Genomic DNA, 72,089 nt, shown 5'->3' on the forward strand with positions numbered 1-72,089 from the left:
ATCTAAATTATGCTTCTACCACTAAATTTCTAAAACAAGGCAAAAATAAGTCTTATCATGACCCCCCCTTCCCACAACACATACTTAAAAACCTGCAGTTGATTTCACTTAATCCTTTGCTAAAAGCCACTTGATTACAGAGTCCAATAAGAAATATAATGTGAGACACAGGAGGGTATGTGCTATGGTGAGGGCTATGAAATGTGTAAGTCTGATGATTCACAGACCCATACCCCTGGGGCAAATAATGCATTATATGTTAATTAAAATATGTAAATCAGAATGCTAATTTACTAATTTATGATAATAAGTGAAACCAAAGACCCCCCAAAAAAAAAAAAAACCCAAACACAGATTTTAAACTTTCTAGTAGTTACATTAAAACAGTAAAATAAAATAGGTATAACATTAACAATACATTTTACTCAGCCCAATATATATAAAATGTTATTTTAACATCTAATCAATATTGAAAGCTAAATAGTGATTTATTTTACAATCATTTTTCAAGCTAAATCTCTGAAATCTGATGTATTTTAATTTAGAGCACATCTTATTTCCAATTAACATTGCTGCCTTAATAAATACTAGTGCTGAGCAGAACCAGTGATTTTGTTACTACTTTTGGATAGGTCAGCTGAGATCTAGGCTGGGTTCAATAATCACTAATTTTCTAAGGCAGATAATTCCCAGCAAGGCTGGCAGCCCAGGGGTAGCCCAAACTATTAAAAGTAGAAATATATATGGGAGCGCCTGGGTGGCTCAGTGGGTTAAAGCCTCTGCCTTTGGCTCAGGTCATGGTCCCAGGGTCCTGGGATCGAGCCCCACATTGGGCTCTCTGCTCAATAGGGAACCTGCTTCCTCCTCCTCTCTCTCTGCCTGCTTCTCTGCCTACTTGTGATCTCTGTCTGTCAAATAAATAAATAAAATCTTAAAAAAAAATACTATTTAAAAGTAGCAATATATGAATAAAATGTGTCTGTGGGACTCTTGAAATGATTAGAGTAAAACTTGAGGTATTTTCCATTTTACAACAGCCCCCAAATCTACAATGTACATATTCATTTCTGTGTTCAAGAGTTATGGATCAGGTTATCATCAAAATCAGGATCTACATGAAATGTTTCAGGGTGAGAAACATTTTCTCAACTAGTAGAGAACAGGAGGAGAGCTCTTCATTTTCTTGATATATCAAGGAGACATCAAGAAACAGAGAGCACAGAAGAAATTATGCCAGTCCATGAAGTGTGGTTACATTAATAGTGTCACCTTTGCTTCTTCTCAAACATGGCTAAAGAAAGTTCAGTGTATCATTCACATCAGACCTTAAGCATTTTCTGTGTTTTAATATTCTCTCTAACTAATACTTGTGCAATCTTCCCTAAATCCTTTAGTTTTCTCCAGTAGCTGCTACTCCTCTGCATTGAGAGTAGTAATCTTCCCATTCCATCACCCACTCTCTTAGCCAACCATCCACCTTTGAACAAGGGCAATGGTAACCGACGGCTCCAGGGTTCACATCTATACCCACCTCCACCAGAGAGGGATTGATGTACATACTTACTAGTCCTACATTCAAAAATCCCAGATGTTTTTCATTAGACCAGAGAAGTGAGGTCAGTGTAAACATTGCAGCTTTGGGGGTGATAAGGCAACATTTTCTAAATTGAAGAAAGATGCTTTCACAGAAGAAAGGGATGGAAATGAAATAATAAAAAGAGTTCAATTCCACAAGTAGAAAATTTACCTCTGCACCTATAAGCAGTTTAGACTGATGCTGCATCAATGCTCTTGGAGCAGCCTGTTCAGATCATGACTCTGTGATGTTTTCCCAACATTTTTACAGACCATAAACTCCTCCTCTTCTAGTAAGTCGCGCAGCAGGTACCCATTGTTCATCAGACATTTGACAATTGCTTGAAAGTCTCTCTATCTTTCATCTGTCACATTTATTTTCACGAATCTTCTAAATCCTAACTCTTCAGTATCTCTTGAAATCATCTTACTTCCTTTCACCACTATCCTCGTTTACACCATCATTTCTCTCCTGGACACCATGACACCTTCATTACTGGTTGTCCAGCTTCCACTCTTGGCTCCTTAGAGCTCTTTGCACTTTGAGTGACATTTTAAAAATGTACATCTGATCATTCTATCCCCCTTTGGTGCAATGGCTTCCTATTGCTTATCAGGAACAAGATCTCAAGAATTAAGATTAGAACACATATCCTTAACAAGTTCTTAAGGTATATGATTTGGCTACCTACTTAGCCTCCTTTCTTACCATTCTCCTTCTAAAAATATATGGTTAAGTCAAATAGAATATATTTCAGTTCAATAAGTTTACACATTTTAAACTCAGGTCTTTTGCATGATATTCTTTATGCCTTGGACACTCTCCCTACTATTTCATTCCTATGTATCCTTCTGTCTCAATTTAGGCAGGCCTTCCTCCAGGTAACTTTATCCAGCCACCAAGATAAAGTTTGTTCACATGTTAAATATTTCTATGGTGTGCTGCATTTCTGTATAGTTGTCTAGAGCACTTGTAATTATTTGTTTACTATCTATGAATTCCTTGAGGGCATGGACCCTGTCTTTTCATCTCTCAAAGCCTGGTACAAATGTCTGACCCATAAAAGGTGTTAATGAGCATTTGTGGCATAAATGCATGAATGGATGAATGAATGATCACATTGCAGCAATTTACTGTTTATAATTCTGTCACACATCACACCTCCTTTAACAGCAAGTCCCTGAAGGCTTTGTATCCCAGTGCCTAGTGTAGTGTGTGCTTTGTAACAAGCCCTAAAATATGTTAATGAAAATAGAAGATGCTTGCCCATGCCAGATAATTTCAGTTCATCTTATTTAATTCATTGTTGTTCTTGCTGACAAGATCCTCTAGTAGATATTGAATTTCTGGGTCACCACCTTTCATTTATCAGTGTAAAATCAAACTAAATACCTCGGTCAAGTTCCTGAAGAGAACCTTCGAGTTAACCTATAAAATTACTGATAAATATGGAACTACTGAGTTCTGCTCTAACTTTGTAGTGTATAACTTTTTTCATCACAGGGTTTTGAAAACTAACAAGCCTAGACCCCATTGTTAAAAATAGCTACCTAGTGTGGCACTGCAAAGCTCAGCACTATTTCCAAACCTAGATCTGACAGGCCAATAAGCTAAGACATTCCATGAGGATATTATCTTAACAAAGAGCTCAAACCCCTGTCCCTATATATAATATTTCTAAAAATTCTTTAAGTAGTACCCAGATCACTCCTCTCACTTTACAAAGGTCAGCCCTGTAATTCTTCTCTTAAATTATCTCCCATTCCTTTACTGAGAATCTGATATGTAGTAGGCCAAATGTGGTAGTTATTGAGGATACAGTAAAAAACAAGACATTGTCTATACTGGGTATATTATTAGCCCTTCTTATAGCAGAGTCATCATGAATCAACACACACTGGGGAACGCTGTGGCTCCATTCTTATGCTCCACATTGAGGAGCTAAAAAACATTTCTGAGTCATACTGTGTGCCACCAAGCAATGGACTAGACTCATTGTGGGGATGAGGAGTGGTCTAGGGTAAGGAAGAATGCTAGAATAACAGATACTCCTGAAAGATACTTTAGAACTGAGAAAGAAATCCTGATGGCTAATTTTCAAACTACCCTATAAAATGTTCATATTAACTTGACCATAGAAAGAGAAAGTAATAAATCTTATAAAACAAATCATTCAAAGTATCATTTATAACACAAGTGAATAAAATGATTAAAAGAAGGTAATATGATTTATGTAAGATATATATGATATAAGTGTTTTAAGAGCTAATAAATTTAGTAAGTTTTCAGGATATATAATTGGTATACTAAAATCTGTTGCATTTCTATACATTAATAAAAAAACTATTAAAAAAGAGAAATTAAGAGAACAATCCCATTTATAATTGCATCTAAAGGAATAAAATACCTAAGAATACTTTCACCAAGGAAGTGAAGGGCTGAGCATTGCACTGCATGTATGAGTGGACTTCTAAAACACCACAGAACCACACACACACTAAAGTAACAGAGTTCTTCCGTGTTCTTTATTTGCTATACTTAGTTCCTGTTGCCCAAATGGCTATTTAGTCCTTGGCCAAATTTCACTTTCTGGATTGCAGATATCTTTTTCCTTCACAGTCCTGATGGCCCTCTCTTAATACCTCATCACGGCTAAGCTTCTTAGAATTCAGAAAGACCTTCCTTCTCTACTTGATCGGGTGCTTAACACTTTCTCTAAAATAACCTGTATTTATTTATTACCTATTTATTTATGGACTTACTAACTTGCTTAATTTGCACAACCAGTCACACTAATAATGGTTTTAACCTCTGAGTCAAAATCTCCACAACTCTTTAGTTGAGTGTATTAGTTTCCTAGGGCTGCCATGACTTAACAGAAGGCTTAAAACAAACCAGGTGGCTTAACACAAAATAAATATATTCTTAAAATTCTAGAGTCTGAAAATCTGAAATTAAGTTTTGGGCAGGGTCATGCTCCCTTTGAAGTCTATAGGGAAGATTCCTTCCTTGCCTTTTCCAGCTTCTGGTAGCCCCAGGCTTTCCTTGGCTTGTGGTAGCCTAACTCCAATCTCTGGCTCCATCTTTACATAGCTGTCATCTCTCTGTCACGGTTCACCCTAATCTATTATGATGTCATCTTAATTACCTCTCCAAAGATCTCATTTCCAAATAAGGTCACATTCTGAGGTCACAGGTAGATATGATTTTTTTTTTTTTTTTAGGGTGTGTAGAGAGGAGACACTATTTGACTCACTACATGTGACACAAAATTCCTTTTACAATATAATTGTAGTCTGTCTACTTTTAAAATACCCTTTCAGGGGTGCCTGGGTGGCTTAGTCGGTTAGGTATCTGCCTTCAGCTCAGGTCATGATCTTGGGGTCCTGGGAACCAGCCCCTCATCTGGCTGCCTGCTCAGCAGTCAGTCTGCTTCTTACTCTCCCTCTAGACCCCCGCTCATGTTTTATCTCTGTCTTGCTCTTTCTCTCTCTTAAGTAAATAACGAAATCTTTAAAATAAAACAAAATACCATTTCGGTAAATGTTGGTTGCCTTCAATCTGCCAGAAAGACATAAAAATGATTCAGTGAAAGAAACAAGCTAGTATATTGCTCATTTGCTATTGTAGTGATTTTCTAGGAAAGATGTATGCTTTTGAAGTAGAAGTCATATTTACCCAGTGACAACCAAGGCAATTTTGGGGAATTTGTTTTTCTGTTCAAGAATTTACCTTCCAAATAATCACAGAGTAAACATAGTAGTAAATTTAATTAGCAATCTACATGTTATGTAGGTTAATGATGTATATAACAGACCATGTTTCTACTTCTAAGAAATAGTTTCAAAGGATCGCATTACTGATTTACAAAAAAAAAAAAAGAAATGTAGAATAAAATACACATACTGCATATAAAATAATGTATTATAATTTTAGCTAAATAATTAACATGAGTTTTGTTGCTTTTTCAGGATTTATAAGTACTTTGAGTTGATAGTAAACATCCTAAGGTTAACCTGTTGTCTTCTTTTCTCCTGATAATTTTTTTTTCCTGTAGAAAACATAGAAATTTGAAATGTATTGAACTTAAGCACTTTCCCCAAATATTCTATCTTGTGCTTTATAAATGTACTTTGTTATCAATAATGACGATGATGGTTTCTTTCACTGAGAAGTACTTTAAAGACAAGAGAAACTCCATAATACTCCCCTCTTGCCTAAATCTGATTTTATTCTAATTTACAAGTAAACTTTGACCAGAAGAAAGTTCTCTGAAAACAATACGAGCAGAGGGGTGCCTGGGTGGCTCAGTTGGTTAAGCATCTGCCTTCGGCTCAGGTCATGATCTCAGGGTCCTAACATCCAGCTCCACATCCGGCTCCTTGCTCAGCTGGGAGTCTGCTTCTCTGTCTCCTCTGCCCCTTCCCCAATCTCCCCTTCTCTCTCTCCCAACTCACATGCTTGCTCTCTCTGTGTATCAAATAAATAAACTAATAAAATCTTATTAATAAATAAATAAATAAATAAATAAATAAATAAATAAGAGCAGCATAGTGGGGGTGGGGGGGACCTAAATACTCATTTTGAGTAAGTAATTGCAAAACACCAGGATATTAAAAATGGACTTGACATTGTTCTAGTGGGAGCCCAGAAAGGGTAAGTGACGATGAGTTAAGGGTTGCTATGTTCTGGTAGAGCTGAGCACTGTCGTTCATGGAAAGTAAGTGAAGGTTCTTTCTGCATCAGGGACAGGCAGCCCTGAGGAAGCTTCCTGGAGAAGGGAACACCTCAACTGAGACCTGACAGTTGAGTTTGTGATTTCTGTGTAAAGAAGCACAGAGCAGCAATGGGAGATAGGCAAAACAGGAAGAATCAGAAGTGAAAGCAGAGAAGTTACAAAGTTACAAGGGCCTGATAATTCCATATCATTCTCTGACTTGTGTTTGATTGTTCCTGTGGCATTTCAAACAATTAATAATATTCTATAATTTTTATAATGTTTTATAACATTTTGAGTACTGTGCCATATACTTCCCCAATGTTCTCTTACACTTACTTTTGTAGTAGGTGGCCATGATAGCTATTATTTTCCCCATCTTCCAAGTGTGTCAAGGAATTTGGACTTATAAATGTAAAGTAAGCTGCTCTGAATGGAACAATGGAGAAAAATTTCCTTTTTTTTTTTTTTTTCTCTAGTTTTTTTTTTTTTTTTTTCATTTTGTTTTGTTTTGTTTATGGGTTCTCTTTACGGGCAAAACATAATAAAAATAAAAGGAAATAAGGTTCAAAACAAAAAACTTCTCTCACAAAATTGCTGAAATAACTGAAAAAGACTATGCAAGTGCTTGCTGTCACCTTAGTCCTTCAAAAATGGGAGGAAAGGTCTTAAAAAGTAACACTGTAAGATGAAGACTGATACCAATAAGTTACAGAGAAGAAAGATAAGACCTGGAGAACATTCAACCAACAAGTGAATTTTGAGCAGTCACTATGCACATGGCTGGGCTTTATTCCTTGCTTAAAATTTCTGTGCCTGGGGGTGCCTGGGTGGCTCAGTGGGCCTCTGACTTTAGCTCAGGTCCTGATCCCAGGGTCTTAGGATCTCTGCTCAGCAGGGAGCCTGCTTCCCCCCTCTCTGTCTCTGCCTGCCTCTCTGCCCACTTGTGATCTGTCTGTCAAATAAATAAATAAAATCCTTAAAAAAAATTCTGTGCCTGATGCAGTATGAATACATACTGTATTTTTATAAATATTCGTTAAATGAGTAACTGAGGAGAATTGCAGGGGTCATGAACAGATTCAAACACCATTTTAGAAGTCTCTGAAACATGTCAAAGGAAGGAGACCTAGGATGGGGGAGCAAATCCTTGGTGACAGCTTTCACTTTGAACGCAATATTTTTTATTATTTCCTCTACCAGAAAAACATTCCTCTTGCTGCCAAGAAACTTCAACTTCCAACATCCCTGCAGCAATGTAGAAGAGGTCCTCTAGCATTCTATTCGCTGTCCTTTGGCAGGCCTTCAGTATTGTGATAAGATTTCATTTTTCAGAGTCATAACTGTGATAATTTTTATTTCTTTGCATTTGTGGTCCAGTGTCATGATGATTGTAGAAACAACAGCTAAGCACATGCTCTATTTTTCCTATCCCATAGTTCTCCATCTGAGGAGGATGCCTCTTCCCTCAAAACACTCTATCAGGGACACCTGGGTGGCTCAGTTGGTTAAGCAGCTGCCTTTGGTTCAGGTCATGATCCCAGTGTCCTGGGATTGAGTCCTACATCAGGCTCCTAGCTTGGCAGGAAGCCTGCTTCTCCCTCTACCTCTGCCTGCCGCTCTGTCTGCCTGTGCTCACTCGCGTGGTTTCTCTCTCTCTCTCTGACAAATAAATAAATAAATAAATAAAGTCTTTAAAACAAAACAAAACAAAAACCTCTCTATCAGAATGTTCACAATATCAAGTCAAGGTAGAAGCTCCTGTGATACCTGGAGCAGCCTACGGTCTTGCCTTACTTTGAATTGAAATTCAACTTAACTCAAAGCTAGAGCATGCAGTATGTAAAAGAGTTCTGTACTATCAAACAGTAAGTGAATGGCCTCCAACTAGGCAATTTTTACCAATCTCAGTGAACCTGATAGCACCCTTCTTTGAGGGCACCATGCCTTACATCATCAAATTTTAACTCCTAAATCAAAAAGTATGCTGTTTCAGTTAAAATTAATGAGTGTGATATACACTGATAGTAATACTTTATTTATAGAGAATTTTCTCTTCAGTGAGTGGTGGTAACCATTATTTTGAAAATTACGCATAAATCGGATCTGTATAATTAGCTTCAAAAATTGCTCAAACAATATCATTCAACCTCTTAATAAATTCAGTCAGAATATATATGAGATCCTCCACTGGTAACCATATTTGCAGATCAACCTGAGCAGATTCTTGGGATGCTCCTTTCAATTATCCATGTCTCTCTTGGGATTTCTCCAGAGCAGAATCAAGAGCTCATCCAAAAGCAAAGGCAGTATTTCTGTTTTTAGATTGATTCTTGGTGCCTAAGCAGGATATTGACTTTGTCTGCTGGAGTGGGCCACTAGCCAGTCCAATTCACTTAACCCCATCAAAGCTAAGAACCATTCAAGCCTGTTGCAAATTGGGACCAAATCTATTTTACTTAATTTGTTTTTTCCTGTGCTTGCACAGTGCCTGACATGTAGAAGGGACTTCAAAAATAATAGTTGAATAAATTGGTTAATAATCACGTTTAATCATTAAGTACTCAAAAAAAGAGTGGAGTGTTTTCTTTCTGTCTCCCTGGTTGCACCGCAAAGTTGTGCAGTGGAAATCTTACTCCTGTCTCAGTGAATTGATTGCATTCCTTCTCTTTGAATAGGGCAATTTGCCCATCTGGATGGAGTCTTTTCTTATTTGTAGTATTGCCCAGTGCACTTCCTTTCATCTTAGAACATTTTGTAGTTTTCTCTTGCAATTTGAAAATAGTTAATTAGAATTGAGATCTTTACTTCTCTATATGATGTAAGATCTATTTAAGCTTAGTGCTTGCCATTCCTTTGATATTTTGATGATGCATATAGGAGGGACTCATACCACTCTTAGGAGTATATACTGGGACAAGATGTAGAGAGGGCACTGATCCAGATGACTGCCTTTTAAGGGATGATTGGCTGTTGCTGAATATCTCAGCATATTAAAAAAATGAAAATAAGAACAGAGAATGAGACTTTATGGCATGTCCCTTCATAATAACCTTACTGCTTTTTTTTAGGATGTGATTTTTTTTTTTAATTATGAAGAGTCTGTGTGAAATAGGAGGGATTATAAGGAATATTTTAATGGGAGAGGTGTTTTGGAAATGTAATCCTTTGAAAATTTATTTCTGTGCTTGAAAGTTGCAAAAACTTTCTTCTTGCAGCTCAAAAGCATCAGGGGTCATAAGGTCTATAAGTCTTCTGCAAATGAGACTACTCTCTCTTTATTATGGTAGTCTGGTGACACGAGTGAAACAATGACTGTGTGAGCATGGGAGTTATTTGGGTCTGAAACTGGGATCAACACACATAGTTGCTGCAGATAGCTTTGAGGCAATTACATTTTTTAAAGTTGATTAAGTAGAGTGAAATTTTATCATGCTTCTATTTAGCTTATACAAAATCAACTATATAGTTCAGGAGATAGAGAAATAACAATTCATGTTTATACAATGTGGTCAACCTCACTTACTTTCCTGATTGAGCATGGCAGGGAACATAGTACTTAACCACAACCCACCAGTCTCCATTCCCAATACCTGCCTAGACTGGGAACATCTTGCTAAACTGAGTACATTTGTAAAGTTTAAAATATGAGTGTATTTCTTTCAGAATGTCACCTAAGTGGAAGTCAGCTACTTCATCTATTACTCAACTGAACAGATCATTTGAGTGCCAGGGGAGAAACTCTCCTTGGACTTTGAGTGACTATGCTTTGGTCTTTAACATGGTAGATTTGTTTAGCTTATTGTTTTTCTTACACATGGACTTCAAAATTTAACCACCACATAAAATCGTACTACCTAGTCTTTCTTAAATAATTAGGTTCTTGAAGAGCCCACTGCTTGTACACACATCAGGAGGTAACTTTCTCGCCGCACTCAGTTAAATAGAGTGCCCTGGAGGGTGCAAATGGACAAAGTATAAACATCATAAATCTGCTTGACTCAATTAGAACAGTGATATCTGAAATATAACTTTAGAATTCATCCAGTTATTCATTACATATGTATTAACCATAAATTATGCATCAGACAATCTTTTGGACACTGAAAACATTAAACACTTTTTGAGGAGAACTGAGCAATCTTCTGATCATGTTCCCAACTTTCAAGTGAGTTTCTGAGCCCACTTCCATAAGTCATGCAGTTTTTCCATTGTATTGAAGAAAAACTATGTATTTTTTAAATTCTAACTCTAGTTCTCCTTTTAGATACACATATAATTTCCAATATCTTTTAATTTTTATAACCCTAAATCTTTGGAGAATGTTTTCTTGTTATTTCTCTGCTCTTCTCTCTTGACCTGAAAATCTTATCATGCTAAATATTTTCTTTTAGGAATACTTTATATTTCAGACCTTGTACTCTATACCCATCTCAATCAATACCTTCCTTAAAGTTTCTAATCACCCACCACCCTTAAATTCTGCACCCAGAGTTAAACTTATTGCACCTAAGATAAACTAAGAAAGTTGAATGAGATTCTCTTACCTCATGCCTAGGAAAATTTGGCCAAAATGTACTGTGGAGTCATAAGACTATATACACTCACTTGCTTACAAAGAATTTGGAAATGACCCCAGGACCCTTCTAGGATATATTTGTCACATTTCAATTATCTACATTTTACCTTATTCTTTTTTGAAAATGCTTATTTTATAATATAAAACCTTTGTGTGTTAAATAACACAGATATTTGAAAGCAAATCTAATCAGGAATATGAGTTGCCATGTGTATTAATGGTAACTACATAGGTACTAGAATTATGAAAATAAGTATCTCTATTAAGATTTGAACAGAAAAAAAAAGATTTGAACAGATGTTTAGGAAAAACACATATGTCTGTATGAATGATTTTTACAAGAGATTTTTGTAAAATAAGGCTTAAGATAATTTTCTTATAACATTGAATTTAATCTGAAAGAATTTAATAATAATTTTAAACTCAGATTTCCATAAGTATACCATAATTCCAATTAATATGTTAATTATGTTATAAAAACTTGTATTAATATTTGTATATATTTGTAATCTGTGATTTTCCTGTTAGAAATTAAAATATTGGAAATTTCCTTTGAATTTAATAGAACATTTTATACTTGTTTCTTTATTGCTCAGAAATGAAATTAAAAGTTTTAAAATGCAACAGGAACTATCTTTCCACAACTATATTACTAAGGAAAAATTGTTCAGATTTACACATGAGAAAATGTTGCTCCTTTAATTGCTTGCATAGCGTTATTTATTTTTATGCAATTACATTTTATAGACAATACCACATGCTTTGTCCACACAATGCCAAAACATCTGGATGAAAAGTGGAAAGTATAGTAACAAACCCAGATGGTTTGTAAGTACAAGGCCAAATATCCAGATGGTGTCAAGAAGGCAAAGCATGTGGTTGACAAATATCAAATCTTTCATTCAGATGTCATGGCATCACATAGACACAGTGTATCAGTAAATTCTTTTTAATGAAGGTGAAGAATGTGAAACAAACTAGAGGTCAAAAAGGAAAAAAAGAGAGGACGAATTTATTTTTTAAAAATCACCATATTTAATATTAAATCAATTTTTAAGTTTTAACAAATGTAGTTAATAACTGATTTAAAATGTAACTTATTTAAAGAGAATCTAAGCAAAAAAAAAAGTTTCAGTTTATTGCATTCACTTTTTAATTGCAATAATCTTTACTGAGTTTTTGATTTGAGAGATTTCCAATACAGCTCACATGTGCAATAAATGGACTCAATTAAAAATTGTGTTTGATTCCGATTAAAAGTTGCTTGATCTTTGAATCACTATATACTGCAATCCAGAATTGCATCTAGCATGTCACATTCAATAAACAGACTTCTTTGCTATCTCTGAATAATTAACTTTATCTTTGTCACTGGGAACAAAAGTAATGAAAGCGGCATAGACGTTATTCATTTGTTCTTAGATTGAGAATCTTATTATTTTGAACTGTCTTCCCATAGTAACCTCTTGTTTGGTGTCATGAGGACTTTATATGAAGTTATTTCTGGCAGAAGATGTCATAGTTTCAGCATGATCTCTTTTTTCTTAAGCCCTGAAAGAGATATGAGAAAGATGGCCAATATGAATCTGAAGAAGTATTATTTCAATAATAATTTGCTGAATGTATATTCCTTCCATAGCACTGAGATAGGTAAAATACAGAACCTCCTATTCCTCAAACTTTCTAGAATATGAAAACTTGTTCTTCCCAAAGAACCCTAGTTTCATCAACATGGCTCCCTTGCATGGCTATACAGCCTTTGTATCTGTAGCTGAAAGTGTTGAATATGCATATCACTATTAACCTTGGAACTTTATAAATTCAGTGGGAAAACCGACTCCATTGATTTTTAACTATTGTGAATTAAACTGTGTCGACCCCCCCCCCCCAAAAAAAAAGAGATAGACTGAAATCCTAACCCCCAGAGCATGGCTTTGTCAACATCTTGCTTTCAGGCTTTGGGCCCCCTGAACTGTGAAACAATACACTTCTGTTGTTTTTAGCTACCTAATCTGTGGGACTTTAACACTGAAGCCCTAGGAAACTAACAGTATGATTCTAGAGTCAGTGAGGGAAATGAAAATCTAATCATTTCTTCTCCTCAATCCTCTGATTTGATACGTTTTCAAACTTGAAGAAAAGGGGTAGCTTATCATTTTTAAGCACAGGTATCAGAAGTGAACTTCCTCTTTCCATTCCAGGACTTCTGAGAATTACATGACATGGGGTCAATATTTTTCCTTTCTTCCTATCTGTTGGCATATCCTGCTATTATTCTTAAAACCAACTATTGACCAAAACTGTTGATGATCTCCCAGCTGCCATCCAGGTCAGCATCTGATGCCAGGAATACTCTCCTAAGCTTACTTCCCCGGGCCCTGGACACATTCCTTATGTTCTGCACTGCTGCCAATGTCTGGGAAAAATGAAATATGATATTTACCTGCCTATAAACACCCCCACTCTAGGATAATTTCCCAAATAAGAGATATCAGAAATCTGTTTCGTTTTCATTGCTAAAGCCTGTATTTGGGAATTTGTTCGAATAACTATTGTACAATGAAGAGGCTATGCTGAAGACATGGAGCATGCTGTGGGATATTACAAAAAAAACAGTTACACAGAGCTACACTTATCCTCATGATCTGCTCTTCACTTTCCCTTCTACATTGTCATGAAGTTTCATTTATTAAAGCCACTCCTCTGAGTTTGACATAGAAAGTGGAAAATTTACTCCACAATAAAAAAGCAAAATAATGCATTATAATGCAGTAAATTAATATAGTGCATATAATACAATCTAACAATACAATACAAAATACCTTATTTTCATTCAGCATTGGGAAAAAGATGGATGCATATCTTGTATGGACTATGTTACCACATATGTTGCTACTTCCTGGGAAGTTCAAGGGCAAAAAAACAGTCCTTGATGTTAAAAATTTCAGACCTTAAGGAAAAAGAGTTAAAGAGCCAACAGTTGTAAAGCAATCTGGCCAGTGGAATAGGTAGCTGCAAGGATGCCCTGAGGGCAAATATCTATGATAGTTTGAGATGAAAAGGCAAACATTCCTGTAATTAACTAGAGTAGGGGGATAGTATATTCAAGATGAATGGACAGTTAGGTGGAAAGGCATTGAGAAAAAGACCAGGAGTTGGTCTATACCTATTTCAGGTGTCAGTTCATCATGGTTTGACCCCATTCAGTTCAATAAACTTATTATCCCATTGTAAGACACAATCAATATGAAAGAAACAGACAGTGTAAACCCTGTCACAGCGTTTCCTTTTTCATTCTGAGTATAAAATATACGCATTATGGTAAGAAATCAAAAGCAGTCGGTGGCTTTAATAGAGGCAAAACAGAGAAGACGATGCTTACAGAACAAAGATTAATAGATACTGGGTCAAGTGGAGGAAGAAGGAAGAACACTTCTGGCAAGAGAAAGCGCATTCATGAACGCTCTGGAGAACTGGAGAGAGAAGTGGAAGAGGCTTACCTTTCAAGTACTGAACAATGATAAGGCTATTGTGCCTGAAGATGTGGTCTACTGGGGAACGGGAGGAGACAAAAACATTGCTAAAATGGTGAAAGAAAAAATTAGGAGGGTCCAGGGCTGAGCATAATGAACAATAGAGAAAGAGTATGGATCATAGAAATGATACATTAATTTAGAAATAGTCATCCATTCATATACAATCTTTAGAGAAAAAAAAAAAAACATTGAGATACAGAGAAATGCAAAGCAGGTTAATAAATTAAGGATTACTCTATCTGGGTGTAACTGATTGGTGAAGTCAGTATGAGAAATATCCTGAAACAAGCTGACACTGTGGGAAGGAGATAAGGACCTCATCTTCTGGAAAGAAAATCAGGGGAAGCAGTTTTGGTGAGCCTCAGGAGGCTCTGGGTTTCCCTATGGCATGGCATGAACCCTGACAGGTTCCAGACAAGGATATGTTTGTCCTAGAAAATAATCCTGTTTAGAAAAAGCTCAGCTGATCTTGCCTTTGTTGGGGAGTGTTCTCTTGCAGTGAGTGTGTTAGGGCTATTAGAAAGTAGTGTGTTTTTACACACAGAGGCTTTGTACTTGAACATCACTGTATTATCAGAGGCTTTGTACTTGAACATCACTGTATTATTAAAGCTCAGATATAAATAAGCAAAGCCCAGAATTAGGGAGAGACCATTCTTTCCATTTTTGGCTCCAGACCCTCCATTAATTTGACTCCTGGAGATCAGAAACTTTGAGAGCCTTGAGAAGCTGAAATATATACTCACTATCATTCTCAAAATCGGCAACAGAGAGTGGGCTTCTTCAAGTGATCATAAGTGTACATTGAAGGGCAGATCATATCTAATATTGTCTGGGAATGGGAATGCACTAGATTCATCTGTAAGTTTTTTGTACACATCTTTGGGGACATTTAGAAATATAATTGGAGTAGTGATTTTGCAGGACAGTTCCCATTTTTGTAGTGGTGAGGTGAGTGCTCAGAAGTAGAATCCAGAAATTATTGTCAATATGATTATGTATAAAACTAGTACAAGGAGGACACTCAGATTACATACCTAAATAATGGTTCAAGGAAGACTGTGATAATATACACTGTAAGGAAAATACTAAGGTACAAAGTTTCACTTTGTTTGCAATAATCTTAGAAAATATCAAGGAAAAGGTAAATTTAATTTGATTTTTGAAGAATATGAAGAAGTTAATATTCAATGGTGGCACATAACAGAGAACAAGGCCAAAAAACCGCAAAACATTAAGGGATCCTGTTACATTTGCATTTATGGGATTGTATGTCATATATCTATCTCTATGATATAATCAAAAGTATTAGTGTGAAGAAACTTCATTCCATTATTCATTCATTCACATATTCTTTTGAGGTATCTTTATTAATTAGCTTAGTATGTGCAAGGACTATGATAACCATTGTATAAGCCACAAAATGGTGTGTACATTCAGGCATAGTCGTAAAGACCCAAGTTTATACATCTGAACTGTGACTCAAAAATATTAATCTGACAGTATGATATAGGATTGATATAATGAAGTAAAACCAATATTGAGGATACTAATTTTTTTTGTAGTAGTCAATAAAAGGAGAAACTGAAGAAGAAGCAGTGGAAATGGGGAGTAGTGGATGGAGGAAATACATTTGAGAGATGGATTAGAGAAACATTTTGTAAGTCTTAGCAAATTTTTATATACTCTGGAGAGGTGCGTTGATTCTAAAGTTTCAAGCCGTAGAGGGTGGGAACACAAAGGTGAACCAAGCACACAATGAGGATAGTAGAAGATACTGGTTTAGGTGTAGGAGAGGATGTTAAGTATAAGTGTAGGTATGTTGAGTTTAAGGTACAGTTTTCATAAGAAAAGTTAAATTAGAAATCGTCAAATTATAATAAATAATTAGTGATTAGTATGAGCATGCATAATAGAGAATTAAATAATTAAACCATGATAAAGAATGAGTTCCTCAGGACAAGAATTTGTTTTTACCTTAAAACTGAACCAAGCAAAAATTATACTAATCTATTGTTTCTGTGTATTAAACTAATAAATGCCCAATTATACAGAGTGTGAATTCATTTAGTTTATACCTCTGAGGTAAAAATCACTCTTCATTCTTACCTGGTTGAGCCTAGCAATGTTTACCAACTTCTTAATCACTGTAATAATTTCTTCATGTTTAAAGAAAATGTGTTATGATTTAATCACATAAGCCACTCATTAGTTGATCTTATTATATCTAAATTATTATTTTTAATAAAAATTACCCAAATTACAAATTTTATAGAATGGTGCTCTGTATATAATAAAATCATATGGTAAAAAATTAAAAACTAAAATCTGGAAAAGGAAATATAAAGAGAAATTTTATTTTAGTAACTCTAAAACAAATAGAAATTTAGACATTTAGACAAAACATTGTAGAATTCTACAATGCCAAAATCATTGATCTCAGTTGACTGTCTAGTTAATGTAAACCCTAAGTGAGTGACTCTAGGTTCTTTTATATAAATCAAACTGACAGTCTGAAATGTAGTATTTCCCTGTGCACTTAACCAAGTCCAATGAGGTGAATCATTGGAAGGCACTTTACTCTCTGATTTGTGTAAATCTGTTAAAATAACACTAAGCCATATTTAGAAAAAGATGAAGAAAGTTCTAGAATTTTTCTAGGTAATTAGGATTGCATAGGTCAAAGTTCAAAGTTGTCTAGAATCATAATAACTCATTTTTTACTCTATTCTCTTTAAAAGCTATTTTGGAAAAAGTAATAGATGCTTTTCTTAAAAATAGAAAATGTCCTGGCTCTAAAATATTAGGAGGAAGTTTAGCATTATTAATTTTATATATTATTCATCTATCTATTAAAACTTCTACTTGAGAAAACTTTAATTTCCTCTTTAATTCAAAGAAGACTGTGAAACATAAAAAGGGCAAAAGGTATCAGAGTAGTTTTCTTTATTTAAATATCCATAATGATAAGCAGAATATTAAAGATTTGAAAAGTATAATTAGGCCAAATGTCAAGTTCTATTTTATGTTAGAATAATGTGACTTTTGTAATGGAGTTCACCATGAGCTTCTTTGCTTTCAGAGATCTATATTTATTCTTTCTGTATTCAGGTAAAAACTTAGGTGCCTATTCCTCGGATGTGTGTTGTGGGGGTGGGCATGATTATGTGTGTATTTTGTACCTAGTCATTAAATTAGCCACAGAAACCTTATTTTATACTCATAGAAAAATCAACTGAGTCATTCTTTAAATAAATGTAACCAATCTGCCTAGTACCCTGCTTCCTTTGTTCATTGGAAATGACACTGTAGCATGGAATCAGAAGCAAACATATTGAAATAGTCATGATTTCTTAAACCAGAGACAAAGGATAGAAAGGGCATACTGATGAAAACTGATTTATAGGACCTAATTTTCAGAATTCTTGAATATCATATACTGGTCTGCTAAAGAAATGTTTTTAAAGTTGTCAGAGGGAAAACACATGTAACCTTAGTTATAGAAGTATAATATTAAGCAAATGGAGTTATTTGGAATAGCCATCACTATTAGGGTAAGGCCCAAAAGGTTACACTATAATGAGAAAAGCTAACAAAATAGCGTAGAATAACTGGGCACAGAAACTTTTTCTAAATACTTCTGATTCTTTTAAGTACTTCCAAAAGCAAGCCAGAAAGTAAAAATGAAAATGAAATGGGTCTTATATGCTAAGGTGAATGTTACTGAAGATACCCCCCACCCTTAAAATTGTGTGTGTAATTTTGGCAAGAGAAGAGAAAATTAAGATTGTCAAGTTCAATACGGAAACTATTCTTTCATCAGAACTGGGACATCAACAAAATTGCAATATCACATCCCAGTCTGACACCATTTCTGCCCTACTCTATTTTGCCACTTGTTACCATCCTGTGCAGTAGATCTGGGGGCAAAAAAAAAGTAAGTGTTGGAAGCAATCAGTCAATTAATCACTTGTTGACAATTTTCTTAAAAAAACAGTTGGTGAAACTGTTTCAGGATTTCATCAGATTGCAATTGCAAATACCAAGGAAGGGCCATTTAACTGTTGATGGTGTCAGTGGAGACCTAAAAATATCAGTTATGATAGACATATGTGCTCTGGGGTGAGGCTGGGAGGGAACACTTACTGTGAACTTCAATCCCATGGACTAGAGGTTTTATACAGAACTGTGGATTCATTAATTTTATAAAATTACATTATGAAGGGAAACAAGGTTGTTTTAAAAAAAAAAAATTATTTGTGAATTAGCACCAGGCACTTGGCAGGTGTTAAATTAATATATATTAAATTAATAATTAAATCAATATAATCAAAAATAAGTTTTATTTGTGTAATTTAAAAGTGATTCTTGGGGTACCTGGGTGGCTCAGTGGGTTAAAGCCTCTGCCTTCGGCTCAGGTCATGATCCCAGGTTCCTGGGATCGAGCCCCGCGTCGGGCTCTCTGCTTGGCAGGGAGCCTGCTTCCTTCTCTCTCTCTCTCTGCCTGCCTCTCTGCCTACTTGTGATCTCTGTCTGTCAAATAAATAAATAAAATCTTTAAAAAAAAAAAAGTGATTCTTAAGCTAAATCAGAAATAGTAACAAATAAGGTAGTAAGGAACACCTCTTGCAGCAAGTTTCCTGGGAAGGATCTTGCAGCAAGTTTCCTGGGAAGACAGTAGGACATGATTAATTAGATATCATGTATTGATGGTAAGCAAGGTATCCCTGAACAAGCAAATGTAGAATAATAAATCAATAAATTTTTAGAGTAAGTAGAAACATATGTAAAGAGTTACTCTGAACACAAGAGGCAGTGAGGTGGTTTGGAGTGAGGGAGTCAGATATGAAGACCTAGTAGAGCAAAACTGTAATGGACAGGCCAGGCTTTACAATAGGCCTTGACTAGGCCTTAACCCATGCTGGGGGAAAAAAGAGAAGTGGATCCCACCAATATCCCCCAGAGGAAAGGATATAGAAAAGGAGTTTAAAATTTGGGAGTTGTTTTTCCGAAGACATTTTACCTTGTTAGGCCAGAAGTTTATGCAAAACACAAGGTAGAAGCTCAATAAGAAAATTCCTTGAGCTTCCTTCAACAGGACACTCAGAATTCAGGAAAGACCCAACCCAAAGAAAATTCCTTGAGCTTCCTTCAACAGGACACTCAGAATTCAGGAAAGCTGCAGCATGCAGCTCCTATGAGGTTGGACACGAGACCTTGTCCACCCTGGAGAAAGGTGTATGCCTGACTTCGGATCACAAGTCAGTCTGGGAATTGACAGAGCTGTTCATGGAAGGAGCACCATGGTAGCAAGAGATGGTGCAGTAGCAGCATCACGACATTTGGGAGGCAGCAACTTGTAAGGGAGAAGAAATAATGTCTGTCAAGGAACTGGAAGCTCTAGGATTCAAGCTGAAGACCTTGGGGGACATTTAATATTCATACTAGTAAACAATAATATTAGATAAAGTATGTGTGTCCCTTTCCTCACCAGCACCCATCCCGGATGGTGGTATTGAAGCTGGTATTCTTGTGGGAAACGAACTATGCAGAATTGCAGTTTGTGTCTTGGGAAGTTGTGGATTTCAATATGACCCTGACAGATACTTGGTCAGGTTTGTCCCTTTCATTGTGTTACCTAAATCTTACTGAAATTCTATATCCACAATAATGGCTGGGAGAAGCTTTGGCTAATGCATAGCTCTGGCTTGAGATCACAATGAGAATGAGTCTGCCCACCCTAACTGGTTGAAACAAAAGTGTATTTCTTTCATTACGTCTCCTTTCTAGCAATCTATAGATTTCAGTATTTTGGAAATAATTCTTTTTGTATTTATGTAAAACTTAGATATGAAAAACAACTTAAAAGGAAAAAAATGACATTCCAGAAGTTATTTCTACCAAGGCACTCCCACTACAGTATTTACTAATTCACAGTCTTTAATAATAACTACTTTCAAAGAGGAAAAATTAAAATATCTTTATGTTATTAAATATATACAAAAAAATAATAAAGCTGGAAAGGAATCTGAAAAACTGGCTAGTCCTTCTAGCTTTGCCACATTAAAACCAGCCCCAAAAGATGGTGATTTACCACATGGTACTTGACTTCCAGAGAAAAAGTTTCCAAAGCTTCTGCAGACTCATGTGGACAATGTACAACAACCCTTTCACTTCCTCCCTTTGTACAATACTAAATATTTTATTCCATGGATTGTCCTTCCATTTCATAAAGTGTATAGAATTATAAACATACTTTTATAGTTCATAAGGTACTGCATGTCACTTATCTCACCAACCTGCTAAGAGTTCTACAAATTATCTGTTATCATCACCATTTTATGTATGAAAGGATTAAAAAATTGAGTGATTTGCCCATGATCCCATAGATTGTAGGGGGCAGAAACATGATTCCAGTTGAGGTCATTGTATTTTAAATCTGTTGGTGTTGACTATAATAAATTTGTTCTGTTTTTTTGTGGACACAGAGAAAATTTAGATCATGACTTCATTGATCCTGGGACCCGGGGTTATTTTACTTTATATCTTATTTTATTTTATTTATTGTTTTAGTCTGGGTTTGATCTCAGTACCCTAAGATCATAACCTGAGCTGACATCAAGAGTCAGACACTTAACCCACTGAGTCACTCAGGTGCCCCAAACTTAGGGTTAGTTTAAATGGGACAGTAGAGCCAGAAACTTAGTCTTCCAAAAACCAAGGTAACTATGGCCCATTTATTTAAAGAATAAATGCACAAAAATTAAAACTGAAATCACAAAACCACAATGGTGAAGGTCCTCCAATCCCTTGAAATAGAAACAATTTTTAAAGTCCTTGATATTGTCTATTTATTTAATCCATGCTCTCTGTCTCTATTTTCTACATATATATAAATTCAGTGACCAACCTCTTTCCAGTCCACCATGCTTCTTGTTCTAGTTGAATTGTCCAGTAGGACAATTCTTGTCCACTAGACCTAATCTGATAGCCTTTTGTGGCATTTTCTTAGGGTTCTTCTAAATTCCTGGTTTTCCTTGATAATTTATGATTGTGGGGTTCTAAAAGAGATAAGGTTCAAATAAAATCAGAGCTGTCTCAGTACTACGTGTATGGCTTATTTTCAGGGTATCATCAGGTCAAAGCTTTTGTTCGTTCAATTGACCACTAAGACCTATACAGTTTATACCATTCATGTCATTTGAATGAACAGCAAAAATTTATTAGTTATTTTGAATTCAAACTATTCAACTTGAAGATAATGTCACTAATATTAATATAAATATATAATAAATTCATACAAACATAAGCACCAGCTTACCCATAGGAAACACTAGGCTGAGTGTCAGAGAAAAGCTAAAAATTACCCATCAGAAGGCAACAGAAGCACAGACTGAATGGTAGGAAGTGGGTATGGGGGTTTATTTGGTGGGAATAATGATAGATCTTATATATAGCAATCACTCAGAGCTCAGCCTTATGGAGCAATTTAAAAGGAGAGCTTGTCTGGTGGCTCTGCTGACTTGATTCAGCGTGAACTATGGTAGCAGGAGTCAGAGCGAGAACTTCAAACCCGATCAAAGACCCAGTAGCTGTCACTGTATCTAAAGTAAGTCCAAGATAAGATAGTTTTACTGGGACACAGGTATAATTTTCAGATCAATTTCTTTCCTCTTTAACATCCGTACCTCCACAAGATTAGCATAAATGGCACAATGCAGTTTTCTTGATCAGAATGAGATGTTCCTAATAATATGTTTCCAATTTAACAGTAAACTTCCAATTTAGCTACAATATGAAGCTTATAATTAAAAGCAACTTCTGATACTCTTACACTATTCCAACTGTCCTTATAAGTACAAGTTAATTATAATAATGTGAATTGAAAGTGAAAGATAATCTAATCAACAGATTTTAAGTGATGAGTTAATCACAAATTCCCAGAAATCCCCTGCACACACCAATTATGATAATGCCACCTAAGTACAAAATACATATATACTAATATGTCTATATTGTTTTTAAATATTTGCTTTATAATTACAGTAATGACCTAGGAGTGAGATATTGCCTGAGGGTTAATGACTAGCATGGGACCTACATTTAGCATTAACCCCAAATAAATTCCCTGTACTTCCATAATTATTTCAAAAACTTCACTAACATATATAGATTATAAATAAAACCTTTAACGGGTCAATGTCTGGTTTTCTCTTGAATATTGCCAACTGTATTAATTATCTGAAAGAACTGCCAAAGACAAATTATGAAACTTTGTGAATAAAATGTTTTGCAAAGATGAGAAATACTGGAGGCATCTTGTAACTGTTCTCCCAAAACTTGAATATAAACCTGAATATAACAATAGTCAAGTCAAAATGGTAAAATAGACAAACACTTGAGACAAACAATTGAGAAGCAAATTAGTAAACTAGAAAAAAGTTCCTTGGAAATCACTCAGAATAAAGCACCATAAATATAGGACCGATATAAGATAGAAGAATGAGAAAATAGAGTTCTAAGAGGATATGGAAGAATAGAGAAAAGAGAATAGAGAAAAACGGTATTCGATAAGAAATTGCTGAGAACTTTCTAGGAGTAATCATTGAAAAGAAAGGTAAGGTAAGAAATTACAGAAGCAAATGGAGTCCTGAGAGGGTAAATAGAAACAAATCTATACTCAAATACTTGTTGTGAAGTTGGAGAACACCAAAGTCAAGGGAAAAAAAAGAAAAATCTCGGGTCACTAAAGCAATGTCCCGTTGACTCCACAGGCATGGCAATTGGAATAATGGCATAATTTTCAGCAGCAATAATAGCAAAGGACAATGAAAAATACCGTCAGTATCTTGAAACATTAAAGACCAACCAGACAAAACATTAAGTAACAATAATTGTAATATATTCATTTTCAAACAAAAAATTGGCATTTTACTAGTCTTGCACCCTCTCTGAAAGAATTGTTAAGGAAAACTAAAAACCAGAAAAAAGAGATGGTATAGAGTAAATAGATAAGCATTGCTTAGTAAAACCAGTCACCAAATTAAAAAATAATAATAATAATAATTTATAGTTATAAAATGTATATTATCGTAAGAAATACTTACCTCAAGATCTTCCCTCCAAAATTTTGAAGTACACAGACTTTATTAACTATGGGCACGATGTTGTACTGCAAATCTCTAGAATTTATCTATCTTGTACAGCTGAAACTTAACACACCTTTAATAATAACTCCCTCTTGTTCCCTTCCCCCAGGTCTGGCAAACACCATTTTACTTGTTTTTTTATGAGTTTGACTACTTTATAGATTTCACGTAAGTGGTATCATGCAGTATTTGTCCTACAGTGACTTGCTTATTTCACTTAGCGTAGTATCACCCAGGTTTTTGTTTGTTTGTTTGTTTGTTGTTTTTTTATTTTTTAAGATTTTATTTATTTATTTATTGGACAGGCAGAGAGAGATCACAGTAGGCAGAGAGGCAGGCAGAGAGAGAGAGGAGGAAGCAGTCTCCCCACAAGCAAAGAGCCCGATGAGGGGCTCGATCCTAGGACCCAGGGATCATGACCTGAGCCGAAGGCAGAGGCTTAACCCACTGAGCCACCCAGGCACCCCAATCACCCAGGTTTATCCATGTGTCACATATTACATGATTTTCCTTTATTTTAAGGCTGAATGATAGTTCGTTGTATGTATATACCACATTTTCTTTATCCATTCATCTGCAATAAACATTTCCATTGCTTCCATGTCTTGACTATCGTAAATAGTGCTGCAATGAACATGGGGAGCAAATACCCTTGCAAGACTTGAGTTTCAATTTGGGACGAGCGGTATACACCAGAAATGGGATTTCTGGATCATAAGGATGCTTTATTTTTTATTTTTTTAAGGAATCTACATACAGTTTTCAATAGAAGTTGTACCATTTTATATTTCCAACAATGCACAAGAGTCTAATTCCCCTATATCTCCACCAACTTTTTTTTTTTTTGATACAGCTATATTAAAAGTGTGATGTGACATTTCATTGTGTTGTTGATTTACATTTCCCTTTGGAGAAATATCTATTCGAGTTCTTTGCCCACTTTTTAAATGAGTTATTCATTTTTACTTTTTACTGTTGAAATTTAAAATTTCCTTATATATTTCAGAAATTAATCCCTTTTCAGATACATGGTTTGCAAATATTTTCTTCCATTCCTTACATTGCATATTCACCTTGTTCATTGTTTTCTTTGCTTTTCAGTTTGATGTAGGAGTTTCAAAAATAAGATAGAAGAAAAATTCTACTGGAAACGGAGGGTGGATAGTGGATTTTGGAAGTGAGATATATTCTACCTCTCTTATGAAGCTCATACATGAAAGAAATATAGCCACTAAAGGGATAAAATTGAAAGACAAAACTTTCAAACCAGTAAAGGAGAAAATGAATAATAAAAATATAATTATTCATTCCAACAGATACTAGAAAACAGTAAATGGAGAAAGAAAAAAGTATAATAATCAATAAACAGATTATTACTAAAGGTGACAGAAAGAAGTAAAATATCATAAAAATCATAATACATTAATACAGTAAGTGACAAAAGGAGATGCTTATGGAACATGCTCGTGAAGTCAGAAATCAAGGACAGATGATGCTTTGGTCCATGCTACTTAAAATGAGCCACTTCACTGATGGTCAGCATATTAGGGAATCAATCATGGCTCCAAATTGGAACTCATTTAGTAACAGCTGAGATTTTCTTAAAGGAGGAGTCCCTATTGAAGGAAGTTCTTCAAGTCTGGGTTGGACAAATTCTCAGGAGTAGATATAGGTTTCATGTGTTGATTTTTTTTTTTTTAATAATTTTTAAAATTTATTTTCAGCATAACAGTATTCATTGTTTTTGTACCACACCCAGTGCTCCATGCAATCTGTGCCCTCTCTAATACCCACCACCTGGTTCCCCCAACCTTCCACACCCCCACCCACTACAAACCCCTCAGAATGTTTTTCAGAGTCCATAGTCTCTCACGGTTCACCTCCCCTTCCAATTTCCCCCAACTCCCTTCTCCTAACTCCCCATGTCCTCCATGCTCTTTGTTATGCTCCACAAATAAGTGAAACCATATGATAATTGACTCCCTCTGCTTGACTTATTTCACTCAACATAATCTCTTCCAATCCCGTCCATGTTGCTACAAAAGTTGGGTATTCATCCTTTCTGATGGAGGCATAATACTCCATAGCGTATATGGACCACATCTTCCTTATCCATTCGTCTGTTGAAGGGTTAGTGTTGACCTTAAAGTGTTCTTTTCAATGCTAAGTTCCTATCATGACAAGGTTTTTCACGTGTATAAAGCCAAAAGCTTTTGAACATGAAATATTTTTCTCAGTTTGAAGCAGCATCAAGAAAGTACTTTGAGGGTTTGTTTTACTCCTCATGGTGTCCCAAGGTCTTAACAGTGTCTTGATACTTAACACAACCTCAATAAATAGTACTTGAATTGAAATGAAGACTGGCAGATTTAATAAAGTCTTAGGAAAATAATAAAAAGGTGAAAAGGATAAAAAAATATAGTCTATGATAGTAGCAATAGGAACAAAGTTATTAAACTTTGTAAAATCTCGTACAGTGGGAAATATGTGCATACAGAAAGTCATGAATATTTTTTCAAAATGTATCAGAAAGAGCAATTTTTATCTGATGCATTTGGGTATAACCAACTACGATAGGACATGACATGATTCTTAAAACTGAAGGTATTGTGTCCAGCAATTATCAACTTTTTTCAAAGAAAGAATTATTAAAATTGATATTTCCCCATCTCAAGGGAATTTGCAAGGAAGCACATATTTTATAACCAAACTATACTCAGATTAACAAACTTTTTGAGTTTTCTACCCAGACAGTGGACTGGGGACTTTTGTTTTATTTTTCTATCTGGAAGGGACCAAATAACTTTCATTAAAGGGAATACACTGTAACTATATTAATTGAAATAAACATCCTTCCTGGCAGGATTTGGGTATATGATATGGGGTTTTCCCCCATGTATTTTGCAAAATCCTTTTCTAAACTATAAATCATTTTTGTTTTACTGAAATAAAATAGAACAATATTTACCAGAAATGACTTTATTTCACCCAGCTCACAGCAATAGATGAGTTGCATTTTGACTTTTCATCAGATTTGAATTAATTGCCATTTCTTTTAAATTGTGGGGGACACCATTTAATTTGTAGAACCCTCACAACCCTACACTCCTCCCTTCTCAGTAGAGATGGGAAAGAGGATGGCTCTGTGTGTCAGTTCCTGTGAAAGTACAATGATTGGTACTTACCTATCGCATAGGAAACGTCAAAGCAATATAGACTTGATTTCAGTTTCAAGCTGCTAAAACTCTACTGGGATCATTTAAAGCCTAATCCTATCTTTCCAATCTGAGGTGCATCAGTTCTAACAAATTTTAAAATGTTTATTTATAAAGTATGCTTCCCACAGAAAGCATTTAAGACCACTTCTCAGGTCTGCCTGTACTAGTGTTTCACAAGCATGCCTGATCAATCTAGTCAGCTGGAGATCTTGCAAAAATTCAGATTTGTGGACACATCCCAGGAGATGAAGATGTGGCGATCTGGGGGAGACTCAGGAATCTGTGCTTTTAAGTCTCCCCAAGTGACTTTTAAAATCAGACAAGGTTTAGAAACACTGATTCACTACCTGTCACTCCTTCAGCACTTTCTCTGTGCACCATATGGTATTCTGCGCCCCTAAAGGAGCTTAAGGCACTCTGAAAGATGAGCTCATACCCTCCTACCACCAAGAGAAGCCCCAGAGCCCTGTGACCCTGGCCCAGAAGTTCAAAGAGATCAATCGCAGGATTTGTTTTGGCTTCTTTTAGCCAAAATTTATCCAATAATGGTATTGAAAACATCTGCTTTTTTTTTGAGGCAAAATGGATGTAATAAAATAAGTTCTTCATTGCAGATGAACAACCATGTGGAGACATGAGAAAGGAAACTTATAACCTGTAAGGAACAACTATTACAGCCTCAGTAATCACTCTTGTGGTTCAAGTTGGCCAGCTCAGGAAGAGCACTGCAGTCCCGAGCCTGCTGGTAAGGACTTGCCTCGAGAAGGCAGGTCACTTTTGCCTGGTTTTAATATCACTTTTTGATTAATATCTCTGTTGCTCAATAATGCAACTTACTGCCCTATATTGTCTTGTCGTTTAGTACCCCCTCACTAAGTGCTTTTTGAAGGAAAGAGGGGGATGAACAAATGGGGGCTCTAGAAAAACAAAACTGGTAGTTTGCATTAAACATGTTTTAAAAAATTTCCCCATAAGGGGGCACCTCTGTGGCTCAGTCAGTTGAGCATCCAACTCTTGATCTTGGCTCAGATCATGATTGGGATTTTGAGATGGAGCCCATGGCAGTTCCACACTCACAACAGAGTCTGCTTGAAGATTCTTTCCCTCTGCCTTTCCCCCTCAAATAAATAAATAAATCTTTTTTTTTTTTTTTTAATACTCCAGTTGGTTTTTATTTTGGTTTGTTTCATTTTACGATTTTATTCATTTATTTGACAGAGAGAGAAATCACAAGTAGGCAGAGAGGTAGGCAGAGAGAGAGAGAGAGAGAGAAGCAGGATCCCCACTGAGCAGAGAGCCTGATGTGGGACTCAATCCCAGGACCCTGAGATCATGACCAGATCTGAAGGCAGAAGCTTAACCAACGGAGCCACCCAGGCACCCCGTCCCTATTGGTTTTAATTAAGCTCTTGCTGAGTTATGAACTCAAAGAGATTTTTTTAAGAAGAAAAAATATTTTAAAGCCTTCCCACAGGTTTTTCATACTCTTAATGGATAAAATCAGAGTTCTGAAGATGATAATGCACATACTCAAATGATGGCTTATGAAATCAGCCTGCATCTACCTGAGATGAAAAGAAGATTGTAAGATAAAAATAATGGCCTGTGCTCTTATTATGAAGAGCAGAGATGTTAGCCCTTTCAGCAAAAGAAAAAAAAAAGAAAGAAAGAAAAATACAGAATTTTTCTTATGAGAGAATTGTTTTTATGGTAGGGAAGTATTTATTGAGCATGTGTCTCTCTTCAGAGATCAGTCTATAAGGTCTTCCATTGCAGGTTTATAAACCTTCCTCTCTTTCCCTTTAAAATATAGGTTCTTTTCAAGAAAGTCTCTTATTTACTCCAGAAAAAAAAAAAATCAATACAATTATAGAGACAAAGAGTCATTCTTATTTTCATATGGTTTTCAAAGTTACAGATGTTGCAATTAACCTAAATACATTATATGCCATATTTCAAGATAGAAATCATGATAACCAAAACGGTACATTTGTAAGCTTGAATTTAGAAAATCGGTAATGTAGAAATATAATTAGTCTTTTGGCTGGTATCTTACCAGTAATAATTAATATAGAATGGCTCGTCCACAGTGGCATTTCTTTTTTCTGCCAAATACAAGAATTTTTCAAAATGCTTAGTAGAAATTCAGCAAACCACATTTTTCTGTCTTTATATACAAAACTGATGTTTCAACATTAAAATTCCATGTATAGGTTTGCTAATTTTTCCTCAAGAATATCATAATGAAACTGACAAACTACCATTGTTATGTCAATCACTGTGTGACATCCATTCCACGACAAAAATGCACTGTAAAAAATACCTAGAACAAACTAAACATGATCATAGCTGCTCAGTCCCAACATACTAGAATTAGGTGATGTATTTTGAAGCTGGAAAAAAATTCAGAGGCATACAATTTAATAATCAGAAGAGATGTAGGAACAGTTTAAAAACAATTAAGACAGGGACGCCTGGGTGGCTCAGTAGGTTAAAGCCTCTGCCTTCAGCTTGGGTCATGATCCTAGGGTCCTGGGATTGAGCCCTGCATCAGGCTCTCTGCTGGGCAGGGAGCCTGCTTCCCCCTCTCTCTCTGCCTGCCTTTCTGCCTACTTGTGATCTTTCTCTCTCTGTCAAATAAATAAATAAAACCTTTAAAAATTAAAAAAAAAATAATTAAGACAAAACAGTATTTTTTGCTAAATGAGTTAAATATCTCAAGTTTTCAGGAGGTGAGTGGCATAATTTAGAAATAGGAGGAGATTTTAAAAAATCGAGTGGGCATTGACAGGTCCTTCGCAGACTTTCTCTGCCACTGACACACTGGATGGACTGAAGGACTGGCCTGACAAGATTCTCTTCATCTTGTTCCTGCTCATTTAATCTATCCTCAAGCAGCAAAAAATGGATGCAAGCCTTGCCAATTAACATTAAGCAGTTAGCACCTCACATTCATTTTAACCAAATATGCAGGGGAATAGTGAAGAGTTTAGAATCAAGTTTGGGGATTACGTGAAAATACTGGTACATGAAAACCAGGTACAGATTGTATTTGTTTCCTTTCTTTTTTCTTTTTCTTTTTTTCTTTTTAGTGGGTTAACTTGCTGGAGGTAGGTCTGCTCAGGCTAGGGCAGAAAACAAATGACTCACAGAAGTGTTCTCCGAAAGTACAGAGGTTTCCTCAAGCTCCGAGCTAACATCTCACACTGAAAGAGAAAGATAGGGAATTGCCTGGTCACTTGGGTGCCTTTTCCCTGCGCTTGTCTGAGGGCATGTTTTCCTTTGATAATAGACTCTCCTAAATAAAGTCATTGAAATGGTGGGACAGGGAATACTGTGGCTCTACCAGTTTTGAGAGGCTTTGAAATTCAATGTGATATCCTTTATGTTGGAGAGTGGCCCAAGATCAAGGGCAATCAATCCTGATGCTTTCAAATTTATAGATACTGTGGCTGGAGGGACTGCGAAAGATTTATCCTTCTGGAATATTTCATGTCTGTTCTCTCTTCCACTTCATCTCTGGGTCCACATCCTAGTGGAATAGTAGAGAGAATGTTTGCAGATGGGTATCAGCTGCTGAGTCTAATTAGCAGCTATTCAATAATACAGATTCCAAGTAAGCAAAACAGAACAAAAGGAGAAATTTCTTCACTTCTGGTCTACCAATATTTCTTTTTATTATAACCTTTGTTATTTCATCCCCTGGAGTTAGTAATATATACTTCACCTCCATCTTATTATAAAATCACACCACAGAGAATCTAGGTCATATTTGTTATTATTAATATACAGTAAAAATGCCAAGCATTTTCTGTTTGACCTTTTGCAACTCTCGCTCTGCCATCCTTCTTGCCTCCGTTCTGTCTCCTTCAGGTTGTCCCAAATGTGGGAAGTAAAAGTTTCTCTCTACCTTGTTAAAATTAATTCTTCCTTCTTCTCTAATTCTTAAATGACCTTGGACAGTTTTTTCTTATTCAAGAGAACGAACACACACCAGTTTCAGGCCGATGTAGTCTTAGCCTTTTTTATTCATTGCTGCTCCTACTTCATCTTGTAAATTATTTCTTTCTACCTAGGAAAAGGGACTTCCTCTGACTGGACCTTTCTCTCAATGTCCCTCACTTTTTCTTCTTCTCCCCACTTCTTCTGCCCTCTTTGCACTCATGATTCCTTCTCTCCACCAAATTTTCTTTTAAAAATACCTTCTCATAATCTAGAATGGGATGTTATTTATTCTCATAATTTTAAAAAATGGAAATCTGTACATTTTCAACTTCTCTTAAAATAGATATTCTAACAAGAGGCAATAAACCTAGTAAAATAAAGAAGTTTTAACATATGAAATAAAAAAAATCCTTCACTTAATAGAAGCACTTTTTTGGTAATTCATAATAATAACAAATGCATAATAACTCCCAAAATTCATCTTTAAAAAAAATCGATATCTGAGTATATTACATATTATATCAGGTAATGTTACTTTGACTGATTGGCTAATTGATCTTTGGTAATATGTAATAGTAGTCATAATTATAAGAAATAATAAAAAAAAATCAAACCCAGTGGAAAACAACCAACCAACTAAATAATACATCAAAAAGAGAAGTAATAATATTCATTTGTATTATCTTTGCACTTATCAGTAATATATTTTGGAAGCAAATCAAAATTTTCTCATGAAGATGAAGATCTGTCTTGGTGACTCATAACAGTCATTAATATTGGAATAAAATGTAATAATAGTTAAGGATTCTTTTATTTGTTCAGTAGAAATGAGTAGAACAAAAAGTACAAGTCTATATTTTTTTCTTAGTTGCTATCAATATAGTCAATTGTTAAGATTATACAGAAAGAATTATACAAAAAAGAGAAAAGGTTATATAAAAAGATTATACAAAAAGAATTTTCTTATAAATATACACTGATAAATGAATTCATAGAATGAATTAGAGCTCTAGGAGAAAGAATCTATAAGATATTATAATAAAATCACCTAAGTTCTATAAATTCTAGATAAAGAATAAGTAGTTTGCCTTTTTTTTTTTTTTAAGATTTTATTTATTTGAGAGAAAGAGAGAGGGAGAGAAAGACAGACAGCCTGAGCAGGGGGAGAGGCAGAGGAACAGAGAGAAACAGATTCTCTGCTGAGCAGGGAGCCTGAGGACCTGGGACCTGGGGCTTGATCCAGGACCTTGGGCTCATGACCTGAGCCAAAGGCAGATGCTTAACCGACTGAGCCACTCAGGTGCCCCAGAACAAGTAGTTTCTTTTGATAAAAAGAATGAATTATTGCTTTTCTACTCACATTGACTCAAGAGAAGTAGCAGGAAAGAGAAATAGTAGGAGAAGTAGTAGGAAAGGAGAAATCATATAGCCATATAGTTTAACAGAAAAACAGAAGCTAATGGGTATCATATTGAACTAGTTATCCCCATAGTAATACATGGGTCTGTTTATGCTTTCATTTACATAGTATTTATATATATGTGCATGTGTGTACACACATGCACACATATGTATGTATATATGTATATATATGTAATATATATTATTACATAGTAATAATGACTGGGTTGGTTTACACATCTTATAAAACTAGTGATATTTTTTTCATGTGTCAGTAATCTAGGGGGGAGTCAGAATTTCAAGTTACTGACCATCTTACCAGGAGAATTTCTACCACAGACATACATATTAGCAGAATATGACTGTCGATAGCACACAGCTTATGCTCATTTTACAAGTGTAAGATAATAATGTGAATTATATAACAAATTTTTATATATATATATGTGTGTATATATATACACACACACACACACACACACATATATATATATATATATATATATATATATATATATATATGTCAGTTATGGGCTGCTTCTTGTGTTTTCAATAAGTGAGAGTCCTAAATAAGGTACTGTGAAAAAGCATATCTTGGAGGGCACCTGGGTGGCTCAGTGGGTTAAGGCTCTGCCTTTGGCTCAGGTCACGATCTCAGGGTCCTGGGATCGAGCCCTGCATCGAGCTCTCTGCTCAGCAGGGAGCCTGCTTCTCCCTCTCTCTCTGCCTGCCTCTCTGTCTACTTGTGATCTCTCTCTATGTTGAATAAATAAAAATCTTTAAAAAAATAAAAAAGAATATTTTGGAGTCATGATGAGGTTAGGAGAAATCTATATAGAATGGCAGAATTTAGGAAATTTTGCTGACTTAATGAATAAGTAGGAACAATAGTACATACCCAGTATCTTCTGTCATATAGGAATGACTAAATTCCTGAACAAATTTGTCTGGCCTTGACCAATGGAAAATGCAAATAGAGTTGGAATTTGATTCCAGAATACCATTTCAATCCCCAACACTTTTTCTGCCATTTACAGGCAAATTGTGTAACTTACAAAGTCTCAGTTTCTCAATTCTTCAAATGGACAAGGTAACATTTGCAACCTATCAAAAGAGCTTAGAAAGGTTTAATGAGGTGACATATCTAAAATGTTATCTAGGGAAAAGAAATGTTATATATATATATATATATATATATATATATATATATAATCTCTGCAGATAATGCCTCAGCTTGACTGGAGGGGGAAAAAAAAACCCACAAGATATCATTGTATTATTATAAAGCAATGAACTACCACCTGCAGGAAATTGGCTTCATGAAAAGCAATGACAAAGAGCACATCAGGATTACATGAAATCAATCAGAGACAGGCAGGAAGAACACAAGCCAGATGAAGTGGAGTCTTTTATGGCAGGCAGGAGAATATATCAAAGCCAACCTTGCTAATTTCAAAAAGCCCACTCCCTTCTCTAGAGGTGAGAACATTACTTCAGACAGCATGCTGGCTCTGCTGGACTTCTGTGAAGATGCTATAACTCCATTTGTAGGTTTCTTAAAGAATGATTTAGGAATGAAAAGGGCCAGCAAACGTGAGCACTGTTAATTTAGTTCACCAGTAGGAGAGGATTGAGTGCACAGTTTTCCACATTTATTTCTCCATCAGGAACTTGTTATTTGTACCAGCTGGACCCTCATTTGTGTATTTTAATTCTAAGCTACTCGTCATTTAAATGCTGCTTTGCAAATAAAATGCTAAGTATTTTTTTTTTTCCTTAAAGAGAGATATTTTTGCAAAGTGAAACAAAATCAAACAAGCCAGTTAAAAGTAGATGCTGTTTATCCTTGAATGGCAAAATGAAAGTTAGGAGGAGGAACGATGGTCAAAATGATGGGCGTGTTGGATCACAGATCATGGAGAAAGCTCGATGCAGGCAAGTATTTTTCAAAGGAAGAGCAGATGTTGCAAAAAGATGTGTGTAAGTGCTAGAAATTCATGGGTAAGCTGTACAGAATTCAAGAACTCCAAGCTGTCTGAGAATAAGTGGAAAGAGCATCCTGAGAAGCCTCATGGTGCTTGCTCAATGTTCATGGGCCACGGACAATAGCATGGGGAATAGGCACATATAAATAGTTGTATGTAGTGGATAAGACTCGATATAATTGGAAGTCCCATAGACATAAGGATCACTTCTCAGCTTTAAGTGGTTGTAATCTATAATGTTGGTAGAGAAGCTAAAACTGCCTACTAGAGAGATGATATTTTTCACCCAAGAATGACCAAATCTACTCCTTGAATGTACACCAGAGAGAAAACAAATGAACTAAATACATTAATTGCATTTTATTGGTGACTTCTGTTTGAACCCTGGCTAGTAATAAATGTACTTTGAGTTAATGGGAAAATTAATGGAAAGTTTAAGGTAAAGATCATTTTAATTAATTCACTTAGCTATAAAAGTTGGACCTAGCGGTGTATGGGTGGCTCAGATCCTGATCTGAGGGTCTTGGGATGAAACACCAAGTCAGGCTCCCTGTTCAGCGGGGTGTCTGCTTCTCCCTCTTCCTTTGCTCCTCCTCACTGCTCATACACATCCTCTCTATCAAATAAATAAATAAATAAAATACTTTAAAAAAAAATTGGGCCTAAACATTTTGTGTTCTCAACAGCCCCATTTCTGAAACTGAATAAACTGAAAATAAAATGTATTTGTAAAGCTAGAGTTACTGATTTCTAGGGAATATCCAAAGCATGAGTTTCTCAGTGCTCTCTTTTTGCATTACATTGATTAGAACTATTTTTTTTTCCAGAAAAGGTGTCCATAACAGACTATAAAACAAAATTACTTTGTGTTCTATCACCTTACTTTATTTAGACACTTGATTCAAAAGAGAGCTAGAATATAACTTACAAACCATCTTTTCTATTGTTTTCAATCTAAGTTCCAAGTGGTCGATGAGCTGGGCTAAGATAGATACTCTTGCTTCAAATAATAGTCTTTTCCAAATATGCAAAGGAAAAAAAGTTAATAAATAAGTGGTTTTGATTTTGTCTTTTCACCCATTTATTTTCTTAAACACTCAATACTTGCTATCATGTGCCTTTTAGTAATACTGGTAAACAACAAATGAACAAGCAGCAAAATATAATAGTACAACTCTACCAAAATGAATATGTATTTCAATATTGTGATGACTTGCTTGAAGATTTGCTTGCTTGTGGCAGTGACTTAAACTTCCTGACCTATAATAGAGTCATGTTGTCTACTGAAAAAAAAAAAAAAAATTGAGCTCCTATTTAGTGGTGTTAAATTTAATATATTTCCAAAGCATAAATTTCCTTAGGCAACAACATGGTTTTCAAGTGTCCTATCACTCAGATGCATATAAAGGCCTTGGATATGGTCTAATGATGAGTTCTATTTATGTCACAGAGGTAGTAAAGAGCATAAAAGTACTAAAATCCTGATCCTCTGATTTGAGTTCAGAATTTTTTCTATGCGTTTAGTTATTTGAATGCCCAGAATTTCATTTTCCTGAGGAAAGGGAACAGCAGGATTTCAGAACAAAGAATGTGTGATGGGCAGGACCACACGCATACTTCATTGCTTTGTTGTGCATAGCAGATATTGAGTTTTTACAGATGAAAATTTGTGGCAATGCTGTGTCAAGAAAGTCCCTCAGTGACATTTTTCTAATAGCATTTGCTGACTTTTTGTCTCTGTGTCACATTTTGGTAATTCTTGCAATATATCTAACTTTGTCATTATTGTTTGTTTATTATGGTGATCTGTGATCATGGTCCTTGATGTTACTACTGTAAGTGTTTTGGGGTGCTATAAACAACACCCAAGTAAGACAGTGAAATTAATCAATAAGTGCTGTGTGTGTTCTGACTGTTCCACAGACCAGCCACTCTTCCCATATCTCTTCTTCTCCTCAGGCCTCCCTGCTCGCTGAGACACAAAAATATTGAAATTAGGCTAATTAATAATCCTATGATGAGTGTTAAGAGTTCCAGTGAAAGGAAGACAGTTTCCTGTCTTTCACTTTAAATTAAAAGCTGGAAATAATTAAGCTTAGAGACGCCCGCATGTCAAAAAGTAAGACAGGCCCAAAGCTAGTCCTCTTGCACCACTTAGCCAAGTTGTGAAGGTAGAAGAAAAGTTCTTGAAGGAAATTAAAAGTGCTAGTCCAGTGAATACATGAATGATAAGAAAGCTAAACAGCCTTAGTGCTGATATGGAGAAAGTTTTAGTGGTCTGAGTAGAAGATCAAACCAGTCACAACCTTCCCTTCAGCCAAAACCTAACTGAGAGAAAAGCACTAACTCTCTTCAGTTCTGTGAAGGCTGAGAGAGGGAAGGAAGCTGCAGAAGAAATGTTTGAGGCTGGCAGAGACTGGTTCATGAGACCAGAGGAAAGAAACCATCCCCATATCATAAGCGTGCAAGGTGAAGCAGCACTTGCTGATGTAGAAGCTGCTGTAAATTATTCAGAAAATCTAGCTCAGATAACCAGTGAAGGTGGCTGTGCTAAACAACAGATTTTCAGTGTAGACAAAACAGCCTTCCATTGGAAGGAGATGCCATCTAGAGTTTTCGTAGCTGAAGAGGAGGAGTCAATGCCTGGCTTCAAAGCTTCAAAGGACAGGCTGACTCTTTTGTTTGGGAAGAATGCAGCTGGTGACTTTAAGTTGAAGCCAATGCTCACTTGCCACTCTGAAAATCCTAGGGCTTTTAAGAATGATGTGAAATCTATTCTTCCCATGCTCTATAAATGGATGATAAAACCTGGATGACAGCACATCTGTTTACAACATGGTTTTCCGAATATGTTAAGCCCACTGTGGAGACTTACTGCTCAGAAAAAAGATTCCTTTAAAATATTACTGCTCATTGATAATGCACCTGATCACCCAAGAGCTTTGATGGAAATGTACAATGAGATTCATGTTGCTTTCATGCCTGCTAACACAAAATCTATTCTGTAGCCCATGGATCAAAGAGTAATTTCAACTTTCAAGTCTTATTATTTAAGAAATCCATTTCATAAGGCTATAGCTGTCATACATAATGATTCCTCTGATGAATCTGAGCAAAGTAAATTGAAAACCTTCTGGAAAGGATTCACCATTCTAGATCCATTAAGAACATTTCTGATTCATAGGGAAAGGTCAAAATATCAACATGAACAGGAGTTTGAAGAAGCGGATTCTAACTCTAATGGAGGACTTTGCGATGTACAAGACTTCAGTGGAGGAAGTAACTGCATATGTGGTAGAAACAGCAAGAGAAATTGAATCAGAAACCTGGGCAAGTGATGGAATTATTACCATGTCATGATCAAACCTGAACATATGAGAAGTGGCTTCTTACAAACAAAGAGGTTGGTTCCCTGAGATGGAATCTGTGCCTGGTGAAGATGCTGTGAAGATTGTTGAAATGAGAACATAGATGTAGAATATTACATGACTTTAGTTGATAGAGCAGTGGCAGGGTTTGAGAAGACTGACTTCAATTTTGAAAGAGGTTCTACCATGGGTAAAATGCTATCAAACAGTATCAGTGCTACAGTGAAATTGTTCATGAAAGGAGAGGGCAATCAATGCAGCAAATGTGATCATTGTCTTATTTTAGAAATTGCCACAGCCTGGCCAACATTCAGCAGCTCTCACGCTGATCACTCAGCAGCCATCAACAGGGAGGCAAGACCCTCCACCAGCAAAAAGACTGACTCACTGAAAACTTAGATTGAGGTTAGCATTTTTTTAGCAATATTTTTAAATTGAGGTATATACGTTGTTTTTTTAGACATAATGCTGTTGCACATTTAGTAGGCTACAGTATACTGTAAACTTAACTTTTATATGCACTGGATAACCTAAAAAATTATTTGAGACACTTTGTTGTGATATTCGCTTTTTGTTCCAAACCCACAATATCTCTGAGGTTATGCCTATGGATCAAATATTACTTGGGTGCTTCTGTGAGAGGTTTTTTGGATGAGACTAGCATTTAAATTGGTAGACTGAGTAAACCATATTACCTTCCATAATGGGGCTGAACTGTATCTATCAGTTTAAGGCCTGAATAGAACAAAAAGCCTGACCTTTCCCTGAGTAAGGATTATTCTTGCCTGATGGCCTTCAAACTGAGACATTAGCTTCTGTGTGTCTGCAACTTAAATTGAAAGATCGGCTCTTCTTGGTTCTCTTCTTGGTTCTTCTGGCTTTTGAACTAAAACTATGCCATCGACGTTCCTGGATAGCTAACCTCCTAAGTCACTGGCAGATCTTACACTTACAGCCTCAATAACCACATAGCTAATATATATATATATATATATATATATATATATATATATATATATATATGTATTTATTTGGAATATATGTATCTATATAAACAATAAAGGGAAAAACAGTATATGGTATACACATTTTTCTTCTCATTGGTTAAGGTACTCCAGAGAAACATAACCAATATGATATTTTTATGTATAAATATTCTGAACATTAAAATATGTTTTGACTTAAATTTTCATTTTTTCCACAAAACATAAGTTATAGTATACAATTTGAGTATCTATGTTTATATGTTTATTTTATAAATGTATATCTGTCAACATTATTAGCAGTGATCTGGCCTAAGACCAAAAAAAAAAGTTCCCATTTTGTTTTGTTATCGTTTTGTTATCACAGTAAGGAGCCTATTTTTGGTAGGATGGATTCGCTATTTTTTTCCCTTGCCGTAAGATCTAAATGATTATTTTTATAGATAATAAAATTTCTCCATGTCCATTAAGTTGCATATACCACCACATCATCCCTTCCCAAACACTTAATTTTGAGTTCCTGATTAACTCAGTTTTTTTTGTTAAATTCTAATTCCAGAAGTATTGTTGTTAGGTGCATTCAAATATTTCTGAAGGAGTAGCTATGAAAATAACAAATAAATATTTTATCTTTTTTAAAATGAAGTTTTCAACCGTTCAAAAATGGTCAGTGATTTCTGAGGGCCTTCCCACTAATTATATATACCTTCAATAATGGAGGCTTGTGAGGAACATCTTGGGTTGCCTGAATGGTTTCTGTCCACATAATCTGTCTTCTCAGAAAGGAACATAGCGGTAAGAGTCTGAAAAACAGGGCACCCCGGTGGCTCATTTGCTTAAGCATCTACCTTCGGTTCAGATCATGATCCCAGGGTTCTGAGACCAAGTCCCAAATCGGGCTCCCTGCTCCGCAGAGAGTCTGCTCAGGGGGAATCTGTTCCTTCCTCTCCCCGCCCCACCCAACTCATGCTTGTTCATGCTCTCATTCTTTCTTGCAAAAATAGATACAATCTTTTTAAAAAAGAGTTTGGAAAACACAACTGGGAAGTCACAAAAAAGTAATAGCAGGTACACGAAACATGAAGAATGGAGAGTAGAGACAACAGAGTTCAACAGATTGCATGTATCAACTAACAGAACATGAAGGGTTGAGAAGGCTATTCGGGAAATATATAAACTTTATTAAATGTTAATCAAAGTGTCATTATATGTATGCTTCCTGAAATAAGGGATCAGTATTGCATAATCCTTAAGAACATTACCTCTGGATCATTTCTGGTGATTAATTTTATGTGTGAATTTGACTAGGCCACAGAGTGCTCAGATATTCAGCCAAACGTAATATGTTTTGTGTGATTCTGTGAGAATATTTTGGGGTAATATTAACACGTAAATCCATGGACTTCGAGTAAAGCTGATTGTTCTTCATGCTGTGTGGGTGGACCATATCCAATAAGTTGAAGGTCTGAATAGAACAAAATAATTGCCCTCCCTGAGCAAGAGATTTCTCCAGCAATTTCCCTTCAAATTTTCCCTGCAACATCAGCTCTTCCTGCTTCTTCAACAGACTGCCTTCAGATTTGAATGAATACCCTGTCTTTCCTAGATCACCAGCTTTGGATCACCAGTTTTGGACTGGGACTGCAGTATTAGTTTTCTCTGGTCTCCAGCCTGCTGGCTCACCCTGCAGATTTTGACTTGCCAGCCTCCATAATCACATGAGCCAATTATTTATAATAAATCCAGAGCTAACATAACTTTTAATGCTTACAGATTGAATACTTTATCCATATGATCAAAACAAAGATATCCACTCTTAGCACTTCTATTCAAAATTGTACTGGGGATTCTACCCAGTTCAATAAGGAAAGAAAGATATAAAGGCATCCAGATTAGAAAAAAGAAGAAGAAGAAGAAGAAGAAGAAGAAGAAGAAGAAGAAGAAGAAGAAGAAGAAGGAGTGAAATTGTTTTAATTTGCAGCTATTATGTTTGTCTATGTAGACAATGAGATGGAAGCTACAAAAAACTACACACTAATTTGTAAGTTTAGTAAGGTTGCGACTACATGATTACTATATAATAATCAGTGGTATTTCTAAAAACTAATTACAATCAGAAATTTAAATTTGAACTGTCATCCATAATAATATCAAAATATGTGAAGTAAGATAAATCTAACATAAAAAACCTTTACACTTTAAACAACAAAACATTGTTGAAAGAAATTAGAGAACAATATAAATGAAAGTTAAGCCATGCTTATGGTTCAGAACACTCAATATTGTAAAGACATTAATTTTTCCTGATTTACTTTATAGATTTCATACAATCAAATCAAACACCCAGGTGGATTTTTTTTTGTATATTGTGTGACAAATACTGTAAAATCTATGAAAAATGCAAAAAGGTCCTGGAATAGCCAAAACACCTTTGAAAGAGAACAAACTTGGAAGAATAACATTAGTTGATTTAAACATTTACTATAAAATGATAGTACTCAAAACAATGTGACATCAATCTAAAGACAAATAGATACATGCAAATGAGGATGCAGAAATTCATACATGAACGACTAATTTTCTACAGAAACACAAAGGAAATCAAGTTGAGAAAGAATACTCTTGTCAACAAATGGTGCTGAAAGAATTAGATATTCACCATGCCACAGATAAAAACTGGCTCAAAATGTATCTTAGAGCTAAATGTAAAACCTGAAACTATAAAAATTTAAAATAAAAGCGTATGAGAAAACCTTAAGACCTTGGCTTAAATGAACACTTCTTACACATGACACCAAAGAATAATCTATAAAAGACTTAATTGATAAATTGGCTTTATTGAAATGAAAAATGTCTACTCTTTGAAACACACTGCTAATAAAATGAAAATCAAAACTATAGTGATTGAGAGAAAGTATTTGAAAATCATAGATTTGAGTTTAGATACCAGAATCTATGAAGAATTGTCAAAACTCAGTATTACAAAAGCATACAAACAAACGAACAAACAAAAAATGGCAAGGATTTGGGTACTTCACCAAAGAAGATATACTATTGACAAAAAGCCTGTGAAACAATGTACAACATTATTATTAAATGCTCATAAAACCACAAAGAAATCCTAGGACATATCTATTAGATTAGTTAAAAGTAAGAAGACTACCGTATCTAATGTTAATAAAGGAACTGGAACTCTCATATATGCTGGTGGGGAGAGTAAAATGGTACAATCGCTTTTGGAAACAGTTTAACAGATTCCTAGAATGTTAAGCATGTACCTATCATATGATCCAGCCATTCATTCCTAGATATTTGCTTAAAAGAAATAAAATCATGTGTTCATAAAAGGACTTGTACACAAATATATATAGCAGTGTTATTTACAGTAGCAAAAAAACTGGAATCTCCAAAATACCATCAACAAACAAATAGGTGAACAAATGCTGAACCATCCATATAACACGATACTACTGACAAATATAAAGAAATGAACTATCAATACATACAACATCATGGAAGAATCTCAGAATACTTGTGCTAAACAAAAGAAGCAAGACAAAAGGGGCATACTATCAGGATGCACTTAGTTAGAGCTCTAGAAAATGAAAGCAGATGTAACAGTAATAAGCAAATGAGATTATCGGAGCCCAAGGGTGAGGCAGGGGTTAATGAGGGGTAGAAGGAAGGGATGACAATCAGACATTTGGAAACTTTTGGGAGTGGTGAATACTTGCCTTATCTTGATTGTGTTGTTATCTTCCCAGGGACATTCATATGTCAAAATTTATCAAATTGTACCTTATTTATTTATTTATTTGATGGAAAGGGAGATCATAAGTAAGCAGAGAGACAGGCAGAGAGGGAGAGAGGGAAGCAGGCTCCCTGCTGAGCAGAGAGCCCAATGCAGGGCTTGATCCCAGGACCCTGAGACCAAGACCTGAGCCGAAAGCGGAGGCTTAACTCACTGAGCCACCCAGGCGCCCCTAAATTGTACCTTTTAAATATGCAGTTTATTTTATGTCAATTATACTTTAATATACGTATATATCTGTCAAAATAATAATAACAACAACAACGATGACCCTGGTGCCAGAATGCTTTCATAGTTACTAGCATGATACCCAAACAAGTTATCTAACCTCTCCATGTCTGCAAAATCAGAAGCCAGTTACCTTGTGGGCAATTCACATACAGTGCTTAGAACACTGGGGCTCATATTAGAGGCCATCTCAGTACTCCCTGTCGTAACCTATGTTTTATGTACTTCAAATAATTTAAAATCATACTTCCTTTAGTACATTATTCTAGGTGTTATAAGGGGAATGCAAAAGAAATTTTTATAAAAGTAGACTTATTAAAAAAAAAAAAAAGAAACCTTCTTGAGAAAAATATCCAAAGATGTGTGCTCACACATAACCACATACATTGTATTTACATAAATATAAAATGCAAAAAAGAAATTTAAAGTCCTGTAGTTTGGATATGATTTTTTAAAAGCTAAAATAAAAGCTAATATATTTAAAATTATCTTTGAAACAATTTGAGTAATCAATTTTGATGCATTCTAGTCAGAAAAGCCTAGTCAGAAAAGTAAAAGAACTAGTGATAGTGTTGATTTTTTAAAAAGAAATTATAAGGGCACCTTCGTGGCTCAGTCAGTTAAGCATCTGTCTTTAGCTCTTGTTATGGCTCTGCGTCCTGAGTCCTGGGTCCTGGGATCCAGCAGGGCAGTGAGCTCAGGCTCAGCAGGGAGTCTGCTTCTTCCTCTCTGTCCCTTCCCCCCACTTGGGCTTGAGAGCTCTTGCTCATGCTCTGTCTCAAATAAATACATAAAATCTTAAAAAAAAAAAAAAAAAAAAAGAAAGAAATGAATGAAATAGTTCAGACTTTCAATGAAACCATTTGAATGCATATTTTCAGTTTTAGGGTTGCAGAAATAAACTATTCTAAATTTTATCTGAAGCAAATATAAAAATAATCTGAATAAAATCTTTTATTATGACCTAATAACAGCCAGTATTTCTAGGCCCATTGGCCAGATTTTCATTGCCGGTGTGTTTAACTTGTACATTTTTTCTAAAGTGTCAATTTTCAAAGTTTTATATTGGAACTTATACATAGTTATAGTGATCATGTCATCTTTTTCCTCCTTCCCCTTCTGCATTCAGCCTTCTGTTTTCCATCCAATTTTCTCCCTTCAATCTCTCCCTTTCTCTCAGTGTCATCCCAGCGGTATCACTTCTCAGCCTAGAGCATTTTCTCCCTTTCTTGTGTAAAAGAAAAACAAGAGGGACCTGATTTGTGGAATCAGCTAAGTTAATTCCATTGTGTGCCTCAGTTAGGAGACTGAAACAACTCTAAAATGTGCTTTGGAACATTCTAAATGATGGGGCAGTAATACTGTTTTCTTTCTTCATAAACATTTTGCTATTAGTTAATTCTGTTCACTTCACTCCTGCTCAGCATTCTTAAGAGTTTTCAACAAGATGGGGAAAAAAAATCATCAGCTGTCTACTTAAGGTATAGAAACACAAAAGGGGGGGAAAAAAAAACCCTCTACTTGTCAGCCTCCCTTAAGACTAAGCAACACCACTGCAGTATAATCCCCACCAAAAATAGATGTCTTAGATTGACAATGGGATGTTGCTCTTTCCAGGGATTGGAGAGTGTGCAACAGTTACCTTTTGACATTCCTCCCTGAGTATCTATTCTAAAACATCCCGCAGTGAGAAGGTACTGAATTAATCTCTGAGATTATCTAATAAAATGCAATAACATCAGAACATTTCTTACTAAAATTGTTTTCTTTAGAACAACGATTCTTCCAGTTGTAATGAAAAATTAGATTTCTTTGGAGTATTCCTCTGGGTAATTACTGAACATTTTCATCTTGTGGAAATGACTTTAGCCTGGCATGTAGTAGTCATTTAATACGTGTTTACTAAAATGTTAAGAGAATAGGGTGTATTTAATTTAAAGGGTGTTTTGATTAAATACTAAAGCTTTGGAAGCTGAGGTATGTTTTTAATGACCTTCATCTATCTGTCACAGAAACCATGAGTATAACAAATATTAATGACTAATAGGTCATTTTATACTTTTAATTATAACCTATTTCCTGAAAAGGGGTATTCAGGAGCCTAACAAGAGCAATAGATGATGATAGATAGGCAGATACACAGACAGACAGATAAAACTTTATAAACGATTTAACCACAAATAGAAATTGCAGGGTAGTATTTATACTTGGTCAGTTCTCAGGAGTATTAGGAAAGTGGCCATGTTTGCATCTAATTTTACTGAGCACAACAACTCCTCATTCTTTCAGTAAAATGATATTGACATTTAAATAGTTTCTGCAAACTTGAAAAATTATCAAACATGTTTGGTTTTCAAATAACAAGAAAGAATCACCTGTTATCTCTGACTTACAATTTACAAAGTCTTTACAAATAATGCTCGCTAATCAACACAACAATAGCTTGGATGGGAAGTGTGTTGAAAAGGATAATGGAAACACTAAGCCCTGATTGTTCTATTAAAATTGAAACAATTCATCACTTAGCATCATTAGGCACCCATAACATGGACTGTGTAAAGAACTTTCAGGGTTTTCAGAGTTCCTCAGTCCACTAAAGCACTGGTTAACAAAAGTGGTACATCTGCATTAAAATATAGATATTGGTGGCTGACGAAGATTAGCAATTTGTTAATTAGTCACATTTTAAAAATCATTAAAATAATATATCAAGCAAAATTAAATTATAGTGAGTGGACCATATGGATTTTTTTCTATTTAATGTATTTCATTATGCCACTGATAAATGGCATATAATTTGTAACACTGTCATTTAATAATTAAAATGACTTTTATTATTTTGTTTACTGGATTCTCATTTCAAGAGACTGTAATTTTGCCTTGTGATTAGTAACAAATCTCACTCAGCAGCGCCTTCTAATAGAACTCAGCATGGACAATTTTCCTCGCAGATTCAATCTCTGCCTGAATCATACTAATCTTTTGATTGGGCTCAAGGAAAGGTTTGGATCCCTGTAGAGTTCCTGATGCACTGACTATTCATAAAAATAATAACAAGGTGCCAAGCGGTCAGAAATGTCGCCTTGCACCTGCTCTTTGCCCTTAGTGAAACAGGCCACTAGAGGAGCCTTGTTGATCTTCACTGGGACTAGATCTGATGTATTGACAATCTGGGGATTAAAGGGCTTTTGAGAGGTTTGTGCCTTAAGCAGTGGTGAGAGAACTTTTGAATGGTCATATAAATCATGATTCTGTCTTTAAAGGAAGTATAGGAAAAGTTTACTTACTCTTTAGGCAAATTAAACACACATATATGTGGAGAATAGCTGCAGTAAATAGAAAAATGCAGGGTCTTTGCGTATTTTGTATTTGGAAAAGCATGGAGCAGATTTTTTGAGTGCAAATGTTTTTTGATAGTTGAGTAAGCTTTTGAAGAAGTGTCAATACTTACTAGTCCCAAAGGAATGATTTAGACCCTATGAAGAGTCACCATGCTGGTCTTAAAAAATAATTAGTGTATACAGTAGGCTTCTTTATAATTAGACAAAGTTACTGGTTTTCCCATATATGAAATATTAGATCCTTTTAAATATCAACATATCAATAATTTAATATTTAGATTGTCTAGGAAGATTTGTTAGCCCATAGTCAGAAGATCATTAGAACACTAGCCTCTTGTTGGCAAAATAACACCAAGATTAGAAGGAATTATTTACTTTAGGAAAGCTGCATTGTTCATCCAGGCAATTCAACAAGAATAATTTAAGAGGCAAGAAAATAGTCATGAGGACAACTATTATTCTGATCACCAATTCCAGTGTTGCAGAACCTAGACTGGATCCGGGCCACACTTGGCACTGGCCAAGCGGCGCTCGGAGACTTTGGAGGATTGGAGGTTTATTTAACACTGGTGGGCTCAGAGGATGTTGTTTTCCAAAGGTCTGAGCCCTGAGCACAAGCAGGGAGGAGGATTTATACCCTTCTACTTCCACATACTTGGTTCTTTTGGTGTACGTGGGAAATGGAGTAGGAAAGAAGAACCTGGAAGGGCTTTGAGACAGCGACTGGAATTCCCTTGCTGGTTTGGTTGGCCATCTTAGAGTACAGTTTTTCCCTACCACCAGTTCCAATGTGGAGGTTTCCCTCCACAGTAAGAAACAATTTTGTGACACCAGCTGGATGTAATACAATTCAACTCAATGATGACACTATCCAGAGATAGCAGCAGATTCCACTACAAGATTCACTGGGATCCTACAAGACTGCCTCCCACGCCTATACCTCAGACAGCAAACACGAGCGCAGACTGTGCACTGGGCCTCTGACCACTGACTACCTATGAGAGGTTCCAAAGATCCCCTTCATGGGTTTGATTAATTTGCTAGAATAGCTCAGAACTCAGAGAAATATTTCACTTACGAGATTACCAGTTTATTACTAAAAGATAAAAATCAGGAACAGCCAGATGGAAGAGATACATAGGACAAGGTATCAGGAAAAGGCAAGGAGCTTCCATGCTCTCTGAGTGCACCATTCTCCCAGCACCAATATGTGGTCACCAATCTGGAAGCTCACTGAACCTTGACCTTCTTGTTTTTGTTTGTTTGTTTGTTTGTTTTTTAAGATTTTATATATTTATTTGACAGAGAGAGATCACAAGTACGCAGAGAGGCAGGCAGGAAGAGAAAGAGGGGGAAGCAGGCTCCTTGCTGAGAAGAGAGCCTGATGCGGGGCTTGATCCCAGGACCCTGAAATCATGACCTGAGCTGAAGGCAGAGGCTTAACCACTGAGCCACCCAGGTGCCCCCCTTCTTGGTTTTTAATGGAGGCTGCATTATGCAGGCATGATTGATTTTGAGATCATAGGCATTGGTGATCAAACTCAATCTCTAGCCCCTCTGCCAACCTTGGAGGTCATGGTTGGGGTTAAAGGTTTCAACCTTATAATCATCTGGTCACTTTTCCTGGCAACCAGCCCCCATCCTCAGTTTACCTCAGTGCTTTTCCCACCCAAGTTGTCTCATTAACAACATAAAAGACACCTTTGTGGTTCTCATCACTTAAGAAATTCCAGGGGTTTTTGGAGCTTTGTGCCGGAAACAAAACAAAAACGAGATATATAGTTCTTATTTTAAATTACGATATCACTGGATGCAAAAGACATGTCCCCAGATTTAGGTCACCTGGAATTGGTCTAGGGTTCATGCATAACACATTTTCACATTTTTCCAAGTAATTATTCACATATTTTTTCCAATATTCATTTTGGTTTTCAAGTACATTTTTAATTGCTTTTAACCCTCCTAAAAGAGGAAATGGAAGAATCAGTTTCATTAATCATAGAGCATATTGGTGTTTCAGAGCCACTCTGTTACTTTTGAGAATGTTTTAAAAAATAGACTGAGTCTTATTCATATGGACAATGATTTTGTTAAATCATGGTAAGAACCACAAAGTGTTCACTATATTCCTTTAATGTAAAAAATTCACTTTTTTTTCAATCCCATGATAAGTGTATGGTAATATTTCTTGTCAGTGTTTTATTTTAAGAATGACTTCAAAAATATAGTTACCAAACTACTTTTATAGAGGAAAATGTGATTTTTATGCCTGGGAGTATGGCATCTTGGATATAGCCTGAATGGCAATCTTAAATGAAACAACTAAAATGCCAGTCAAAATATTATGTGAAAAAATATTGTCAAACATTGCAAGTGAAAAGAGTAACTTGGAGCAGTAAGCAATTTTTTTTTTTTTAATAGTAAGCAATTTTTAAAGCCAGTTTACATCTGGAGGATTACAGGTCACTCTTGAATATTTGTGTTAGTGACTGCATGGGGCATAGAAAACAGAAGATAAAGCCTAAGGCTTACCTGTGCTACACAAAAGAGACATTAGAGTGACTTCTCTGCATCTATTTAGTCAGGGTTGGGACTGAGCAAGCAAGACACCTCTCTTAAGGAGGCATTTAGTTTCAGAGTTTTTTGAAGAGTTCTTACATTTTGCAACTAAGGTATCAAGGTTGCCTCAACTTGCTTCACACCCTGATCTTCATTCAAAGCGGAGGAAGAAAATATCTCTGCAAGAGAATATACAAGCCTGCCAATTTACAGGATTATATTGGGAATCCCCACCAACCATGAAATAAACAATTTCATTCCTACTTTAATTTAAAATGGTTCTGGGTAGGCATTGCATCAAGTGATTGTTGAAACAAATGCATGCCTTCTCTACAGAAATTCAACACCAACGCAGATGAAGTCCAAAGAAAACAAGTAGCTCAAGATTAAAGAGCATAAAACGTGCAAGGCAATAATTCCCCATAAGAGAAAACCAGTAGAAACAACTAACAGCAGATTCAGGCTATTAAATACCACAGATAATTGACATTGTCAAACATAAAAAATAAGCACCCAAACAGTTTGATTTGAAAAAGAACTAAGTAAAAACCTTAATTTTTTTAAAGAAAATTTCCATTAAAATATGATGGATTCATTAACCAAGAGATGATGTAGTGATAAGAACACAGATGGAAAATAGTCCTCAAAATGAGCAGAAAGAGAAAAGAAACAAAGTAATTTTAGTAAAATAAAGGTTAGGAAACATGCATACATTAGAATGTATGAATAATTCAAGTCCTGAAGTTGGATCATAGAACTTCAATGAGAATATTTAAGGAAATTAAAAAAGAAATTATCAGAATTTTTTAATAGCAAACTCAAAATTAGAATACTCAAAAAATTCAATCATTATAATAATAAAAAGTGCACACCGCACACATGTTGATGGAAACGTACAATGTCAAAAAAAAAAGGAAACTGTCTTAAAAATATATTCATGAGGATGGACTATGTAGAGAAACACCATCAGGCTAGTTGTGACTCAAAAATAGTGAAAAGGGAAGATTGAAACAGTGAAATATCTTCTGAAATACACTGAGTGAAAATAATTTCAACCCAGGATTCTATACCCAATGAAATTATCTTTCAATAACAAGAGCAGAATAATTTTGCGATAAGGATGAAATACTTTTGTAAGCAAATTCTTGCTTGAAAATGTTTGAATGCTTGAAATGCTTGCTAAAGCAAATTCTAAACCATATAATTTAGGTAGAAGAAAATGGTTTTTGATCTTCAGGGGTGGCTGGGTGGTTCAGTCCATTAAGCTGCTGACTCTTGATTTCGACTCAGGTCATGAACTCAGCATCTTGCTACTGAGCCCTAGGGTACTGTGCTCTGCCCTCAGCAGGAAGTCTGCTTCAGGATTCTTTTATCTGTTCTTCCCCCTGCTTGCTTGGTTTCTCTCTCTAAAATAAATAAATCTGGAAAAAAAAAAAAAAACACTATCTTCAACTTCATTATTAATCAGAGAAAACTCTAACACCAAATTAAGGTATTGTTTCACACCGAATAAGTTAACAATATCTAATATTGCTGAAAATGTAGAGCAAAAGAAGTCAACATCTATAGCTAGCAAGGGTAGAAGATAGTCCATGTAATCTGTGAATGTCATTAACTAGAAATTTTGACAATTCTATAAACTAGAGAAATTCTTGCCCATGTGTTCAGGGTATATACACACATACATACATATGTTTATTTATGCTCATAGCAGCATTGTTCACAATAGCAACAAAATGTAAATAACCCCAAAGTTCATCCAGAATACAATGGATCAATAGGTCAACACCATGAAATATTATAAGGCAATGAAGGAAAATGAAGTACAACTACATGCATCAACATGTCTAAATCTCCAAAACTACTGTTGAGTAAATGGCAAATCACAGGTGAATGAATGCAAAATAATTCCATTGTATTAATTTCAAAAATAGGAAAAAATAAATGATGTATTATTTAGGTCTACATAGTCTGTAGATCTGTAAAGAGTAAGGGAGTGATTAATATGAAGGTCTGGATAGTGGTTACCTCTTGGGGCATGAGTATGGTCATTGGGAAAGAGAAAGATGTAATTTTTTTAAGCACACACAGTTATCCCAGGTACTATTAACCTCCAATGCTTAAGCCAGGTGGTAAGGTCCTATCTATGTTTATTGAAAAATTTAACTATTAGTGCATATATGTGTTTTGCTGTATTTGGTATAATAATACATTTCAAAATAACTATAAAATTTTTTTGGAAGAATACATTCTTACTTAAGGGAAAATTCCACATTTTTGTTCCACATCTCACTTGCCTAGAAAAGCCTGAGTTCAAAAGCTGAGTGAAAACAGAGCTACTTACTTGTAAACAAAATCAAGCACTACCATCTGCCAGAGAACTTTGTTTATAGAATTTATTGCCTACAAAAAAAGGAAGCAAAGGAGAGAGGCCCATTAAGTAAGGTCCCTAACTCTAATGATGTCATAGGTTCTGAGGTGATATTGAATTAAAACGGCACTTGGAAGTCTCTAAATCAAAGCAGCTGGTTTGGAAACCTCTTCAAGCCTTTAAAGGTACTCACCACTCCACCATGTTAGCCTTTGGTTATGGGAAACTGACTCCTTACTACATTACTAGGAAGAGCTAGAGTAGGGGGAACTTATTAGGAAAACAACATATAATCTAATAATAAAATTGCCATTGTTAAATTCAGAGTAGATTACATGTTAGGTGAAACAATTTAACCAAAATACTATGGAAACTGGATATCATACATCTCTTTGAGGCAATACAGCATAATAGTTACATATGTGGGGCTTGGAAATAAACTAATTTTACTCAAAGCCCAGCCCTACTACTTGGAAAAGCCATTTAATTTTTAGGTTCATTAATTTTAAAGCTTATAAGGGATAATGTAGATAAGATTAACATGGTGATACCTGACACATAAAATCATTCAATGAATGGTTAACCATTTGGTTATGTATTTCTTTCCTTTTATTATCATCATAGGATAACAGGCACAGTTTCTCCTCTAGGGATAAATCATCCATCTATCAATGAGAATGTGTTTAATCCATAAGGTTTTCTTTTTAACTAATTTTCAGTGGATACTAATAACACTGAGAAAATAAACATTCTATGAAGGAGTAGGGGCACCAATTTACAACAGATGCTACAAACTGTTTAGGGATTGAATTTAGCATTTTAGGTTTAGATCTTACTGTGCTTTAAAAATTCAGTTCACATTTCAGCATTGAGATATTTTATATGCTTTCTTAAAATATGGAAGTTTATTTTTTCCTTTTAAATTTAGAAGGACTGGCTGGAATATATCCTCTCATTTTCCAGTTGGCAATAATGGGCTAAAACTGACTAGCAACTATACCTTTCAGTTGCCTACAGTTCACCAGATGCCCCACCACTCTCTCCTGCTTCTCAGGATCTTCAGCTGGTCTTGCCAGTAGACATCCCTGCCTGGTCCCCAGAACCATCTGGGTTTAAAGCTGGGGGCATGGGGAGGAATCAGCAAAGAGAGGCTGAGTTCATTCTGAAGGAGAGGTCTTTTAGAATGAAAAGACAAAAGATAAAAATAAAACAAATAACTTTTAAAAAATTAATATATTCTTAGGTCCCCAAATGTAATAAAATCACTACTTTCCTCACTCTGCATAAGCTTACTTCATCTTTAAGCAGTGGCATTACCCGTAACATTTTAAATCTTAAAAGAACAGTGATCCTATTGTTTATTATAATAGTTATTATTTTTCTAATAGTTGTTAATGCTAACTACTACTTATATTACTGAATTTTGTTTTCTATAAATTTTTATTACAAATGTAGATAGTTGACTCTCATGTCAAGTAGGTATGTATATACTTGCTTCAATCTAAGTGTCTCTTTTTTTTTTTTTTAAGATTTTATTTATTCATTTGACACAGAGAGATCACAAGTAGGCAGAGAGGCAGGCAGAGAGAGAGAGAGGAGGAAGCAGGCTCCCCGCGGAGCAGAGAACCCGATGCGGGACTCGATCCCAGGACCCTGAGATCATGACCTGAGCCGAAGGCAGCGGCTTAACCCACTGAGCCACCCAGGCGCCCAATCTAAGGGTCTCTTACAATCCAACATGCTTCCCACTTTTTCAAAACCTGCTCTTCACCCGATTTATTTTATTTCAGTAAGAAAATTTCAGTTCTATTAGTTGATCGGGCTAAATTCCTTTGTCCTATCCCTATGTTCTCTCTTCCTCTCACACGCTACACCAAACCAATCAGATCTGTTTTCCTTCTACTCCTCTACTACCTCTACTCCTTCCACTCACTCCAAGCCATGAGCACCTTGAACCTACAAACCTGAACTAGTGTAATGACCTAGCTGGTCACCCGTCGTTCAATCTTAACCCCACTAAAAGATGTTTTACAACAGTTTAATTGTATCCCTTCTGCATGAAATAGTCTAAATGGCTTCTTGTCAATGTACCAAAAATCTGACCCTGACCCCCTTCCTGTCCTCACCCCACCCTCATTTATTAGAGCGCTTCTCTCCCTTTACTCCTTAGATTCTCACAAACTGGTCTCAGTTCCACTCAGTAACAGATATTGTCCTGTTTCAGGGCCTTTGTCCACGCTGATGCCGAAGATGCTTTTGCCCCTTCCAGCTTCTTCAGCTCTGCACAGAGGTCATCTCTTTAGAGAAGCTGTTCCTGACTCTCCTTTACACTGACCGTTATCCACATGGTTACCTGCTTTAGGCTTCTTCATAGTGCTATCACCAACTAATATGTTCAATCTACTCCACATTTTTGTTTTTATTGTGATCACCCTCCACTGCAAAGTAAACTCCATGTAGATGTGGTCTTTGTTTTGTCCATTTTGAAACTTGGAGATCCCCCCCACGGTGCCTCCCAGATATTTGAGGTGCAATGAACTATTTGACAAGAGAATAAGCGGAAGTATAATGAAGTATAAAGGAAAAATTGTTTAAATTTCACAGCTACTATAGGAAATACTATTATGGATTTCTAAATACCCTTTTGCCAATAATTCAATGGACACCAAAGTGAAAAAAACACATACATCTTAGTTTAAGGTAAGTTAAATTTAAATGAGACTGATATCTTGACTTTAAAAATATGATTCATGAAATGACTAATGATGAGAAGCTTCTATTTGTGAGTCCATGTGTTTAAAAAAGAGACAAGATATTGACCAGAATGCTAACTTCTACTTTCTACTGGAGTTCTTGTTGTTGTTGTTGTTTTTGCTGTTTTTTGGTTTTGTTTTGTTTTTTAGATTTTATTTATTTTTTTTCGAGAGAAAGAAAGAGCATGAGCAAGGGGTGAGATAGAGGGAGAAGTAGGCTCCCCACTGAGCAGGGAAACTGATACCAGGCTTGATCCCAGGGAACCTGATACTAGCTTGATCCCAGGGCCTCCAGATCATGACCTGAGCCAAGGCAGACGCTTAAGGGACTGAACCACCGAGGACCCCCTCCACTGGAGTTTGTTTTCCATTCTATTTAGATCAAACTGAGAGAGTCAAGTTAAGATTAATGGCTTCACATAAATTTGAGAGTGACTTAACCAGCTTTCTATCTAATGAAATGAATTGTACCTAGTGGAAGGAAGGGGGGTTGACTTTTTTTTTTTTTTCTAAGATTTTATTTATTTATTTGACAGAGAGAGAGATCAGAAGTAGATAGAGAGGCAGCCAGAGAGAGAAGGGGAAGCAAGATCCCTGCTAAGCAGAGAGCCTAATGTGGGGCTCGATCCCAGGTCCCTGGGATCATGACCTGAGCCGAAGGCAGAGGCTTTAACCCACTGAGCCACCCAGGTGCCCCAGGGGGGTTGACTTTTAAGTAAAGGTTATTTGAGGAGGGAGGTGGCCCAGTTCCCTGTAGCCTTCTCCAGCCCAGGTTCGTCAATGTACCAGGAATACGCCTCCCACTCAGCAATCTCTGATCCAAGCAGGGCTCCCAGTTTCCTTCTCTGGGGAATTTTAAATTGAGCTAAGATATTTTAGTTTATTCTGGCCCCGCTTTGAGAAAGGAGAAGTAAACTGAAAACAGTAGAGTGATGATCTTCTGCTTATCAGGGAGAATGAGAAGCAGAGGAATTTGTTCTTTAGGAAGAGAAAAAAATAAAGCAGATGAGAAACAGCAAGAGATGAAAAATAAAGAAAACAAAATGCCTATCTTCCTGATGATATTATCCCATTCCTACTAAGTGTCTGAGCTTCATTTCTGTACTTAGGTTCTAGGAGACAACTTGTAGCTTCATAATTCTTAAAAATTTTTTACATTTTATTCACTTGTTTGTTTTGCTTAAGCTACTGCCACTGTTTTAAAATTTGAACATTTTTGATTAGTACGTGGAAATCTAAATGAACACCAATCCCCGTTTAGCAAATTTTTCCTTTAACCAACAATGTATACCTTAATTATTAAATTAGAATAATCTGTTTGCTTGCTGTACAGAAAGCTCTAAGAATAAAATACACTGTTTCCTAAAAAAATTATTGGTAGGAGATATTTTCCCTACCCATCTAGAAGTTTGACTAGCAAGGAAAGGTCATTTTTGAGTTAGTTTCCAATGTCTACGGCCATACCACCCTGAACGCGCCCGATCTCGTCTGAGTTAGTTTCCAATAAAGTGTACAAATAGTGAATGCTGATTTTACGTACAAGTTTTACTTACAAGTATTATTTGCATCCATAATCACACTTTTTTTTTTGTTTTTGTTTTTGTTTTTGTTTTTGTTTTTTTTCACTGTGCCACAGGACAGAAAATTGAACCTTATTATAAGTCATGAGTTTCAAATTCTCTAGAAGTACATTTTGGTTGGAGAGTGCCTGAATATTAACATAATATGTTCTGGTTGAGAAAAGCCAACATTAGGCTGAATAAAGAGGTCAAAGCTGCTTTATTGCTCAGCAGCCAACATCTCTAGAGAACTACAATATATGCAGTATGACTTGGGACTTGTCAGAAACGTTAAGAATATCAAAATGATTTCATTTCTGATTTTTTTCTCTTTCAGTATCCAGTTTTATTGTAAAAAAAAAAATTAAACTTATTCCCAATTACTTACTCTGACATTTGTAGGAAAATTATCCTGCTTCTTTAGATTACATAGCCATAAATTAGCCTTATCGAACAAAGTAAGTCTCCTCTTAATTGCTTCATATTTTAAGAAGTGGAAAATAAATATCAGCAGTCTTCCCTATCACATGAAATCATATTATTTGACCCCAGAAAAGAAATATTACCTATTTTACACTACATCTGATCAACAAAATTCATATATTTGCCAAATATATGAAACAATTATACATTTTCTATATTATTCATTTTATGTACCTCTGTCAGCAATTCATAAACAGCAAATAACACAACTGATATTCACGAAATGTAGCAGCATTACACATAAACAGGTAGTGATGCTTAGATATGTATTTCTTATTTCTTCTTAGCCTTAATCTGTAATTCTGGAATGGGTGCAGTTTACTGATCTAGCATGCGGTTTCTGTGTCATGTGACTCTATGGCCTCATTGGTAATCACTGCTTCTCTGAAACCCTATACAGTTACATCATCCCTGTGGAGTCTAGAATAATACAGTATTCTTGTATGGAAATGAGAGGACTTGAAGAGCTCATCCAAGAACCACATGGAACTTGAGAGCCTTTGAACAAGTACTATTACTCCATAGGAATTGTAAGACGGTGGGATAGCCAGCACTTGTATATTTTTTAAAGTGCGGTCACAGAGATTAAGCTAGAATCTCTTAATCAATAACAAGCAAAAAGCTCTGTAAAAGAACGGTTAAGAAACCGTTTTGTCAAAGAAACTATCTTATCTTCTAAACATTGTGTCATCTGGGAAAAAGATTATCCATTATGGAAGTTCCCATTCTGCTCTTTTGGTAGAACCCAGATTGTGTACGTGACTGCCTAGGTGGTGAGAACTTTAAGTCTATTTTTCCTAAGCAACACTTCCATGCCCGCTCTCTTGTCTTTATTTTGTATACTTGAGAAAACCTAGAAATAAAGGATTATGAGACTTCCAAATCTCTAGGCCCTCCTTAGAGAGCAGATCTTTCCAGAGCTTTAATCAGGCTGTGGAGTCTCTGGGTCCACTGAGTCCAGGGGAGAACTAAAGTTTTGACATGGGTCTGGCCAACACACATACAATGAACCTTAGAAACTGATTCGTCACTGGCTCAGTTCATTACAGAAAAGAAGATCGAACAGCTTTTGGTGAAGATTCCAAAATTTAAAGAACCATATCCCTCAAACTGAGAAATAACGTCAACTGCCTATACCTCATCGTGATCTGTATCCATCTGCCAAATGTGGAAACCAGCTGTCCAGAGCAAGGCGGGAGTGTGGGGTAGTGAGGGGACTGTGTATGGAAGATACCATGTTCTTCCAGGGATGCCAGTCCTCCCAGAGCCAAAGTTAGCCCCTGCAGCCATGATGGCAGGAAGCCACAGTGCTGGGATGACAGCTGCAGCAACATAAAGTGTCTGATTGCACTCCCGGATGAACAGCGCTTCCTTGTTCTTAATGACACCAGATGGTACAGCCCACCCGGGGACACTCAGGATGCTGGGTTTGTAAGTGTGGTGACCTTAGGAGGAAAAGGGGGAAAACAGAGAAGACAGAGAGTGCTGGGGAGAGCCTGGAAGAAAGTGTGTGCAGAGGGCTAAGGGAAAGGTGGGTTTTCCCAATTGCGGAGATGAGATTCTAACCCAAGTTTTCTTTCTTCCATTTTGGAGTTCTTTGAACTCTACCACCACATGGTTCATTTGTTTATTAATACAAGTTTGGAAACAATTAATGTATGGATTACTGTAAGGGCTGGTGAGCAAAACAGTGACAAAACAGAGACAGACAGGCAGGCATTGCAAATACATATTTTTAACCAAAATTGGAAAATTCTCAAGGTAACAATATTTTAGAAAACTGTGAATTTTAAAGAGAAAACTCTAAATCTGTGCTACAAAGACCCAGTACATAGAACTGTTATTCAGTGAAATATGTAGTATCTTTTTTTTTCTCTCTTTCTTTTAAACTGTTTGTCTCCTCATTCTGCCCCAGATCATTTTACCAGATTATTTTTTTAAGGAGAAGGGAAGCACCAAATAAATAAATAAATAAATAATAACAACAATAACAATAATACGATGTTTTCCAGCATTTGGGCACATGGGCATTTCAAAATTTATCTGAGAATTAATCCACCCTACACCAGATGGTTTCATGATTAAGTTTGTCTTTGAATTTCCCTTTTAAACCTACAAGTGACTAAAAAGGCAATGTAAGTGATCATTGCATATGAAAGATCAATGAGAAAGAAGTTACTCACTAATCAGTCTCCCCACTGTGGCTCATATCTGAAATGACAGTTCTTTAACAACCCTAAGGCAGCTTTCCCACACTTTCCATTTAGCAGTGCTTGCTCCTAGATTAAAGATGTGAAATGGTGTGATTTAAAAAAAAAAAATGCTATGTTTTAAAATGTCTGGTGGGTAAAAGGGCCACAAAATCCAACTATTCCCCTTTATGGTATCATTCTTATTGTAGGTGCTTGATGAATTTATGTCGGGAGTGTTGACCTTTACCTCATTACCATACCTCCTATCTACCCCACAGTAGACATTTTATAAATGGCTAAAGTTATAGAGCTACACATCAGGAGAAAGGAAAATACTAACAAGCTATTTTCAGTGAATGGAGGTTTTTCTTGTTTGTTCTGGATTGTTTTTGTTTTGTTTCATTTTGTTTAAGTCCTCATTGACTTTTTTTTTTGGCCAAACTCTAATTTCAATATTGAGGAGAGAAAAAAGGAGAAAAGTCATATTTTACACTACTGTACCGGGGAACAATCTTTACTTAGAATCTAATCTTCTGTCATAATATATTATGAAAGCACACACATGGATGGCTTCATAATTATAACATTCAGAGCTGTAAATGCTACACTGAAGATTGCAAATCTACTTTCATTATAACCACTTGTTTTCAATCACCAATAGCATTTGAAAAATTGTCCTTGGGATTAAAATTCTCATGATCTAACAAATAAAGGAAGGTGTGATGAATTTGTATGTCAGAGTGGAAGTAAAGGAGTGGAAGAATTTGAGGGGTGGATGTTATTTTGTTACTAATAGTACCCTTATTGAATATGATGCTTCACCCTCTATGGCTCTATCTGAAAATCTCCAGTGTAGACTGTGGCCATCCATGACAGCATCAAGCCCGTCATCTGAATAATTCATGAACCTAGTCTACTATGAAGAAGACAGGTATAATTTTCTACTGAATGATATGAATTGTTTGTTGTTTAAGTGCTATAAGTGTATCAGATCATTTTTAATCTTTTCCACTTTCTCAATAGTCATTTAAATGGTAAAAGTCAAATAATTATAAGCTTGAATAAAAAATATGTGAAACTTTTATAGCAATACATGTTGTCATCTGTGAGATAATGTTTAATTTTAATATTCTAGTCCTCTGATTTGAAAAAGTTAAGGGATGATTATTAGGATGTAGCACACATTTTAATGATCAACATATGCATGAATGAAAAATGGCTTTAAGAGGCATTAGGAAAAATGTAAAATATAAGGGTATAAAGATGCAAGATGTAAAATGCCGGAAAAGGATGCACATAGAGTAATCTTATAAAGTTTATAAAAAGCTTTGAATTTTTTTTTTGAATAATTTTTCAATCTTCCTAGAATATCTCTGAGTGAAAAAAGTGACAGATATATTTCAACTTTATGGAAAAGATACAGTATAATCATAATATAGTCCATCTAACTTGAATAAAACTCCACTGATTTCAGGGAAATTAGAAATGTAATTAAAATCACATTCTACACTTAAAATAGGTAAAAACTTTAGTAGTCTGGGAAATACCAGTCTACAGAATTTTTATATAAATTAATATTTGTAAGGAAAATGTACATTACTCTAACTAGATTCCTTTTTTTGAGATTTTATTTATTTGACAGATAGAGATTACAAGTAGGCAGAGAGGCAGGCAGAGAGAGAGGAGGAAGCAGGTTCCCCTCGGAGTAGAGAGCCTGATGTGGGGCTCGATCCCAGGACCCTGGGATCATGACCTGAGCCGAAGGCTGAGGCTTTAACCCACTGAGACACCCAGGTGCCCCCTCTAACTAAATTCTTGACATAGTTGTTCTTCCACTCCAGTTTGAAAGGTTAAACACAGGAAGTTTCATTTATATATATATGTATATATATATACATATATATGTATATGTCATATATATATGACATATATATTTCTTTATAAATATATATAATATATACAATATATACAATATATATAATATATATAATATAAATATATATATATATTTATATTTCTTTTTCCTTTTCAGTTAGTATTAGAATACTTAGGACTAATACCTTAATCCACTTAGGCTGCTATAATAAAATAACTCACTCCAGGTGGCTTTCTAGTGCCTTTTTTAATAAGGGCACTAATCCCATTCATGAGGGCTCCATCCACATGAGCTAATCATCTCCCGAAGTCACTACCTTGGGAATTAGGTTTTCAACATATGTATACTAGAGGTTCACAAACATTTCATCTATAGCAACTAATGTGTATACCTACAACATTTAATATCTGTGCAATTTAATACTTGCAAGTCTTTTGATCATATTCAAGGAATTATGTGTTGCATATATATTGTGTATTTAAATCCTAGAAGTTTTCAACATCTTGGTAGAAACACATCCACACAGCATCTCAAAATCTTTTACTTTCAAATTCAAACTCAATTACTCTCCACTGAACTCATATTACCCACTCCCATTGAAAATTTCCTCAACACAGTCATAGTCTGGAAATATTCTTCACCTGAAATATTAAGTGTTACATATGTCATTCTTTCACCGGAATTTTTAACCTTCAATTCCTTATTACTACTTCACCTCTTCTGCTGAAAGAAAAGCTCTTCAGTTCTTCAACTCTTTGTTTGTTTTGCCCTCTCAGTCTATCGACATTTATCATTTAACTGTCATCCATCTTTAAACTAAAACCTGCAATGCATTCGCATAGCCTCTTTATTGCCAGTATCCTTAACTCCTTCGCCTTCTTGATCTTCTGCAAAGTCAGGGTCTCAAACAATCCAACCATCCACCTTTCCCACTCCTATAGCCAAACTACACGATGTTATGGCATGATATTTCATGACCTGTAAGTGGTCACTAGCAATATGGAATCCTAGCTGGGTCTTCATTAGCTCTGAGTTCTTTAGACCTCACACTGGGCAGTTTCATCTCCCATATCCCAAACAAACTATTGCAACCATTAATCATTTCTCCATCATCAAATTATTCAATAGTTTCTATCCCTAAGTCTCTTCCCTATGGCTTAACACTTGCTCTTATCTTCAGTAGTTTTAAGAAAATTTAAGCTATTGGAGTTATATCAAATATAAAACTGCAAAGTATTCTTCAATCAGTAAGATTCATACTTCTTTCTTATGAGTCTCAGAGAAAAAGAAATCTGTCTTATTATTCAAGAAAAATTCTTAGATGTCATGTTCCTGGTCTCCCATAAGCCTCGTTTTAGCACCTTATCACTTATGTAATTTCAACTTCTTGCTCTCAAGGTAGTATAAGTTCCCTTTCCCTCAGTGTATATAAATAGAAAAGCATTTGTATTCTTTCTATCAATTTCTTATTTTTAAAATCAAGCTTTTTGGGGTGCTGGGTGGCTCAGTCGTTAAACATTTGCCTTCCGCTCAGGTCATGATCCCACAGTCCTGGGATCAAGCCCCACATTGGTCTCCCTGCTCAGTGGGAAGACTGCTTCTCCCTCTCCTGCTCCCTCTGCTTGTGTTCCCTCTCTCTCTCAGTGTCTCTCTCTGTCAAAAAAAAAAAAAAAAAAAAAAAAATCTAGCTCTTTGAGTACTACCCATTTACTACTTCAACACATATTTGTCTTGCACTCATGAACATCTGGTCATTCCAAGGACCTCGGGAAAGAATCATCAGTAATAAGCCAAAGTTAATCTACTCTTTCTCTTAGTTAACTCCCTGTGACTTTAGTCTTTCTCAAAGTTTTTCCTTCCCTGTCAGTTTCTTCTGTGTTTACTACCTCGAAGTTTATGTGACTTTAGCATCCTCTTTTTATGCCTATACATTCAAATTAAGTGTCTCTCAGGATTCCGTACTTGATTCTCCTGCTACATTGTATTTTCACTAAAAAATGATTTTCATTAGTATGGTTTTTAATCTCTGATAATATTCTGTGACCATCAAATGCATATCATAAAATAAGATCTGGTTTCCAGGCTTATAAATCCTACTGCTTTTCCACCGAAGCAAAGACACTTCAAGTGCTAAATGAAAAAACTTGCTAAAGATAAAACTAAGCTCTTTCCATCCTTCCCCTCTCATAACTACCCTTGACACATCAATATATGCTCTTCTTTTTTAATCCTTTATTTATCTAAAATGATGACACTAGAGACTTTCCAGTGAGATGTATCCTTGGATCCTTCACTGGTATTCACAGCTTCAGATTAATTATTAAGAGTGTCATTTTTTAATATGAATTAAATTTCTCATTCTCTGATAGCTAGCTGCTATTTCCTTATTTAACCATTAGCATCTCTCACCTTAACAACTGAAATAACATCCTACCTTATCTCTTGTCTTTGAATCTTCTCTCCAAGTCCATTTCCCACATGACCAAAAAATTAACAATTCTTTTAATGTTCACTTAATTAGGAAAGCAACTGTGACTATTTCAATTCAATTTTTCTTCTGATAATCACTATGAATACAAAGAAAAATAATGTATATACCTGCTTACTGATTTATTGTTTTAAGATGTATATATTAATTTTTTGCTTTTATAAATGAAAACGTTAACAAAATCATATTACATAATTTCATTTCTCACATTCAAGTCCTAATTTTTCTGTTGTATTATTCGTTTTAGTTCATCATAGTGTTATCTCTAAACATGTAAATTTATAAACATAAACAACATAACTATATGCTTTAATTTAGTGAGTCATTAAGTTTTAGTTACATTAACTTGTGTCTTTCTCCTTAAAATCCCTGCTGTGTATCATAAGGAAATTGGCACATCTGTCTTCTACTTCTGTTTTTACCTTGTACTTTCTTATCTCAGTCAGTATACCATTTCTTTTAACATTCTCAGAGGTCTTCATATTTGATTTCTTTTCTATGACTCTCATCTATTATTTTATGCCTTTTCTCTTGGTTCCTTCTAAAATGATATATAGTAAACAGTATGTAATGTATTATATACACTATCTCAAGTAGTACTTTGGCACAACATGAAGTAAATGTAATCCCATAACCCTAAAATTGTGCTACTTGAAAAGAATATTTAAACATTAAGTTTCAACATACATTTTTTTAAATCTACCCCACCCACTACTCAAAATTATGTCATTTTTTGTGCTGCATAAAACTGGAATCATGTACAGATTTTTGTTAATCTTTAAATTTAAACCGCCTTCTTCTCATTACTAAAACCTTCCAGATTATTAATTATACTGTTGTATAACTAAACACATTTTCTTCTTGAAGACATTTTTCATGGACTCCTCTGACTTCCTCCTATAATTGATATCAAATGCATTTTATGTAAATATTAAAGTTAACTCACTGGTATTTCTTTGCACTTCAGAATTATTTTTATTATTTCCTGAATATAGATTATTTTTTTCTTTGATTTTTGCTGTTGCTATTGGAATTTTGGCATAGTTCTTCCCCATGAGCATTCTCTATAAAAGGAAAATGCAAAATATAAAACTCAGCGTGCTTTCTTTTGTACAGTTTTGTGATGTCACACTAGATTAATAGGTTTGTGTCTTAGACCAGTTTTCCAGAAAACAGAGCCTGAGGCAAGACTTAAGTGCAAATACAATCCCAGGCAGCAAGAATAGGGTGAGGAATGAAAAACAAATCTATATGCATCATAACTAGCAGCAAAAGCTTTGCATGTGCATCAAACTATGACCCAAAACAGATCACTGGAAGAAAGAAGGAGGACAATGTCATTTTCAGGCTCTTCCTCCTGTCTCCTTTCTCCAATTAGTGAAAATTTGCCCTGAGGGAAAATCATTCATTTGTACTTGTAGGTTCCATGACAAAGTTCCTTAGGCAACACCTGAGGAAAGCAGACATTTTGCCTTTATTCAAGTCTGAAAGTGAGGGGCATGCTAAAATTCTAGACATGCCTGCCTGATTGGCTGGCTTAGATTACTGTGGATGCTCATATTGTCTGTGACAGCCATGATGGCTACAAATGGTTCTAAAGAATCTAAGGAGACTTATGCAGTGTACTTACCACAGCTGGGAATAAAATTCTAGATTTAGAAACTTATCCCTTAAAATATTAATATTTCTTTCATTGTCATCTTGCATTTTCAATCACCAGTGAAAAGCTTGGTGTCAACATCATTTTGATTTTCTGGAAGCTTTTTGGGTTTCTGCATTGTATTTGGAATTCTCTACTATCATCAGATGTATCAAGGCATGTATTCTTTCTGCTCACCATGCTTGGCATAGTGATTTTTACCAATCTGTATATTTATGCCTTTTATTTGTTCAGGATTTTTTTCTTCTAATATGTCCGTAATCTTTTATCTGTCCATTTTTCCTGTTTTTTTTTTCACTTAATATATCCTATTAATATATTTTGTATTTTCTGATTTTACTCTAAATGTCTCTTCAAACTTTTGTCATTCTCTTTATCATTTTGATCTCTATTTGTAATTATTTATTTTACTCTACTTTAGAGATTATTAATTTGATATTCAGCTTGGTTTATTTATCATTTCTTTTTACTTTTAAATTGTTTTACTAATTTCCAAAAAACATTTTCATTGTATCTGATTCATTTGATGGCTTCTATTAAGTTATTTATATTGCATGAAAGTAATATTCTCTTAAATATTTCAAAAATACTCATATGAATTGTGTTCTAATGTTTATTCTTTTTCTTGTATTATTTTTTATTTCTTCTGACATGAGTTCTCTTTGTTGAGTTAGGCTTTTTTTTCGTGCTATTTTATTTTTCTCAGATAGTGGAGTATCCCTAGCTAATAGTTCAGCTTACCCAAATATCTTTGAATTAGTTTAAGAAGCTAGGATCTAAGGTGTATCTTTGAATTAGTTTAAGAAGCTAGGATCTAAGGTGTTATTATCAGTATTATCTATTCTTTCTTGCTTTCCTTCTTCATTTTTTTTCTTCTTCATATTTTAAACTCAGAAGTTGTTTTCTTTTGTTAAATTTTTTCATGGGAAAGCATGCTCTAGGATTGGTGCATTTAGATGGGTCTTATAGCCAGAAAGTTCTCCCTTTAGCAGACATGGTTAAGGGTTAGCCATCCAGGGGCACCTGGGTGGCTCAGTGTGTTAAGCCGCTGCCTTCGGCTCAGGTCATGATCTCAGGGTACTGGGATTGAGTTCTGCACTGAGCTCTCTGCTCAGCAGGGAGCCTGCTTTCCTTTCTCTCTCTCTCTCTGCCTGCCTCTCCATCTACTTGTGATCTCTCTCTGTCAAATAAATAAATAAAGTCTTAAAAAAAAAAAGAATTAGCCATCCATATTCATATCACTTCACAAATGCCAAATTAATCAGGACTCTGTTTTTCTGGAAATGAAGAATTTAAATACTTTTCAGATGGTGGTACTTCTGATGTTTTCTTATTGGGTTTGTGACAAAGATTCAAGACAAGATAGAGTGGGCTTCTTTAAATCAGACCAAATACTCCATTGGGGGCTTCCCAAAGGCTATTATTTAACTTTGTTTTAAAATCAGTTTTCATGGCATTAGTTGGGAGCAGGGAGAATGACAGGCCCAGCTATTCTGTGAAGGGCTGTTTCATGAAACTGATAATGTCCCTACCCCATTACCACCCTAGTCTCTCTATAAATATGATCTCTCTGCCCATCAGAAATTACTTAAATTTCCCTTTTACCATTATATATATTTTTTTGTTTTTAGTATTGTTATGATTTCACTACTTTTTGCTTATATTTGCAATATTGTTTAGTGAGATTTTGGATGGAAAGGAAGTCTATTTATTTGCTCAGTGTGCTATATTGAATTGAAAATAGAATTAGTTTTCCTAAAAATTCACGCAACTGATCAGATTGTTATTTCCCCTAAAACTGAAGGCCACACATACAGATAATTTGCATCTTATTTACTTCTCCAACCTCATTTCCTCCATTTTCCTTTCTACCTGACTGACCATGCTCCCTATTACTTAAGCCCTTATACAACTAGATGGATGATCTCACTCAGCTAACTACTGTTTTGGCACTCTGAGAACACTGGGAACTCCAGGAAAAAAAAAAAAAAAGATTCAAACCCAAAGATTTGTATTGTACCATATGTCTGTTGGTAAGTAGATAAAAACAGCTAAGAGCAGTCCACAGGGGCCACAAGTAGATGGCACATTGGTCAGGATTCTTCCTTTATAGCTGTGCAAGTATCTTGTGGTCTATGAAAATCCACTCAACATGAATTGGAAATATTTTACACACTAAAGATCCATTTTATTTCAGAATGGAAGTGTCCATGAAGGCATTCGCTCCATTACTCCCTGTACATATTGAGAATTTAGGTAATTTACTTTTTCAAGATCACATACTTTAAAAAAACAATTAATATGCTCATTGAAAATATTGAGATACATGCTATTTTTGTATATTTGTTGTATATATTTAGAGAACCCAGTTGCCCTGAAAAGAGTCAACATAACTCTGAGAAGTGAGACCTGATTTTCTAGGAATTTGGAAGAGATTTTATTCAGTTTTCGAAATAGATTTTGCTTTCTTTTTGAAGCAAAGATGATTCAACATGGATTGTTGAGCATTATACATAAAAGTAATATTGCCTAAACAAAAATCTGAGATATGAGGGTAATGTACTATTAACAAGGATGCCTGGGGGAGGAGTCAAGATGGCGGAGAAGTAGCAGGCTGAGACTGCTTCAGCTAGCCGGAGATCAGCTAGATAGCTTATCTAAAGATTGCAAACACCTGAAAATCCATCGGCAGATCGAAGAGAAGAAGAACAGCAATTCTGGAAACAGAAAAACAACCACTTTCTGAAAGGTAGGACCGGCGGAGAAGTGAATCCAAAGCGACGGGAAGATAGACCCCGGGGGGAGGGGCCGGCTCCCGGCAAGTGGCGGAGCAACGGTGCACAAAATCAGGACTTTTAAAAGCCTGTTCTGCTGAGGGACATCGCTCCAGAGGCTAAACCGGGGCGAAGCCCACGCGGGTTCAGCGTGGCCTCAGGTCCGCAGGGTCACAGAAGGAGCAGGGGTGTCTGAGTGTCGCAGACCTTGCGGGTATTGGAACGGGAAAGCCGGCTACAGAGACAGAGCCGACAGTAAGCTCACAGCTCGGTGTTACCTTGAACTGGTCGCAGGCTCGGAGAGCTCGGAGCGCGGCCGGAGGTCAGGCAGACGGGAGTAACTGGGCGCTGTTCTCTGAGGGCGCACTGAGGAGTGCGGCCCTGGGCTCTCGGCTCCTCCGGGCCGGAGACCAGGAGGCCGCCATTTGTATTCCCGTCCTCCGGAACTCTACGGAAAGCGCTCAGGGAACAAAAGCTCCTGAAAGCAAACCCGAGCGGATTACTCACCCCGGCCCTGGGTAAGGGCGGTGTAATTCCGCCTGGGGCAAAGACACTTGAGAATCACTACAACAGGCCCCTCCCCCAGAAGATCAACAAGAAATCCAGCCGAGACCAAGTTCACCTACCAAGGAGTGCGGTTTCAATACCAAGGAGAGCAGCAGAATTCGGAGGAGGAGAAAGCCAAGCACGAACTCATGGCTTTTTCCCTGTGATTTTTTTTTAGTCTTGCAGTTAATTTAATTTTTTTCTTTTTCATTTTTTTTTTTTTTTCTCGCCTTCGGGTAAAATTTTTTTTTTTTTTAACTGTTACCTTTTTCTTTTTTAACGATTTTTTACTAGTTTATCTAATATATATATTTTTTCTTTTTTACATTTTTCTTAGGTGTTTTCCTTTTTTTTTTTTATTCTTTTCTTTTCTTTTTTCTTTTTTTTTTTTTTTTCTTTCTTCCTTTTTGAACCTCTTTTTATCCCCTTTCTCCCCCGTCATGATTTTGGATCTCTTCTAATTTGGTTAAAGCATTTTTTCCTGGGGTTGTTGCCACCCTTTTAGTATTTTACTTGCCCCTTCATATACTCTTATCTGGACAAAATGACAAGACAGAAAAATTCAACACAAAAAAAAGAACAAGAGGCAGTACCGAAGGCTAGGGACCTAATCAATACAGACATTGGTAATATGTCAGATCTAGAGTTCAGAATGACAATTCTCAAGGTTCTAGCCGGGCTCGAAAAAGGCATGGAAGATATTAGAGAAACCCTCTCGAGAGATATAAAAGCCCTTTCTGGAGAAATAAAAGAACTAAAATCTAACCAAGTTGAAATAAAAAAAGCTATTAATGAAGTGCAATCAAAAATGGAGGCTCTCACTGCTAGGATAAATGAGGCAGAAGAAAGAATTAGTGATATAGAAGACCAAATGACAGAGAATAAAGAAGCTGAGCAAAAGAGGGACAAACAGCTACGGGACCACGAGGGGAGAATTCGAGAGATAAGTGACACCATAAGACGAAACAACATTAGAATAATTGGGATTCCAGAAGAAGAAGAAAGAGAGAGGGGAGCAGAAGGTATACTGGAGAGAATTATTGGGGAGAATTTCCCCAATATGGCAAAGGGAACGAGCATCAAAATTCAGGAGGTTCAGAGAACGCCCCTCAAAATCAATAGGAATAGGCCCACACCCCGTTACCTAATAGTAAAATTTACAAGTCTCAGTGACAAAGAGAAAATCCTGAAAGCAGCCCGGGAAAAGAAGTCTGTAACATACAATGGTAAAAATATTAGATTGGCAGCTGACTTATCCACAGACACCTGGCAGGCCAGAAAGAGCTGGCATGATATTTTCAGAGCACTAAACGAGAAAAACATGCAGCCAAGAATACTATATCCAGCTAGGCTATCATTGAAAATAGAAGGAGAGATTAAAAGCTTTCAGGACAAACAAAAACTGAAAGAATTTGCAAATACCAAACCAGCTCTACAGGAAATATTGAAAGGGGTCCTCTAAGCAAAGAGAGAGCCTACAAGTGGTAGATCAGAAAGGAACAGAGACCATATACAGTAACAGTCAACTTACAGGCAATACAATGGCACTAAATTCATATCTCTCAATAGTTACCCTGAATGTGAATGGGCTAAATGCCCCTGTCAAAAGACACAGGGTATCAGAATGGATAAAAAAACAAAACCCATCTATATGTTGCCTCCAAGAAACTCATTTTAAGCCCGAAGACACCTCCAGATTTAAAGTGAGGGGGTGGAAAAGAATTTACCATGCTAATGGACATCAGAAGAAAGCAGGAGTGGCAATCCTTATATCAGATCAATTAGATTTTAAGCCAAAGACTATAATAAGAGATGAGGATGGACACTATATCATACTCAAAGGGTCTGTCCAACAAGAAGATTTAACAATTTTAAATATCTATGCCCCCAACGTGGGAGCAGCAAACTATATAAACCAATTAATAACAAAATCAAAGAAACACATCAACAATAATACAATAATAGTAGGGGACTTTAACACTCCCCTCACTGAAATGGACAGATCATCCAAGCAAAAGATCAGCAAGGAAATAAAGGCCTTAAACGACACACTGGACCAGATGGACATCACAGATATATTCAGAATATTTCATCCCAAAGCAACAGAATACACATTCTTCTCTAGTGCACATGGAACATTCTCCAGAATAGATCACATCCTCGGTCCTAAATCAGGACTCAACTGGTATCAAAAGATTGGGATCATTCCCTGCATATTTTCAGACCACAATGCTCTAAAGCTAGAACTCAACCACAAAAGGAAGTTTGGAAAGAACCCAAATACATGGAGACTAAACAGCATCCTTCTAAAGAATGAATGGGTCAACCGGGAAATTAAAGAAGAATTGAAAAAAATCATGGAAACAAATGATAATGAAAATACAACGGTTCAAAATCTGTGGGACACAACAAAGGCAGTCCTGAGAGGAAAATATATAGCGGTACAAGCCTTTCTCAAGAAACAAGAAAGGTCTCAGGTACACAACCTAACCCTACACCTAAAGGAGCTGGAGAAAGAACAAGAAAGAAACCCTAAGCCCAGCAGGAGAAGAGAAATCATAAAGATCAGAGCAGAAATCAATGAAATAGAAACCAAAAAAACAATAGAACAAATCAACGAAACTAGGAGCTGGTTCTTTGAAAGAATTAATAAAATTGATAAACCCCTGGCCCGACTTATCAAAAAGAAAAGAGAAAGGACCCAAATAAATAAAATCATGAATGAAAGAGGAGAGATCACAACTAACACCAAAGAAATACAAACTATTATAAGAACATACTATGAGGAACTCTACGCCAACAAATTTGACAATCTGGAAGAAATGGATGCATTCCTAGAAACATATAAACTACCACAACTGAACCAGGAAGAAATAGAAAGCCTGAACAGACCCATAACCAGTAAGGAGATTGAAACAGTCATTAAAAATCTCCAAACAAACAAAAGCCCAGGGCCAGACGGCTTCCCGGGGGAATTCTACCAAACATTTAAAGAAGAACTAATTCCTATTCTCCTGAAACTGTTCCAAAAAATAGAAATGGAAGGAAAACTTCCAAACTCATTTTATGAGGCCAGCATCACCTTGATCCCAAAACCAGACAAGGATCCCACCAAAAAAGAGAGCTATAGACCGATATCCTTGATGAACACAGATGTGAAAATACTCAACAAAATACTAGCCAATAGGATTCAACAGTACATTAAAAAGATTATTCACCACGACCAAGTGGGATTTATTCCAGGGCTGCAAGGTTGGTTCAACATCCGCAAATCAGTCAATGTGATACAACACATCAATAAAAGAAAGAACAAGAACCATATGATACTCTCAATAGATGCTGAAAAAGCATTTGACAAAGTACAGCATCCCTTCCTGATCAAAACTCTTCAAAGTGTAGGGATAGAGGGCACATACCTCAATATCATCAAAGCCATCTATGAAAAACCCACCGCAAATATCATTCTCAATGGAGAAAAACTGAAAGCTTTTCCGCTAAGGTCAGGAACACGGCAGGGATGTCCATTATCACCACTGCTATTCAACATAGTACTAGAGGTCCTAGCCTCAGCAATCAGACAACAAAAGGAAATTAAAGGCATCCAAATCGGCAAAGAAGAAGTCAAATTATCACTCTTCGCAGATGATATGATACTATATGTGGAAAACCCAAAAGACTCCACTCCAAAACTGCTAGAACTTATACAGGAATTCAGTAAAGTGTCAGGATATAAAATCAATGCACAGAAGTCAGTTGCATTTCTCTACACCAACAGCAAGACAGAAGAAAGAGAAATTAAGGAGTCAATCCCATTTACAATTGCACCCAAAACCATAAGATACCTAGGAATAAACCTAACCAAAGAGACACAGAATCTATACTCAGAAAACTATAAAGTACTCATGAAAGAAATTGAGGAAGACACAACGAAATGGAAAAATGTTCCATGCTCCTGGATTGGAAGAATAAATATTGTGAAAATGTCTATGCTACCTAAAGCAATCTACACATTTAATGCAATTCCTATCAAAGTACCATCCATCTTTTTCAAAGAAATGGAACAAATAATGCTAAAATTTATATGGAACCAGAAAAGACCTCGAATAGCCAAAGGGATATTGAAAAAGAAAGCCAACGTTGGTGGCATCACAATTCCGGACTTCAAGCTCTATTACAAAGCTGTCATCATCAAGACAGCATGGTACTGGCACAAAAACAGACACATAGATCAATGGAACAGAATAGAGAGCCCAGAAATAGACCCTCAACTCTATGGTCAACTAATCTTCGACAAAGCAGGAAAGAATATCCAATGGCAAAAAGACAGCCTCTTCAATAAATGGTGCTGGGAAAATTGGACAGCCACATGCAGAAAAATAAAATTGGACCATTTCCTTACACCACACACAAAAATAGACTCAAAATGGATGAAGGACCTCAATGTGCGAAAGGAATCCATCAAAATCCTTGAGGAGAACACAGGCAGCAACCTCTTTGACCTCAACCGCAGCAACATCTTCCTAGGAACAACGCAAAAGGCAAGGGAAGCAAGGGCAAAAATGAACTATTGGGATTTCATCAAGATCAAAAGCTTTTGCACAGCAAAGGAAACAGTTAACAAAATCAAAAGACAACTGACAGAATGGGAGAAGATATTTGCAAATGACATATCAGATAAAGGACTAGTGTCCAGAATCTATAAAGAACTTAGCAAACTCAACACCCAAAGAACAAATAATCCAATCAAGAAATGGGCAGAGGACATGAACAGACATTTCTGCAAAGAAGACATCCAGATGGCCAACAGACACATGAAAAAGTGCTCCATATCACTCGGCATCAGGGAAATACAAATCAAAACCACAATGAGATATCACCTCACACCAGTCAGAATGGCTAAAATAAACAAGTCAGGAAATGACAGATGTTGGCGAGGATGCGGAGAAAGGGGAACCCTCCTACACTGTTGGTGGGAATGCAAGCTGGTGCAG

At 35.8% G+C, this 72,089-nt stretch overlaps 1 long non-coding RNA gene across 1 annotated transcript; it reads right to left on the bottom strand.

Annotated features, from left to right (window-relative positions):
• Positions 1-13,035: 13,035 nt before the first annotated feature.
• On the bottom strand, positions 13,036-43,126 carry LOC116587736. The gene is made up of 3 exons (XR_004284614.1): positions 43,100-43,126; positions 39,164-39,260; positions 13,036-13,078 (listed from the first exon to the last, which is right to left on the bottom strand). It is a non-coding gene; the product is annotated as an uncharacterized LOC116587736 (long non-coding RNA).
• Between the last annotated feature and the right edge of the window lie 28,963 nt (positions 43,127-72,089).

Source organism: Mustela erminea, chromosome 4, assembly GCF_009829155.1.
Source record: "Mustela erminea isolate mMusErm1 chromosome 4, mMusErm1.Pri, whole genome shotgun sequence".
NCBI classification, from domain to species: Eukaryota; Metazoa; Chordata; class Mammalia; order Carnivora; family Mustelidae; genus Mustela; species Mustela erminea.